Source organism: Neophocaena asiaeorientalis, unplaced genomic scaffold, assembly GCF_003031525.2.
Source record: "Neophocaena asiaeorientalis asiaeorientalis breed wild unplaced genomic scaffold, Neophocaena_asiaeorientalis_V1.1 scaffold240, whole genome shotgun sequence".
In the NCBI taxonomy this organism is placed as follows: Eukaryota; Metazoa; Chordata; class Mammalia; order Artiodactyla; family Phocoenidae; genus Neophocaena; species Neophocaena asiaeorientalis.
The window spans coordinates 3,555,876-3,617,669 of NW_020185331.1; the positions used below are offsets into that span (position 1 = coordinate 3,555,876).

Consider the following 61,794-nt stretch of genomic DNA (forward strand, 5'->3'; position numbering starts at 1 on the left):
CTGGTAACCATTAATCTAGTCTTCAGCTCCATAATTACATATTTAACCATTGCTACATAAATGAAATCATGCAGTATGTATCCTTTTGAGATTGGCTTTGAACACTCAGTTTAATTTCCTTGAGGAAAGTTTAATTTCCTTGAGGTTCATCCAAGTTTTTGTGTGTATCAACAGTTCATACCTTTTTGTTGCTGAGTAGCACTCCATGGTATGGATATACCACAGTTTTTTTAACCAGTCACCCTTTGAAGGACATCTGGGTAGTTTCCAATTTTTGGTTTTTCTGAATAAAGTTGCTATGAGCATCTGAATACAAGTTCCTGAGTAAAAATAAGTCTTCATTTCTCTGGGATAAATGCCCAACAGTGGAACTGCTAAGTAGTGTGGCAAGTCCATTTTTAGTTTTGAAAGGAACAGCCAAACTATTTTCCAGAGTCAGATTATTTATTTTTTGAATTTAATTATGACTCAATCCCTAGAAAGTTATTCCACTGTTTACCTCTTTCTGATTAGAGAACTATCCTTCTCAGAGTCCTGTGGAGTCAGATGGACCTGGATTCAGATCTTGCTTCAATCACTAATTAACTGGGTGAGCTTGAACAATATATTTAACTTTTTTGAGTCTCAGATTCCCTATGTGAAAACTAGGGATAACAATGCCCAAGATCGTAAGGATTTAACAACATCAACACGTAAAATACTGAGAGTAGAGTGTCTGGTAGACAGTAGCAGGTTAATGCTAGCTCTCTTCCCACTCCATGGCAAAATAACGATCAAACATTACTCCCAACATTTTTGGTATTTGAAGTTTTAAAAATCCAAGCAAAGCATAATACTAGCTCCTTTTGTACATGTTCTTTTTTTTTTTAAACTAAATTAAGTAGATTCCTTATGCAAAATTTTTCCTTGGAAAAACCATTTTCCCTTTCTTCCTCTCAGTTACAGACTTGCTTTATTGTGCTTCACAGATCTTGTATTTTTTACAAATTGAAGGTTTATGACAACCCTGGATTGAGCAAATCTATTGGTGCCATTTTTCCAACGGCAGTTGCTCACTTAGTGTTTCTGTGTCACATTTTGGTAATTCTTGCAATATTTCAAACTTTTTCATTACTTTTATATTTGTCATGGTGATCTTTGATGTGGGAATTCCCTAGCGGTCCAGTGACTAGGACTCATCGCTTTCAATGCCATGGGCCTGGGTTCAATCCCTGGTCGGGGACCTAAGATCCTGCAAGCTGTGCAGCGCGGCCAAAAAAAATTATTGATGTTACTACTGTAATTATTTGGGGGCACCACAATGCCCATATAAGATGGCAAACTTAATAAATGTGTGGGTTCTGACTGCTCTACCCACCAGCCATTCCCATCTCTCTCCCTCTCCTTGGGCCTCCCTATTCTCTGAGACACAACAATATTGGAATTAGGCCAATTAATAACCCCATCATGATCTCTAAGTGTTCAAATGAAAACAAGGGTCACTTACTTTGAATCAAAAGCAAGAAATTATTAAGCTTAGTGAGGAAAGCATGTCAAAAGCCAAGACAGGCCGGAAGCTAGCCCTCTTCCCCAAACAGTTAGCTGCATTGTGAATGCAAAGGAAAAGTTCTTGAAGGAAATTTAAAGTGCTACTCCAAGCGGACACAAGAATGATAAGTGAAACAGCCTTATTGCTGATACGGAGAAAGTTTTAGTGGTCTGGATAGAAAATCAAACCAACCACAACGTTCCCTTAAGCCAAAGCCTAACCCAGAGCAAGGCCCTAACTCTCTTCAATTCTATGAAGCCTGAGAGAGGTGAGAAAGCTGCAGAAGAAAAGTCTGAAGCTAGCAGAGGTTGGTTCATGAGGCTTAAGGAAAGAAGCCATCTCCATAACATAAAAATGCAAGGGGAAACAGCAAATGCTGATATAAAAGCTGCAGCAAGTTATCCAGATTCCAGATCTAGCCAAGATAATTAATGAAGGAGGCGAAACTAAACAACAGATTTTCAATGTAGATGAAACAGCCTTCTACTGGAAGAAGATGCCATCTAGGACTTTCATACCTAGAGAGGAGAAGTCAATGCCTGGCTTCAAAGCTTCAAAGGACAGGCTGACTCTCTTTTAGGGACTAAGTCAGCTAGTGACTTTAGATTGGAGCAAATGTTCATTTACCATTTTGAAAATCCTAGGGCCCTTAAGAATTATGCTAAGTCTCCTCTGCCTGTGCTCTATAAATGGAATAACAAAGCCCGTATGACAGCACATTTGTTTACAACGTGGTTTACTGAATATTTTAAGCCCACTATTGAGACCTACTGCTCAGGGAAAAAAAAAGATTCCTTTCAAAATATGACTGCTCATTGACAGTGCACCTGGTTACCTGAGAGCTCTGATGGAGATGTTCAGTGAGATTAATGTTGTTTTCATGTCTGCTAACACAACATCCATTCTGCAGCCCATAAATCAAGGAGTAATTTTCACTTTCAAGTCTTATTATTTAAGAAATACATCTTATAAGGCTATAGTTGCCATAGATAGATTCCTCTGATGGATCTGTGCAAAGTTAATTGAGAACCTTCCGAAAAGGACTCACCATTCTAGATTATTAAGAACATTCATGATTCATGGGAAGAGGTCAAAAGATCAACATTAACAGTGGTTTGGAAGAACTTGATTCCAATCTTCATGGATGATTTTGTAGAGTTCAAGACTTCAGTGGAGGAAGTAACTGCAGATGTGGTGGAAAGAGCAAGAGAACTAGCATTAGAAGTGGAGCCTGAAGATGTGACTGAATTGCTGCAATCTCATGATAAAACTTGAATGGATGAGAAGTTGCTTCTTATGGATGAGCAAAAGTGGGTTCTTGAGATGAAATCTACCCATAGTAAAAAGGCTGTAAGTGTTGTTGATATGACAACAAAGGACTTAGACTATTACATAAATTAGTTGATAAAGCAGTGGCACTGTTTGAGAGGATCGGCTCCAGTTTTGAAGGAAGTTCTACTGTGGGCAAAATGCTATCAAACAGCATTGCCTACTACAGAGGAATCATTCATGAAAGGAAGAGCCAATCAATTCGGCAAAATTTACTCTTAGTTTAAGAAATCGCCACAGCCACCCCAACCTTCAGCAACCACCTCCCTGGTCAGTCAGCAGCATAACATCGATGCAAAACCCTCTATCAGCAAAGAGATTACGACTCGCTGAAGGCTTAGGTGACGATTAACACTTTTAATAATAAAGTACTTTTTAATTAAGGCATTTACATTGTATTTTTTAGACATGATGCTATTGCATACTTAACAGACTACAGTATAGTGTAAACATAACTTTTATATGCACTGGGAAACCAAAACATTCACGTGACTGGCTTTATTGTGATATTCACTTTACTGCAGTGGTCTGAAACCAAACCAGTAATATCTCTGAGGTGTGCCTGCATGTTTGCTGAAGTAATTCTCACAACTCTTGGCAGCAGAAATGAATTGGTGTATCTCTGTTATGTTCTTTGGTTTTTCTCTCTTCCAGGTCAGTGAACAATTTCCTGATGACTGGTCCAAAGGTAAGAAAAAAAATTCCTTCGATTTATTTGGATTTCACTCAGCTTCTTGACTGAAGACTACACATATCAATATCTTTTATTATATCTTTTATTATGCTGTATATATTATAGGCAGAAAAACTGTGGCACAGAAATGGTTACAGACACACCCCAAACCGCACAGCAAACTAGTGTCAGAGCCAGGACAAGAACTCAGGGATACTGACTCTGAATTTATGACCAGAATTTCCAGAGCCAGAAAAGTTTTCTTTCTCAGTGTCAGGCTACAGTCACCCGTCCTTCTCAGCGCAGGGTGGGAGGCTGTCTTCCACCTTTCAAGTGCTGGCATTGTACTACATGATCTCTAAGGACATTTCCGGCTTACAAAATGTTCTCTTCTAAGCTAGTAGTAGGATGAAAATGGCTGAAAATTCATGAATTATGTAATTGAGGCTCATTTTGGAGTGACAGAATAGTATAATGAATAGAGGCAGTGAGGTCTAGAGTCTAATGAAACTGATTTTCATTCCTACTTCAGACATTTGCTAGTGGTGGGACCTTGGGCAAACTGTTTTACATCACCTCTCTGAGGCTTAGGTTTCTACTTAGTTTATTTGTGATGTTATTTGTGATGTTAAAAGCATATTTAAAGTGCTTACTCTGTCATTATTTTGGAGGGATAGGAGTGCACAGGAAAAGAGGTGCTTGGCCACTTTAGGGCAAATGCCTCCCAAGTTCAGTTGCTGTGAGTCTGAAGTTTGACCCCTGTGTCCCTGCAGGCTTACTTGATCTACTCCAGCAGCGTGGCAGCTGGTGCCCAGAGTGGTATTGAAGAATGCAAATACCAGTTTGCCTGGGACCGCTGGAACTGCCCTGAGAGAGCCCTGCAACTGTCCAGCCATGGCGGCCTTCGCAGTGGTAAGGAAAGCCTCGGCCACAGCTCCCTGGACCCCCTGGCCACAGGTTAGAGCCCCGCTCTCCAGGGATGGCCCCCTGCCTCCTGTACACCCTTGTTCCTCAGCTGGTCTCTGCTCTCAGGTCATCTCCCTCTCCAGCATCTTCTCTGTTCCTTCTCTAGCTCCTCTTTCCTACCTATAGAGCTTTTTTCTTTCCTCCCCAACACCCTCACTGCTCAACAAATGGACCTTGCCTCACCCCCAATCCTATACCACCCTCAGTCTCCCGGCTGGCTAAAGGCTTCCTCAAAATATAAATAAGGTAGGTAGGGGTCATAAATCTTCATGCCTCTTAGCCCCTTCCTTCAGCAGGCTTAGCAGAGAGGTACAGGGCAAGTGGGAACTGACTTGGAGCCCAGATTCCCATGGAGAAGATAAAAAGCAGCCATGCAAGGAAGTGAAAGAGCTGCCAATCAGTGGTTCTTTTCAGGACTAGCTAGCACCTGCCTCTCAGACTTCAATGTTCCAGGAGGAAGTGGGGATGGGTTCTTTACAACCTGACATTCAGATTCTCCCCCATTTCTTTCTTGGGCTCGTTCCCACCTAAATCTCACCCATATCAAATAATCTAGCCACTCAGTCATAAAATGTGTGACCTGAAAAGATGGGAAGGAAGAAGAGCAGGGTTGAGACCAGGGCTAGAGCAGACCCTGGAAGAGAGTACATTATAAAGGTGGGGAAATAGAATGGAGCAGGGAGAGGCGGGTATAATGATGGTATTAAAGGTATGTCTTTGGGCTGTAACTACTCCCTCTAACTCACTCAATTTTTGGTTCCTGTCAGCTAATCGGGAGACAGCATTTGTACATGCTATCAGTTCTGCTGGGGTTATGTACACTCTGACTAGAAACTGCAGCCTTGGGGATTTTGACAACTGTGGCTGTGATGACTCCCGCAATGGGCAACTGGGTGAGTAGTGATCTTGAGGGTGGGTAGGGCAGCCCAATGAAGTTCACTTTAGTGAAAAGCTTGGTGGGTACTTGGTGGGGTGAACAAGAGTTGTATTCTTCTAAATCTGAGGAAAATCAGGGCGAACCAGTTTGAGCCCAAACCCTACAGCGACAAACCAGGCTAAATGTAGCTGGGGACCCTTCTCTGACTGGGGTGGTTTCCTTAATTTAAACACAATAATGATAAAGGAAGAACCCTGCCTTCAGAATCATTCCTATTACTGTCTCAAACATAGGGGGAATGCCCTTCCATGCTGCTTATCCCTGTCTCCTTTCCACTGTTTACCTCCACTATCCTTTCCAACCCTCTGCCCTGCAGCTCAACTGCCAACTGCTGTTCTGTATTATCTCAATTGCCCTTCTCTCTCCCCCTCAATGCTGTGCTTTCCTCACCTTTTTTGCACCATCATGTCCCTTCCAGACGTCAGTTGCTGGCGGAGGTCTGCATACTCTGCCCAAAGGCCAGAAACATAGTAACGGGGTGAGCAGGCACCTGCCTCACTTGGCAGCTACTTATGTCCTGGGACACGGGATTGGCTGAAGCTGGAAGTAGGAGCACAAAGGTGGCAAAAACAAATCTAGGGTGAAACTAATTTGGAGACAGGGCACTCGCCCCACCTGAACCCTTCCCCACCTCAGATCCCCCAAACCCACTTAGAACCAGCAGCCCAGGAGGCTCCAGGCTGTCCTTTCTTCCCACTGCCTTTTTTCCAGGGGGCCAAGGCTGGCTGTGGGGAGGCTGCAGCGACAACGTGGGCTTCGGAGAGGCAATATCCAAGCAGTTCGTCGATGCCCTGGAGACAGGACAGGATGCTCGGGCAGCCATGAACCTGCACAACAACGAGGCTGGCCGCAAGGTGAGTCCTGCAGCTCCGGGGGTCAGGCAGCTGGCTCCATCCACTACCAGCCCTAGGTGCGGACGGCTCTTCAATTCATTCATCAGGTTGGGAAAATGCGGCATCGAGGCAGCTGGCACGTAGACTAGCTAGAATCCTCGCAATCCGCCAGAGGGTGACACTCCCCAGGCGCTTAATCCCTGGCCCGCTCACTCCTAGCTCTCTTCCCAGGCGGTGAAGGGCACCATGAAACGCACGTGTAAGTGCCACGGCGTGTCTGGCAGCTGCACCACGCAGACCTGCTGGCTGCAGCTGCCTGAGTTCCGAGAGGTGGGCGCGCACCTGAAAGAGAAGTACCACGCAGCTCTCAAGGTGGACCTGCTGCAGGGTGCTGGCAACAGCGCGGCGGGCCGCGGCGCCATCGCAGACACCTTTCGCTCCATCTCCACGAGGGAGCTGGTGCACCTGGAGGACTCCCCAGACTACTGCCTGGAGAACAAAACGCTAGGACTGCTGGGCACCGAAGGCAGAGAGTGCCTGCGGCGCGGCCGGGCCCTGGGCCGCTGGGAGCGCCGAAGCTGCCGTCGGCTCTGCGGGGACTGTGGGCTAGCGGTGGAGGAGCGCCGCGCCGAGACCGTGTCCAGCTGCAACTGCAAGTTCCACTGGTGCTGCGCGGTCCGCTGCGAGCAGTGCCGCCGCCGGGTCACCAAGTACTTCTGCAGTCGCGCGGACCGGCCACGGGGGGGCGCGGCGCACAAACCCGGGAGAAAACCCTAAGGGTCCCCTTCCCCACTCTCCTTTCCCAATTTGTCCTTGGCTTCTTTTAGAGACCCCGGCAGTAGAGGAATCTACGGAATAGGGACCCCACACTACCAAGGCCAGGGATCCCGAGAGGGAGAGAGACGCTGCAATCTCTCCTGTGCTTGCCACTTCCCAACCTGTTTCCACAATTCCTCTGCTCTCTCCTCGCGCTGTCTGCATCGTCTGCTCACCACTTAGGTCTGAGAAACCTCTGTTCTGAGATTCTGAGCTATTGATCTTCCTTGGAGTAGGAAGAGAATAGGCGTTCCTCCTCCCGGTCCCAGCTGCCCTAATGCCTGGCCTAGCCTGTGGAGAGCTTAGGAACTGGAAGAGCCCTTCCGAGATAGGCAGGGCCCAGGGAAAACACGGCTTTTTTCTTTTACCCGTCTTCCCCCCTCCCCCTATCCCCAAAATGCCATAGCCGCATCTTCCTTCTGCAGAGGCCCTCCTGTGCTTCTGATTCCCTAACTGCTGGCATAGACTCCCCAGGAATCTCTTTCTCTCCCCCTTTTCCTTCCTTCCTTCCCTGAAGGGATACTGAGGAAACTGACCCAGGAAAAAGCATGTCTTTGGAGGTTGGTTCCTAGAGGCAGGGGTTGAAGATGGAGGAAATGGGAACCCTAGAATGCTGACTTGCTGAAAACCAAGGGTGCCACTCATCCTTGTGATACCATGTCTCTAATGGACTTTGCCAGTGGGGCAATGACCTTCCTAGACAATCACCCAAGGTGCTCCAGACACATACCCACGACATCTAGGAATGATGTAAGGGCAGACTGCCAGTCATTTCCTACCCTTTAAAGTAACCTCCTCCCTGCTCCTAACCTATAGCCTCCTAGCAACCAACTTTACATCTTCTCTTTCCCCAAAGGATCTTATTCCCCTGAGCCAAGACTGAGATAAATAAAGCTAATTTCCCATTCAGACCCTGGTTTGCACCTCTGAAAACAGGTCATGAGGAAGGAGAAGCTGGGACCCTTCCTTTTCACTAACCTGGTTCTCAAACAGGCAGGATTCAGGCATTGGATACTTTCCTTCAATACATAAACTTCCTGTAATGAAACTGTTAATAGGAAGTTCAGCACCTTGAACCTTAATTTATTGCAGTCACTGTGACATGTGCCTTTTTTTCAGGTATTGAACTTATTCTTGGGGATATGGGGAAGAGCGTGTATAAGATATAACCTCTAGGTCCTCTCCTCCCTCCCACCTTGCCAGGATACTATCCCCCTGTGAGCCTCACTTCCCTGATGGCCTAAGTAGTTATCCTGACCTGACAGAGGTTAATCTGCGAAGGATTAGTGAATCAGCCCCATAAATCTTCCACTAATACATTCACTCAGTAGCTAAGACCTTGCTGCTGGTTGTGCTTGAGTCTTCTGGTTCTCTTCTCAGAAAGCAGTAGTACAAGAGGGACTTGGTGAAATAGGGCTCTGGGAAGGGAAGAACTAATACCTGACAGACCCTCTGCAGCCCAAGGAGCTTGCCAGTCATCCCCCTTCCCCTAGGCTGGTCCTGGGTCATAGGCACCAGGTAGCCCCGCAGCCCTTCCGGAGCAGAACTGGTCAAATGCTAGACAACTTCATCTCACCTCTTGTAGAACAGGAGAAAGCACAGAGGAGGAGTGGCTCCAAGTGGATAAAATGGGTGGAGGCTCGAAAGGCTGACCAGTGACAGTGGAAAGGCTCCCATATTCCAAATTGACACAATGGCCAGGTCAGACCTCAAATCCCTGGCCTCATCCCTACACATCTTCTGGTCCCACTAACACTTACTGAGAAGAGAGGTTCCCCTTCCCTCCTTACAGGGGACATGCTTCCCTTCAGGGTCTCCTAGTGCTTCATTTCCAGTTCCATCAGCCAAAGGCCTTTTGCTCCTTCCCTCAGCTTTGATCTGGGCCTCTTGAATCTCCCAACTCACCCTTCGTCCCTAATGAAGCAGCAGCATGTACTAACTTGGCTGTCTCACTTGGCAGAATTACTTGATAGCGTACAGTAAGAAAATCTGGCAAGGCAGCTAGAAAATATAAAAGTACAATGTTCTAAAGGAAAGCGACATTCTCCAGGAGGTCGCTCAGCATACTAGTAGGAGAACTATTGTGTTCCACATTTGATAACTCCAGGTCAGTACTTGAAACATGTCATGCTGCCAGAAAGTTCCTTCATACGTTGTTTTGTATTCCCAAATGGATATGATTGATACCACATTCATTTGCATCTATAAAGAAAACAATACTGAGCTACCTTAGATCTGGATTGCTTTCTTCCCCCCTCTTGCGTTATCTATTCATTCATTTATTCATTCAATGAACACCAGAGTGGAAATACAGTGGTGAACAACACACTGACCTTCTGCATTCATGGAGTGTAGGTTCTCTCTTATAATCAATCACCAGTGCTGGTGTTCCCCTTTATAAATGTGGACAACCAGACCGGTTGCTTGGGAAGACACCTTCGAGGTCAGCTAGTGAAACCTTCTGTTTTACACATTTAAAATGATGCTGAGAAAGATGTGTGGCTTGTTCCACCAACTAGTAAGGTACCGTGGGGTGAGTCCTGGAACCCAGGCCCCTTCCCTCCTCTTGTGTGCTCTTTAGGAGTCCATCTGTCTCAGCCAGGGGACAGAAGTAGAGGGAGGTCCTGAGAAGTGACAAGGACGCTGGGTGGAGGGGACAAAACACTGTCTCCTTCCTGTCCCTAGCCTGTGGGCCTACACACAGGCAGGGCTTTCTTTTCTTGAAAAGAATCGCAGCCTCAACTGGCCTTAGCAGCAGGTTAGGGCAAAGACAGAGACAGGGTCGTGCTCAGCGCTGGCGTTGCTGGTGGTGGTGGGAGGGAAGGGCAGGCCAGGGCACTCGCCTATTGTGGGTCTGGATTGGATGCTTCCACTCATTCATTTCCTTTTAATTAACCCGCATTCCTGGAGGAGAAATATTTATGTTGGCTCCCATAGAGGCAATCCGCAGACTGGAAAGAAGGGGGAAGAAAGCCTGCCTTAGCAAAACAATATCTCTAAAGAGCTCAAGAAGAGAAAATAAGAGAACAAAATGCCATTAAAATAGCCTTCTACCCCCACGGAGTCAATGAAAACTTCATTTCACATGCTAATCCCCCACTCCGCCCCCTTCTCTTCTCATAACACCTTTCCCGAAAAGTGTTTGGGAAAAGTCTTCGCAGTCAGTACACAGCTCCCCGCAGCTCAGACTTCTCCTTGTGTTAGTTCAGGGCCCCAAGTGAGGCTCTCGCTCCAGCAGCGGCTTTTTTCTCCCCACCTTTAAATTAAACAAAGACTTCAGAGTTCATCAACCTCCCACTGAAATTCACAGCTGCTGAACAAACTAATCCCCTCTCCCGGCCTTTCTTCCCTTCAATGGGCTCTTGGCTTCAAAGACACTTTGGGAAAGGACTTTGCTGGGGCTCACACTGCTTCATCAATAGAAGTTAGTGCAAGTATTATCTGAAGAGCAAGTGGCTTTACAAACAAATACTGCCTAACAATCCTTTCCTCCCAAACACACACATCTAGCCCGCAGACATGATGCGATCTACAACAGGATTAGAGATCGTCCCCCTGGCTTCACACCCAGCCCCTTTTGTGTAGCTGAGCTCAGCCCTGAAGTGGTGTGGGGAAAACCCTGGAGCTGAATGTCAGGCACGGATGGAGACACACACACACACACACACACACACACACACACACACACACACACACACACACAGAGCAGAGTGACCATAAATGCTGCAAGGAGAGCCTAATTCAGTGCCACCTCTTTCTTCAACTCTCCTGACTTCCTATCTGTCCCCAAGCCTCTCCCCTGCCTTATTAGGGTATAGGGAACAAGAACAAAAAGGACTGGGAAGACAGATAAGAGCAAAATGGACCTAGAGGAGATAATAATTGGGAGGAAACCAAACTAACGCAGCTTTATTGCACATAAAGTCCATCAGTGCTTCAAATGCAGAGTCCAACCATGAAAGCACAGCCAGAGAAGGCAGCCCTGAGAAGTGTGGGGCTGGGGGAAGAGGGCCTCCAAGCTTTGAAGAACAGTGCTAGAAGACTCTTTCATTAATATGGCTCCTATTCCAGAACCTGGCTTCTAATCACAGAATGAGTGGTCTAGGTCTTGGGCCAGGGATCAGGCAGGCTGAGTCAGGGGCCACTCCACACAGGTAGTGGTCCCTCTGCTCCTATCCCATAGCCTAAGACAGCGCTCAGCAAAAGGTATCCCATCCACCCTCCACCTCACCTAGCCCACCCTTAACAATGCTGGCAGTTGAGAGGTCCCTTCTTAAAAGGGTCTGAGTTCCTTCTCTTCATTGTGCCCAGCACCCATCCCTCATGTGTATGACTTGTTCAAAGGGTGAACAGCAGTCAACTCTACCCCAGCCTCTGTGGCTCAGAGAAGTATGAACCTGGAAATATGAAGTCAGAGGCAAGGAAAAGGTAAAGTCAGGCTCATAACCCACAGAAGGGGAAAGACAAAAGACCCACAAGATGGGTACAGTCGAGGTAGACTTGGAAGTAAAGATCCTGCTCACCCTCTCAGAAGCCACTTAGAATATCCCTAGGGGAGAAGACACACTGCGCCAGGCCCTGTTGGAGTACAGTTTTAGGGAAAGTGAAGAACAGGCTGAGAGAGCCCTGAGCAGATCCCAGAGGCCCACGCATAAAGGGGTGGAGAGCAGGCACTCTGCCTGTTTGGAGCCAAGCCTACAGCATCATATACCTGGCAGCAAGGGAAGAGGGCTAGGAAAAACAAACGGAATCTGTTCCGAAATTCCCCTTTCCTGCAGGAAGGAGTTAAGTAAAGTAGAAGTGGCCTCCTGGCAAGAGGAGCTGCCTGGTCTAGATGTGTAGCTTATAAGCGATGGTGAGGACGGACTTCAGGACAGGCATGAAGCTGGAGACCTCGCTGAAGCTGCCGCAGCTCACCACCTGAGCATGCACAGCGAGGCCCCGCTCAAAGCATCCTGCGTCCACACATTGGGCAACCTCGTGGAGCCCAGCCAGGACAGGAGGCGAGAGCTGTGGAAGGATTAGCGCACAGTCAGTAAGCCCAGCCCCGCCCCTACCCTGGAGGCATGGAAGGGAGAAGAGAGGACTTAAGTTCTAGAGCCCAGTCCAGGCAAGATGTCTATACTCTGTAAGGAACCCAGGGTCGGTGAGGCCCATAGGAAGGGACACTGGGCACCCTCTGGCCATGGGTGAAGGTGGAAGAGCAGGAGGCAGAGGAGCACCACTGCCTGTACTTACTGTCTCTTCGCAGAGCTTCTCATATAGACATTCTAGACGTTGGGCTGCTTCATCCAGCTTCCGTTTTGTCTTCTGCAGGGAGGGAAATGGATTCTGATTCCAGCTACTATGCCTAACACTACACAGAACCATGAAGAATCACGGTACCTTAGAGCTAGAATGGCTTAATGCTCTTTCATTTCACGGAGGACAAAAAGGAGACCTGAAGAGGCCAAGTGACTCACTCAAGCTGACGCAGCCAGGAATGAATGGCAGGTCTCCTCACTCCTGGTCTCACCCTCCTTGCAGTACTCCCTGCGGCCTTTCCAAGCGCTAAGTCTCAGTGCTGTTTGGTCTTGCTGCCAAGGAGATAACCTCCAGACCAGACAAGTCCTCCCCAACTCCACATGGACATCAAACAAGTATAAGATACAGGCAGCATGTCCAGGGACAGTAAGAAGAGTCACACAAGGAACTGGTCTACAGCTAAGGGGTCCTGGGACCAGCTAGGGTAGGAGGGGAGCACCATGGGGAAGATTCAGACTCACTATGTCAGTGGCAGACAGGGAGCAGCGCTGCAGAAGCGCCTCAAAGCTGATATTCAAGGACTGATGTTCAGGGGGCAGCTCCTTCCTGTCCATCTTCGCAGGTGGCAGCTGAAGTTGCTGAGGAGGGAGCAGGGACACAGGAGAGAGAGGTGAGCTGTCCTGCTCATGGCTCCCCTCAGGACTAGTCCTCAGTGACTTGGGGGTCACACTGCTCCCACTAGAGTAGAGCAGAGCAGAGCTGAGGAGGGGCATCCTCCCTTGTCTGCAGTAGAGACACTTGGTATCTGCCCCCCACCCCATCTCCTTCAGCCCAGAGTCTGCCTCCAACTTGAGGAATGAAGCCATCTACCGTGCTCCCTGCTTTTCTATACCCAAGAAAAGAAGGTTTCCAAGAGGAGGGAAATACATCATTCCTGTCACCTACAGGCTAAGTTCTCCTGGGGCTCCAGGGGGAGCATGACTCACACTGGGGACAGCAGGCTGTGAGGAAAGGACCCCTCGTGGCTCAGGGGTGAGGCACATAACTGGAGCAGTAATTGGTGCTGGGGGCATGAATGTCTCTGGCAACTAAAGAGAGAGAAAAGAAAGGCACGTGAGTCTAAGCTGAAAGACTCCTTCGGCCCTACTTTGAGGGAGTGGCAGAAATTATGAATGAACGAGGGCACAGAATAGTGCGTGGGGAACCTGGAAGTGAGAAGATGGTGAATGTGTATAAGAAGGAAAGAGGAGGGAGCTGAGGGGAGAAGAGCGAGTGGGGAAAGCAGAACGGGAAGGACCAGGCTGCTTTCTGTACGGAACTAGAGTGTGGGTCATCAGTGAATGTATAAGGGGTTGAGTTGGGGGGAGATGTGTTGACCTCTTTCCTCTGGAGGTTTCCCCTGGGCACTGGAGCATTTTCCAAGGAATCTTGAGGTCCTGAATAGTATAAATATAGAGGTATTTTAGGGGCATGATCAAAAACACTGTAATTTTTGGTCTGAAGACCAGGAAAATTATTTTAGTTGGAGTCTGCCACACCTCCCTCCACAGACCAGCCACACTCTGAGTTGACATTCTCCAACCCCAGTTCACTGGCTTGAGGAAAGAGACTCCCAAGGTGGTAGTGGGGAGGGGAGGAGAGGGAGGCCATGGGAGAAGACTGACCTGGCTGAGGAGTCAAGATGCCAGTGGTTGGGAAGGTATCGGCGCATGGAGCACATGGCCCTCCTGGAGGGTGTGCTGCAGAGAAGGTGACAGGAGGGGCTGGCGGCTGGGAGCTCATAGGGTTGAAGCCTGGTGCTCTCACAGGAAGCAGAGGGAGCCTTTGAGGAGTCTCAGGCAGGGAGGCAGAACCAGCCTGCATAATGTCTGGGGGTGCCGTGGGTGGACCAGGAAGAGGCCATGTTCCAGGGAATCCCACGGGGTTAGGAGCTTGCACCCTTTGCCCTCCTGACAGCCGCAGCTGAGATAAAGCTGAAATGGGATAGAAACAGGTCATTTGCCACCAAATTTCAATTTGGGAGAGACTCAGAGCACATCAGAGAGGAATAAAGCAGCAATTTAAAAAACTATAATAATAAAAAATAACTAATACATGTGTATGGAGATCTACCATTTACAAAGTACTTTTAACTATATTCCTTATTTGACCCTCAGAACAATCCTGTGGGGTTGAAATGACCAACATAACAACCACTCTCAATTTTCAAAAGAAACAAAGTGGCTAGGTATATTGCCCACAGGTACAAAGCCAGTAACTGACAGTACTGAGAATTCAGACTTCAAACTCTAAGCTCCTCTCACTAGATAGACATACTGCCTCCCAAATCCATTCTGGCCATGCCAGATGTTTTCCTCTGTGCTCTGCCTAGACAGGTCTCCACTCAGTCACTCACCAGGCCTTACCCCAGGGACCACAGGCAAAGACTGGGCCTCCTGGAACCCAGATGGCCTGTAGTCACTTGTATTCTGCATTCTGGAGCCCTGATAAGGGCTAGGACGGGAAGGTGTCAAGGGAATCACAAGTGATGACGGAGGTGTAAAAATCCTTGGCCTTGGAGATGGAGATGAAACCTGATGGAAGAGAAAAAAGGGTCAGCACTTGGAAAGGAAAAGAAAGGTAAGTAACTGAAAACAGAAAAACAACAAAGAAAATGAAACAAAATACTAATTCTTAAAAAAAACCAACAAGGGCTTCCCTGGTGGCGCAGTGGTTGAGAGTACACCTGCTGATGCAGGGAACACGGGTTCGTGCCCCAGTCTGGGAAGATCCCACATGCCGCGGAGCGGCTAGGCCTGTGAGCCATGGCCGCTGAGCCTGGGCATCCGAAGCCTGTGCTCCGCAACGGGAGAGGCCACAACAGTGAGAGGCCCGCGTACCACCAAAAAAAAAAAGAAAAAAAAAAAAAAATAAAAAAAACTGATAAACCTTTATAAAGACTGACAAAGATAAAGAGAGAAGACACAATTCATCAAGGTCAAGGATGAAGCAGGGAACATTACAACAGACCCTGCAGCCATTAAAGAGATAATAAGGAATACTACAAATAACTTCACATTCATAAACTTGACAACTTAGAAAAAATGGACCAATTCCTCAAGAACCACAAACTACCAGAACTCAGCCAAAATTAAATAGAAAACCTGAATATTTCTATAACTAATAAAGGAATTAAATTTGTAATTAAAAAGCTCCCCCCCCACCAAAAAAAATCTCGAGGCCTAGATAGTTTCACTGGAGAATTATACCAAACATTCAGAGAATTAACACAAAGTTTACATAATCTCTTCCAGAATACAGAAGAAGGAATATTTCCTAACTCACTTTATGAGGTCAGTACTACCCTGATACCAACACTACAAAATAAAACTACAGACCAATATCTCTCATAAACTTAGACACAAAAATCCTCAGCAAAATTTTAGCAAATCAAATCCAACAATGTATATAAAAATAATATACCACAACCAAATGAGATTTACCCCAGGTCATGCAATGTATATCATGATATATTTAAAAATCAATCAACATAATCCACCATATCAACAGGTTAAAGAAGGAAAATCATTTGATCATATAAAATGATGCAGAAAAAACATCTGACAAAGTTCAACACTGATTCATGATTCAGTACCCCAGGAATAGATGGAAAAACTTCCTTAGCCTCATAAAGAGCATCTACAAAAAACCTAGAGCTACCATCATATTTAGTGGTGAAAGACTGAATGTTTTCCCTCTAAGACTGGAAACAAGGTTAGGGTGTTCACACTCACCATTCTTATTTTAGTACTACAATAACGCAAGAGAAATTAAAGGCATACAATTTGGAAAAAAAGAAATAAAACTGTCTCTATTCACAGATGACATAACTATCTACATAGAAATTCCCAAGGAATCCACAAAACACTCCTAAAGCAAATAAATGAGTTCAGGAATCTCATTTATGAGCATTGAAAAGTCACATGATACAAGATTAACACATAAAAACCAATTACATTTCTATACACTGACAATAAACAAGTGGAAACCAAAATTAAAAATGCAATACAATTTGATTTCAAATTGCTCAAGAGAAAATTAAATACTTATGTTTGAAATGAACAAAACATGTCAGGACCTGTATGATGAAAATTATAAAGTGCTGATGGAGAAAGTATTGGAGAGACATACCATGTTCATGTACGGGAAGACTCAATATAGTAAAGATGTCAACTATCCCTACATTAATCTATAGTTTTAATGCAATTCCTGTCCATTTCTGCAAGTTTCTTTTTAGATATAGGCAAACTTACTCTAAAATTTATTTGAAAAGAACACAGTCCTAGAATATCCAAAGCAATTTTGAAACAGAAAAATAAAGTTGGAGGAATTACTACTCCCCATGTCAAGACTTACTGATACAGAGGTAGTAATCAAGACAGAGTGGTACTGGCAGAAGGACAGACACACAGATAAGTGGAACAGAACAGGGAACTGAGAAATAAGTCCATATGAATATGTCTGACTAATTTTTGACAAAGGAGCAAAATCAATTCAATGGAAGAGGAACAGCCTTTTCAATAAATGATTCTCGACATCCATTGGCAAAAAAAAAAAAATGAAACCTGACCCACACTTGCACAAAAATTAACTCGAAGTGGAACATGGACTTAAATGTAAAACATAAAACTATGAAACTTCTAGAAAAAACACAGTAGTAAATTTGGGGGACCTTGGACTAGGCTAAGAGCTCTTAGACTTGACATGAAAAGCATGATCCATAGAAGGAAAACTTCATAAACTAGCCCTTATAAAATTAAATTTTTTTGCTCTGTGAAGTACTCTGTTAAAAAGATGAAAAGTAAAATTCTTACATGGTTACCCACACCACACACACAAATGAATACATGTAAAACCAGTGAAATCTGAATCTGTGGATTATACTAATGTCAATATCTCAGCCTTGATATTGTATTGTGGTTGTGTGGGACACTGGCATGGGATGTGGTGGGCTTGGGATGTATGAGACTTCCCAATACATTTCATTGTATCTTCCTGTGAATCTGTAATTATAGAAAAGAGAGAGTGAGAGGAAAGGGAGAGGGGAGGGAGGGAGAGAGCGCCAGCAAGTAGGGAAGGAGAAGGAGGAGGAGGGAGGGGGAAGGTGAAGGAGGAAAGAAAATTAGGGTGGGAATTAAAGGTGGGACAGGATGAATCATCAGAACTTTTCTACCTGATACCTTTATCTACAATCTCCCTGGATTTTATTCCCCTCTAGTAGGCTCCTGGTCTCATAAATTAACAGCATCCTATCCATCTGGGCACTGCAGTCAGTCCCCCCATTTAGCACACTCCTCTTAACCATCACCAGTTTGTCAATTCTACCTACTAAATATCTCAAATCCAACCTCACTCTCTAGTTTCAGGTCTTTCATTCCCTTATTATCTCTTGCTATAGCTTCCTAACCACCTCTAGCCTTGTCCTTCCTAGACACATAGCTAGTCCTTCCCCTGCATAAGACCATTCAATAGCTCCTGCCTGCCTTCAGGGTCAAGTCTAAACTCTTTTTAAAATTAATTAATTAATTAATGGCTGCGTCAGGTCTTCGTTGCTGCGCTGCCGGCTTTCTCTAGTTGCAGAGAGCCCGGGGGCTACTCTTCATTGCAGTGCATGGGCTTCTCACTGCAGTGGCTTCTCTTGTTGTGGAGCACGCGCTCTAGGTGTGTGGGCTTCAGCAGTTGTGGCATGTGGGCTCAGTAGTTGTGGCGCACGGGCTTAGTTGCTCTGTGGCATGTAGGATCTTCCCGGACCAGGGCTCGAACCCGTGTCACCTGCATTGGCAGGAGGATTCTTAACCACTGCACCACCAGGGAAGTCCCTCAAGTCTAAACTCTTGAACACAGAATGCCAGGTCTCTCCTGATCTAACTACCACTTGTTACCCCAGCTTCATCTAACTCAGTCCACTGCCACGAACACCTGTTTTGTAGTCATTCCTCAAATGGGCTCTGCTTATTTTCCCTTCACTGCCTTTGTAGATGCCATTCCCTCTGCCTGAAATAGCCTTCCTTACCTCTTCCTTTGCCTAAATAACTTTTAACCTTCAAGACCTTCAAGACTCAGATCAAACATCATACTCGTTCTGAAACATTCCCTGAACTTCCCCCATCCCCCAGTAAATTGCTTTCTTCTGCGTGATCTCATGGCTCTTTAATATTTAATCATATCCCAATCATGGTATTTATGAATTTTACTGTAGTTAATTTTTACCTATCTTTCCTAGACTAGACTATGAGCTAATTAAGGGCAAGGATCATGGTTTGTGTACCTTTCTGTTCTAAGTGCCTAGTAGTTGTTCAATAAACAGTTGTTAGAAAAATAACTGAATCTATACTTTATGAAGACAAGAATTTTCATCATTTTTTTCACTAATATATTATAAATATATTATAAAATCATGCCTGGCACTTGGTAGACACTTAACAGGTATTTTTGAATGAATGAACAAGCAAGATCTTACCTGGTGAGAAGACTGGAATCCCAGTCTGGGAGATGATGTCTCTTGAGAGTGGGGAGCAGCTCCCACAATAACCCGGGGAAAGGGGAAAGGGGGAGACTGCTGGCCCAAGACACCAGAACCCTGGGCATGAAAAAGCCAATCTCTCAGCTGCTGAATTGGTGGCTATAAAAGTTATAATCATGAAGAACTGTGTTAAGTAAAGTTAAAACAAGCAAACAACCCCTCTTACAAGCCTGGCCCCACATAGCATTCAAACTTCAGCCGACCCTCTACATTTCAGCCACCTTAGAGGACTCAAAAGGTCTCTAATTCCTGCCAAGCCTTCCTTCTTGCTGTTCTTTCTGCCTAGAATGTCTGACATCTTCTGGTAAGCTATTTCTCTTTGAAGGTCCAGCTCAAATGTTTTAACCACTGGGAAGCCTTCTTTGACTACTCCAGACAAAGCCAGCCCCTTGCCTGTGAAGTCCCACAGTGCTTAGTATAAGCTTCTGTTATAGCAGGATAAATTATTGACATCTGATTTTCCCCCAAGAGACTGTGAACCTCCTAAGGGACTCGATCTTATTTATCCTGGGAGCTTCAGCATTTAGCATAGTGCCTGGAACATGGAAGTGCTCAGCCAGTGTTAGATGACTGAATGAAATGGTATGCTCTCTCCACATGCCCCCACTCACCTGAGCACTGTCACTGGGTAGGTAGCTCATGGCAGTGACCAGGCTGCCCTGGGCTGCCAGGAGGTTGGCATACTGAGCGATTCTGTAGGTTGTGGCAGGGCCTGGGCTCACCCCATCAGCACCCCGCAGTAGCTTCAAGCTCCTGTTAGGGACCACCACCTTCTCCATCAGGTCCTATAGGGACAAGGATAAGGGCAGTCAGCCCTCTTCAAAGCACATCCTGCTCTCCAAGCCCAGGCAGCTCAACCAAGGACTTCCCTGCTATGGGTATGAAGGCACCTGGCCATAGCTACGTGCAGGTAGCAGGTGATGATATATGATACATAAGAGACATGACAGTCAGAGAAGAGCCACTTGGCTTCACTTCCCAAGCCGTTTGAGTCTTACACTCTTATACATTTCTGCCTCTTATTTTTGGATTTTTTATCTTTTATGCTAATACATCATCAACTTCAGATTCTGTTATACTCTTATTTCATGTGTAACTTTGTCTCCGCATGAGTCTGTGACCCCCACCTTCTCTGGGTACCCACAGAGTATCTGGTACAATTTAGATACAGGGCTTTTCACAGAAGCTAATAGAAGGCCCAAGCTCGCAATTACTCAAGTATCAGGTAAACTTATACACCCAAACCTGAAGTGGGAAAAAATTACGACGGTTAATATCTAAGCAGCTGCTGCTCAGTCTCCCTTGACTGAGAAAGAAGGAAGATGATAGCTTACCCATGGAAAAGGTCCCAGACTTTAGGGGCCCTAATCTCTTCCCTAATACCCTGATTCCAGCCTGGTTACTCAGAAGACTCACCTCTGATGTCCCTGCAATCTCCACTGCTAGCCCCTCCTAAAGGCCTGATGTGGGGGACCAGGGCCCTGCAGAGAAGGGGTACCTGTAGAGCCATGGGGGATGAAGCCCGGGGGCATTTTGCCCAGCACTCCACCAGCCGCTCCACACTTCCTGAGCACACGTAACAGAGTCTGGCTTCAGAAGTTAGTGCCCTGCCACCCTCCTGCTCCATGTGAGTTCCCAGCATGTCTGTAGAGAGACAGAAACTTCTTAAATGGCACAGCTTCCCTGTGCTCCTCTTCCTCCTGTTTGAAAACAGGTGGGGGACCATGAGCTATGGAACAGGTAGCCTCAGTGGCTTTAAGACAACAGTGAGGTTAATCCTGCTCTGCAGTGAAGGGCAAAGCTCTTGCACTGAGATGTGACAAGAAAAAGTAAAAGAGGACCATAAATGCCCTCTACTAAACGTAGAGGGATGCACTCTAGTCCCTGACAACATGGCTTGACCTCCCAGAGTTCAGGCCACTCCTCTGTCTCCTCCCTCAGTGTGGGAGTAGTCCCCGCTCACTGCAACTAGAGAAAGCCCGTGCGCCGCAACAAAGACCCAACACAGCCACAAATAAATAAATTAAATAAATAAATTTATTTTAAGAAAAAGTCTACAAATAACAAATGCTGGAAAGGGTGTGGAGAAAAGGGAACCCTCCTACACTGTTGGTGGGAATGTAAGCTGGTGCAGCCACTGTGGAAAACAGTATGGAGGCTCCTCAAAAAACTAAAAATAGAGTTGCCATATGATCCAGCAATTCCACTCCTGGGCGTATATCCAGACAAAACTATAATTCAAAAAGATACACGCACCCCTATGTTCACAGCAGCACTACTCACAATAGCCAAGACGTGGAAACAACCTAAATGTCCACCCACAGATGAATGGATAAAGAAGATGTGGTACAGATACACAGTGGAATACTACTCAGCCATAAAAAATGAAATAATGCCATTTGCAGTAACATGGATGGACCTAGAGATTATCATACTAAGTGAAGTAAGTCAGAAAGAGAAAGACAAATACCATATGATATCACTTATATGTGGAATCTAAAATATGACGCAAATGAACTAAGCTATCAATACAAAACAGAAACAGACTCACAGACATAGAGAACAGACTTATGGTTGCCAAGGAGGAGGGGGTGGGGGAGGGATGGAGTGGGAGTTTGGGATTAGCTGATGCAAACTAGTACATACAGAATGGATAAACAAGGCCCTACTGTATAGCACAGGGAACTATATTCAGTATCCTGTAATAAACCATACTGGGAAAGAATATAAAAAAGAATGTATGTATACATGAATCACTTTGCTATACAGCAGAAATTAACACAACATTGTAAATCAACTATATTTCAATTAAAAAAAAAAAAAGAGTTGGCCCTTAATGGGTAAAGCTAAAAGAATAACCAGGTATGGTTTGGGAAGTGCTCTACTTCATGGTTAAAACACAACTCTACCCCTAGCCTAAAAGCTTAGGTCTCTGTGCCTCACTCTGGTTTTAAATGAATGAGGAGTTTGAAGACTTCCACAGAAGCTGAGCACTTACTGAGAGCAAAGCTTAGGGCTAGGAAGGGGAAGATACCCTAAAGGCAGATCTTCTATGCTACCCTAGGTTAGGCTGGCTGTACTCCTACCGCACCTGGATGCAAAAGGCCTGTTGTCTGTTACTGTTGAGGTCAACTCCCTTGGGCTGAGGGCTCTCACCCAGCCCCAAATCACTCTTCAACTATGTGGCCACCTGGAGGGAGAGACTTATGAGTACCACTCTTCCCAGCACGAGGTCAAATAAGCATGCTTTCTTCCCACCTCCATACCCCACCAACTGGACTCGCTAAGATCCTTGAGGTATTTTCCTGGGAAAGAGACTACCTTCAGGAGGTAAAATGCTCATATATGTATTAATGGAAGAGGTATTCTGAGACGGTTTCCACTGGCAGGATTCTCTTTTCTGCATCAAGCACGTTTCTGATGTGAAAGCAGCTTACCTTCTTCTGAAGTTCACCTTTATTGTATCCTAATAGTTTTAGGAATTTCATTCTGGAGTCCTTCTCTAAGGTCACCTAAGGAGCCACAGAACATAGAAGTCTCCATTAAATAAATGTGAAGGACGCTCTCCTGCACCAGCTGGACATCTGTGCCAGTGTACCCTCAAATGTAGTTCTTTGTACTACCAGAAGTGCTCACTGAGGCCAACACCATCTCTCCCTATTTCTCCCCAGACTTGATTCCTGTTGGGGTGTGGGCAGATGTGTTAACAAACCCTTTCCCCCTTCTGCAATGAGAACTGGACCTTCAGTTGACTTCCTAGATCTATTGCCCTGGTAACCTGATAAGAGTAAAATGTCAGCTATATTTCTAGGCAACACAGCTTGTGACTGGTAAATTGCATCTGGACCAGAACTATGTAAACTATAAATAATTGATGTGGACACCATGCTATGGGCTTCCCTGATAGCAAGGACTCCTGTACTAAACAGATCCCTTGCAGGGACCCTAGAAGCTATGCTTTTGGAGTTTGTACAAGAGATATTAGCTCTTGTGGGCCTGGAGCTTCCAAGCCAGGGCAGCTAGCACACCAGCCTGATGGATATCTCATCTTCTTGCACCTGGGGAGCTGAAGGAGAGAACTCTAAGCTGCCTCATGGACTGTAACAAGGACTCCCACAGAAGAGAACCACCTGATGCTGCCCTGCTGACAAGCTGTGGTTCCTGTCCCCTATCCTTCTGAGGAGACTGATGCCAAGTGAGCCTTCAGTAGTCTTATGAGTCTAAACGGCTACGTGAGAAGACTCCTAAGTGGAAGTTGCATGGATATAGTAAACGAAGTCAGCTTACCCACTCAGTGTTCCAGATACTAAGGGCCAAGGCTTCCTGAAGCCCTACCCTAATGGGTTAGCAGGCCTGGGCCCTTCACTTATCCCACACTGAACCATGAATTCTTACTATGATCTTTCTCATAGTCTCTCAGGGCCCCCTTCTTCTTCTGTCTTCTTCTCCTGGAAATGTTCATCCACACTCAGCTTCAGGACCATCATCATGGAGAGCTCTTGCGTAGCTTTTAAATCAGACTCTTCTATCTTCTTCTCCTGGAAATGTTCATCCACACTCAGCTTCAGGACCATCATCATGGAGAGCTCTTGCGTAGCTTTTAAATCAGACTCTTCTATCTTCTTCTCCTGGAAATGTTCATCCACACTCAGCTTCAGGACCATCATCACGAACAGCTCTTGTGTAGCTTTTAAATCAGACTCCCCTCTGTCCTATGGGCACCAATGCCTCCTTTGTTCAGCAGAGTAAAGGCTGAACTCCCAATTATTCCCTCTACTCTTTCCAACTCCACCATTCCTGGAGCTACCACCTGTATCCTGCTTATAACAATAGCATTATTTCTTACTATTTTCTTCCCACATCTCTTTCTAGCTTCATTCTACGGTTGATGATTTTCCTCAGATCCTTTTCTCCTCAGATTCCTGGTATCGACCTTCATAAAGTTCTAGTATAGGGCTTCCCTGGTGGCGCAGTGGTTGAGAGTCCGCCTGCCGATGCAGGGGACGTGGGTTCGTGCCCCGGTCCAGGAAGATTCCACATGCCGTGGAGTGGCTGGGCCCGTGAGCCATGGCCGCTGAGCCTGTGCGTCCGGAACCTGTGCTCCACAACGGGAGAGGCCACAACAGTGAGAGGCCTGCATACCGCAAAAACAAAACAAAGCAAAAAGTTCTAGTATATCTGAAGCACAGACTCCAAGTTATTCTCAGACCCCCCAGGAGAGGCCCTGTCCTTCTTTTTGCATTCTACTCTATAATCCCAAAGATATGACTAATCCTCTCACCGCCTGTCCAGTTATTTCTTTCTTTCTTCAGCTCTCTCCTCTCACATGCTCACTTCCTTTGACACATAAAGCACTCATCGTGGTGTCATAAGTAACCTGAAATTAAACTGACGCTGCAACTGAAACCATGCCTCCAGAGTAGAGTGGGACTTGAGCCCTGAGTCCCATCACAATGACTTGCCTTGGGTTACCTGAAACAACTCAAAGCCTTCCAGCTGATCCTCTTCCCTTCCTTTCCCTTTCTTTCTTCTCCATTCCCATCACCTTAACTGCCCTGTGGCATGGCACTGTGAAAGCCTTCATCTTGGCTCTGGTGAAGTAGCCAGGACATCAGCAACAGTAGGAAAAAGGCAAATGCCGCTTGTACTCCTCAGTTTCCCTATAGCCATGAATGGTCTCTGAGCCTCGGGTAAAGGGAGAAGACTTTGTGCCCGGGGTGGGTGCCATGTAGGAAAAATCCCAGCGAGGTTAGGGCCTCTGTAATCTGGGCCACGTGGTGGTTGTTGACAGAGGCTGGGGTGCCCGGCTTTGGAGAAACACTTCTGAGCAGCCAGCCTTCAGGCTTCCTACTTTCAGGAACTGCCAGAGCATCTTTTCGCTTTCCAGTGATGCTTGCTGGATCTTGTTCTGACTAATTCAGGAGATTTCCTGATCCCAGGCCCTCCTGCATCTCAGCTGACCGCATGAGGAATTCAGGTTCTGTGGTGACCTGACTGATGAAGACTAGGCGGAGGCAAGGCTGTGGCACCTGATGGGCACGGGTGCTGGGGAGGCCAAAGGTAACCAGCTTCCCCCCAAACTGGTGAGAAAAAACAAGAAGGGTTAAGGCAAAAATTAACACCAAGTCAGGATCATAGGGAAGGCTATCTATTGGTCGACCCTAGGATAGGAAAGCAATAATAAGAGAACTCCTGGGGGTAGAATAGGACCAGGAATTCAGTAGTGAATGTACCCCCACCCCAAAACCACTCCTGCACTTTCAGCACCACCAACTTAAAACTTCAGTACATGGTGCTCACCTTTTCCTCACCTGTCCTGGTACCACCTTTCTCCCAGTCACCTGGACTAAACTGCTTGGAATTATTACAGTCTTTTTACCCACAATAGCTGAGCAACAACAAAGTCTTCCTTCCCTCTTCTTGTTCAATGTCTCCCACGCCCAGTGCTAGCACTGGTCTTCTCCTCCATTCCAAGCCTTAGACTACAACCCTATCCCTGCTGCCATTCAGGAGCCTGTACTGGTTTCACAAGGCCCCAGAGAGAGCTTAAGCTCCTCTGCCTAGAGTGCACAAAATCTTTCAAAATCAGGGCCAGACCTGCGTCTCCGGCACCTCTCTCTCTGTTCATTCATGTGATCACTCCGCATCTCCAAAGTGCCCAGTTCATTCCTGCCTCTAGGCCTTCAACCACCACAACAACCCCACCTGAGAATCCTCCTCACCAAATGAGGTACTTTATATAAAGCACCTGGAACAAAAGCAGAGCCCAGGGAAGTTCCTTTACTCCAGCAGTTCTTCACCTTGGCTGCACATTAAAAGCACCTGGGGAGCTACCCAAAGTCACCAGGCTGTACCCCAGACAAAAAAATCAGAAGCTCTGGGGGTGGTACTGGGCATCAGTATTTTTTTTAAGTTCTTCAGGTTATTCCAACTGCAGCCATGCTTGACAACTACTGCTCTAGTCCCCAACCATTCACTACTACCCCCTCCTTAATGAATGTTCCCAGCCAGAATTCTTCTCCATTCTTACAGCACAAAATCTACATTACAGATTGTGCTAAACAGAACCATCTTAACTTTTGATTTGTATAATACTCGACAGTTTTACAAAGTGCTTACATATATTCTTATTTGAGTTTCATGTCAATTCACAAATAGAAGCTCAGCAGGTCCTACTATCCCTGTTTTACAGATAAGAACACTGAAGTCCTGAGTTAAGTGACTTGCCCAAGGTTACCCAGCTGGTAAGAGACAGAGCTATGATAAGAATTCAGGCCCCTTGACCTCAGAGTTCTTCACCACTGATGGGGCTAAAGACGGGCACCATGGAGGAGGGTGGTATTTAAGCAAGCGACCTTGAAAGGCTGCAGTAGGATTCAATGTTCAGGAGAGAAGCTGAAGGGTAAGGTACAGGTGGAGGCAGCAGAGTTGAGTTATTCATAGAACAGAAAGTAGACATATGTAACTGGAGTAGAGCAAACACATGAGAATAAGGTGGGAATAAAAACTGGAGCAGGACTTGGCCATTTTGGGGGAAGTGGAAGTTGGACAACATCGCCTGTTTTAGTGCCTTTTTTTTTTTTTTTTTTTTTAGCTCAGCAGGGAATTCTCCAGAACAGGTAACTTTGCGCTGGATCGAGATGAGCTGGTGCAGGCCCAAACGCTCACATAAGACGTGGTGCTCTGCCTCGGCCTCAACAGGTGGGTGCGTTTCAACTGGACAGACGAGGGGCTGAAGTGCGTGTTTTGCCAGATCTACTGACACCTACATCCTAGGGGCATCCTGGTCCTGGAGCCCCAGCCTTGGTCATCCTACAGCAAGAGAAAGACTCTCATGGAAACAATCTACAAGAACTATCATCAAATTCAGCTGAAGCCAGAGCAGTTCACTTCCTACCTGACATCCCCAGAGGTGGGGTCCTCCAGCTAGGAGCCTGTGGCCACACCCCACAACACCTTCAAAGACTTCCAGTGTCCTGTCCTGTAACTGTTCCACAAGGCCCATCCCCCCAGCCACTAAGTGGCCTCCTGAACAGACAGTGTGAAGAAGCTGCCTGCTGCTACAAAGGACCTGGGGGAAGAGGAAAGTATCCCAAGGTCTTTTCTTTCTGGCTCCAAAGATAGTTTCCTCTCTTGGATCTGCAGAGAAAGCCTTTCCTGTGTTGCTGCCCCAGCCTCTTCCCTACACCTCTGGCACCTAAGCAGCAAGCCCAGCTGTGCTGGAGTCACCATCATCTTCCTCTCCCGCACTCCACTGGGCTGGATGGCATGGACGGTTTGCTGACCTCTGTTCTCCTGGGGCACGGGAGGTGGTGGGTATCAAGTTCTCTAGCCTCTTGCTCCTGTTGTCCCAAGGAGAGACTCCCATTTCTCCTCGGCCCTTGTCCTAGCTGTGTCTCAGTGGACCACAGATAGAGGGACTGAGGGTTAAGAGGGGAATGTTGATGGGGAGGTCTGCAGGTACTGTGAAAATCCTTCCCTCTGCTGTCCACCACTGGGAGAGGTGGGGTTTGGGTTTGGAATGTGAGAACGGCACAATAAACTTGATGTTTAAGGCAGTGCTCCCACCCCCCCCAAAAAAACCTGGAGGTAAATGGGGCTGTGTACATTTGGCCTTGAGTCTATAAGGCAATGGCTGGGGGGGGGGTCAAAGGTTTTGAGCAGAGGAGGGAGAGGATGAAATCTACATTTTTTTTTTCTTTCCTGCTTTGTATTCATCCTGTTCTTTTTGTATTCTAACTATGCCTGGACTCACTACCAGTCCAGGTATGTAGATGTGGAGAAAAATCAGATGGACTCTCAGGCAGTTCTCCATAAATGAGAGTTCTAAAGCAATCAATTCCTTTCAGAAAGGACTGGCACAGCAAGCAGGGTGAAGGGGTAGAGAGGGAAGCTACAGCAACTCTCTGCTTGAGCACTAAAGTGGGACCTGATCTCAGACACAGGCAGTGAGAATAAACCTCTTACAGAACACAGCTCCATGCTGGGCACACAGTAGGCTTCACACACACACACACTACACTTACAGCAAATGAGACACCTGCTGGCCTTCTCATCCATTTGGGGTTTTTTTCCAGGGGAGATACCAATGATGCTTGGGCCACTTGCTCTGGCACCTGCAATGGTGGGAGATGCTGGACTTTGCTAAAGGAAGAAGAGATCTGAGGGCAAAAGGACACCTGCATCAACAGTGTGGAGTGGTGGTTAGCCAGGAACTCTACCTACAAACTCCATTTTGGGAGGGATCCTTGAGACACCCAATTTGGCCCACAAAGGTAGGACTCTCATATTCCAGGCGACTGGTAGTGAGGATGGGACTCCCATGCAATAAGGCTCTTGGAAAGCCTACTGCATCCAATATCTACAGTGGAGTGTGGCACAAAACGGATCTATAGGAGGCAGGGAGGAAAGACAGTTCATACTTCCAAAATAGTGAAGGGTCCTAGCATGGAGGTCCAATTTCCCCGAAATACCGCTGGGAACATCCAAGAGCAAGAGTCAAGGTAAAGGCCTCCTTTATATTGGGCAGGAACTGACATCCTTCCGGGAAGATGGGCACTGGAGCAAAGGTTCAGCCTTCCCAAACCCAGGGCTCTGGTCTCCCAAGTCTCCAATAGTCCCCACTTCTTCCCAGGCTATGTCCTTCCCTCTCTCGCCAAACAGAGACAGTCCCTTCCCTCCAGCATTCTCCACCAAGCCCTTCAAACCTTGTCAGCCTGTCTCATCTGCTGGACTTCCCAGCTCCTACCCATCACAGAGTATAAACTGATTCAGCCGTCGAAGAAGGCAGCAGAGAACACTGGAGGGTCCCAAGGGCACCACTGCCCATCAAAGCACCAGCTGCTCAGTGTGGGTAGCTTATACACCACCTAATATGAGGGAACACAACCATTAAGGAAACCTTGACTTAGGTAAGGAAACCCAGAACACATAGGTGCAGCCGGGACTCCCCTACCATCCCAGCATGCCCACAGAAGGGCCAGCCTACCTCACTGCTCTCCAGGTTCCAGCACAAGATCTGGTTGTCCTTGGCACTACTCAGCCTGACTCCATGACACTGACAGGATCCCCCTAAAAAGGAAAGGAAAGAGAAACTAATGTTTGCTGAATGCCTACTGTGAGCAGGGTGCCTTATGTATCTTGGATAAATCTCATCCCCCAAAAATGAGCAGTCTGACTTCATTTTACAAATGAGGAAAATGAGGCTTTGGAGGAAATTAAGGAACTTTCAGCAGTCAAGCAGGCAGAACCCAAGTCAAATCCCAGAGCCTGTGCACTATGCACTATACCACTCTGCCTCCTGCAGGTCACTGAAGGATGGCCTGCTTCTCTTCCCTGATTGTAGGGTAGGAATTATGAATCAGGCAAGCACCCATCCCTATGGGTGTTTTTAGCCCAGGAGGGTAGTGAGGACCTAACGCTCAAAAGTCACCAAGGGGCATGGCCCTTGAGTTAGAAAGAACAGACTATGGGGCCGTTTTCTCTGCTGTAGGCCCAAGAGCTACAGCTTCAGAGGCAGGCCTGTTCACGGAAAAGACAGGAGCCAAGGTTCCTTTATTAAGAACTCTTGAAGGAGGCAACCTAATCACCTAAAGAAATGAGTACTGTCCTCAGATCAGAGCTTGGGGACTCTCCCAGGGGGACTAAACATTGGCTCCAGTATTTCTCATACCCTATCCCACTCCCATCTCTGAAGTTAGATGGAAACTCAGGCTCTTTTCCATAACCTCTGGGTCTAAAGGAACTCCTCTTGATTGGACCTGGAACTAGAACTGGGTAACTATGTGTTCATTGGGATAGCTTTGAAGCCAGGGAGAATGTCTGGTAGCCAAAGTGAGGCATGCATTGCCTTCTACCCAGGTCATTTATGCCCCCGCTCTCCAACAAGGATGTGGATGGGGTTTGAGATGCTGCCTGCTGTGACTCTCCAGCACCTTCAGGGGTGAGGAGGCAAAGCACAAGTCACAGATGAATTACTGGAAGATGATCATCTTCTGAACATAGCACCAACTGGGTGGCCATGTCTGGGTGCCAGGCCAGGCCTGAGCAGTGCATCTGTGAACAAAGCAGACTCCAATGTAACCTGACTCTTCTGGTTATGAACCTTTTTTGTCCAGCTGAAATGGGACCTCTCTGAGGGTAGGTTTTGTGTCTCTCCTATGTGACTGGGAACACCACAGCCATCGGGGAATGAGTGATGACCATAGCAAGGAGCACCAGAAGCCTCCAGATCAGCTCAGTTTAGCTTCCCTAAGCTTTCACTCTCAAATGGAAATCTGCTGAGGCTGAATCCACAGGTGTAACAGCCGAAAGCAGAACCCTCGCCTGGGGGAGAGCAGCTCCAACACTAGACCTGAGAGAGACAGCAGAGCCCGAGCCTATATTCTGCCTGTATTCAACTCACCCTGTTGCTGTGATCACTGACTTTGATAGGTTCATTCTTCCTGAGATCCCACACGACTGCCTTGCCACTGGGGTGAGCAGAAGACAGAATGTGTTGAACTTGACGGTTCCAAGAGAGTGCCTTGATGTCTTCTGGGGGCTGCTGAGGCAGGATGTGTGGGGGGCAGGTTGAGGACAACCTGTCACCCCTGGACCAAGAGACAGCTGCTCTTCCACTGCTCCCAACCACCCACAGAAAGGCCAAGAGTAGACATGGGGCTATCCAAACCAAGCCAGTCTCGGGAAGCTGGGAGGGGAGTTTTCCAGAGAGGATGCTTTAGGAAACTGGTGTAGAAGCTGAGAGAAGGACAGATGCACTTGGGTTTTACTCCTATCCCAAAGTGCTCCTGAGAGGATAGAGTCAAGATTTTAAAACAGCCCTCTCGTCTCTGACAAGAGAGAGAGGGAGAGGAAAAGGGTGAGGGAGGGAGGGAGGGAAATATAGACACCCAAGACCCCCAGAGAGAATGAAGCAGAGAGAAAAGCCATTGATACTTTTAGGGCACAAGGTGCTATCAAATTCATACTGAACTTACCTCACGATACTGTAAGCATAAGAAACAAAAGTGAGGAAGAAAAAGATGGGCCCAGTTACAGACTGACAAGATAGGTACACTCAGAGACAGAGACACACGAGTCCCCCAACCACATGGGGAAACCAGATACAAAGACAACGCTGATCCTCCCACGAAAAGGACAAGGGTGTATCTGGGTGTCCTACTCTTGCCCCTGCTCAGCTAAGCTCAGGGCCCAAGCTTGCCTAAGCTATACTACGATAAACAGTACGTTCATGCCTTCTCTCAATGTCTTTTACTCCCCTCACCCTTCTTCATTTGCCTTCCAGAAACCCCTGGGTCAGTTAATGACCACAAGCCACCCCCCAACCCGTCCCCACCCGACTCCAACTCTCTATTATCTGGCTGGTAGGCAGCACGTTAGTCTGTGGAGCTTTAGTGCCCTCCAGTGGTGAAGACGAAATTCTCCTGTGTGCTGGCTGCCTCCATAATCCAACGCTCCCTGGGAAAATCAGGTGCACACTCAGCAGCAGCACCAGAAGGCTCCTCACCTGTGACTTGGATCCTGGGGTCATTGGCACACTCAGGTTATTCAAATCCCAAATGAAGATTTCTGAATCATTGGCCCCTGAGGCCAGGAGGTTGCCCTGTATGAAGGAACAGGCCTTTGGAGACACGCCTTCCCAGGAAGAGATGAGAGCAGAAAAGGGGGAAGGAGACCCACATGCGGGGCTTCCAAAGCCACCCCCACAACAACCTGGGAAGGGCTCAGAGTTAGAGACTACAGGTTACAAGCAAACGCTTCCCTTCAGATCTGTCAGCCATGTCTGATTAACTGAAATGTAGTACCTGGAACGGATTAAAGTCAAGGGCTCTGACAGCCCCCGTGTGCTTCTGTATCTGGGTAATCACAGGCTCCTTTCCCGAAGACAGGATGTGGGTCACACTGTATAGAGTAAGCATGCCATCATCCCCGCCGCCTGCAATAACCCCGGAGCCTTCCAGAAGCCCGTTGCCAAAGCTCCCCCAGATCAGCTTGTGAAACCTACAAAGAGGAGGAACTGGCATCAGCACCAACTCAGGTCCACGTCAGTAAGTAGAGAATGGGCATCTTTGCCAGCTTCTGACATTACGCAGGCATCCCCACCCTTAGTCAGGGCCTGCCTGTCTCCCTCATTTCCCAGACACAGAACAGAGGTCTCCTCTGCCTGGTCCTCCTGCCCTTTGGCTGAAAAAATGTTCCGTCTATGTTACACTAGAAGCCAGGAGGCCACTGCCACGGAGCTGGGGGAGGGGTGCTTTTTATGTTTTTGTTAACATTATTGGGTTTAATATAAACCCAGTGATAAACACTTCAAATAAATTACTTCTTAATCCTCCCAACTCAAATAACAACTAACACTTATTTTGATAACTTCCTACGTACTAGGCACTAGTACGTTTTAAGTGCTTTACATGTTTTAGCTGATCAACAACCCCATGAGGTATTAACTCCATTTTCAATTGAGGAAACGAGGCACAGAGAAGTTGTGAAACTTCTGTATATACAGTTAGTAATTTTACTCCCATTTGACATCTAGGAAGTGACAGAGTCAAGGTTCAAAGTTAGGCCCATCTTATGCCAAATCCTGAGCTCTTAACCATCATAAAATATTGTCTTCTATTTAGAGCAAGATCCAAACTCTTCTACACCTGAATAGAAGCAGGTTCCTTAGGCCAACAGTTGCTGTCCCCTCTTCCCTCTTAAACTGGAAGTGAGAAAAGATCTAAGGACTTTCCCATCCCATGCCTCTCCCATGTGTCTAGTCCACTGGAACCACCATGTGGATTCAGTGGGCCAGCCCTAGAGACACAGAGGCACAAAGAATAAATGCACCGTTTGGGGAACACTTTTCTGGCTTTCTGAGCACCTTTCACACAAGAAAGAGATGGACCCTGGGCTCCCTGCACACAAGTATGGGTCCCCTGCAAAGCCCCTAGGGAAGGCATGTGAAATCCCCAAAGGCTCACAGGTGGTCTGTCCTCCATTTCACTTGGCTATCCTACTAGACAAGGATATTTCCGCAGCCTTCCGAGAAGCCAAATTTCACATTGAATGATGTCGTAAGATCTCTAACTGAAATTAAATGTTCCCACACCCTGGGAACAATCAGCAAAGAAATTGAATGGGGTAACCAGGCAGGAACCTGTTTGGCCAGTCATTAGAGCAGAGCCAACCTGTCACAAGTGAAGAGCTGAGCACTAGTTCAGACCAGGTCAGCATCTGAACAAAAACAGCAGAGCTGAACAAACGGTGGGTCTAAAGCTACTGTCAGAAAGGCTGTATTTTCTAAGGTTGCGCTGACCTTAACAGGACAGAAGAATGTGTTCCACGCTGGCTCCAGAGGCTGCCAGCCATGTCATCCAGGGCCTAGAGCTCAGCATGGACAGAGGGCAAGTCAATAGGTTAGCCAGAGAAGCCTCTAATAGGTCACTTAGGAATCAGAAGTAGCTATGGACATGGAAACTCACATGGGAATGCAGTGACCGCGGTATGGTCAGAGCACATGACATATAAAATCAGAGTAAAAGGTACCTGAGACCACATGGGAGTCACCAAAGGGTCGGAGAAGAGGGCCCAGTTACTTTAGAGTGGCTGAAATGCAGAATACGGGGTGTGACAAAATGATTTTTCTTTGTGTAGGCATGCAGAAAGTACATTCCTATTGTTAACGCTTCACTAGTAAGGGTGAAACTGGAGCCCGAAGAGCTGTGATAGACAACACCTGGGAGAGGGGGAACACCTGGGACGAGTCAGGCAAGGAAGGAGACTTGATCAATCATCTCTGCCCTGCAAACGGAGTCATGTGTGTGTGTGTGTGCGCGCGTGTGTGTGTAAACAAAGAGAAAGCACGCAAGCATGTGAGCAAATGTGACAAAACATTAACAACTGATGAGTCTAAATGAAGGTATATGATTGTTCACTGTATATTGTGCAACTTTTCTGTGTTTGAATATTTTAAAAATAAAAAGTTATAAAACAAAAAAGATGGCCTTTGGCCTGCAGATAGGAACTAAGAGATTTAAGTAGAAGGCATAGGGAGACGAGTTTGTATAGGAAGGTGGGAACTTTGAAAACATGAGAATACATGTGGAATTCTTTGCTAAAGAGCTTCTCAGGATAATGATGGCAATGATGGAGACCATATGGCATCACAGAATGAGGGGTGGCACCTAAAGAAAATACAGGTTCCTGATTCCCACCCAGACCTTGTGAAGCAGAATTTCCAGAGACAGGCCCTCAGAATCTACATTTCTTTTTTTTTTTTTTTTTTTTTTTTTTTTTTTTTTTTGGACAGAGCATGGGCCCTAGGTGCATGGGCTTCAGTAGTTGTGGCACGCGGGCTCAGTAGTTGTGGCTCACGGGCTTAGTTGCTCTGGGCATGTGGGATCTTCCCGGACCAGGGTTCGAACCTGCGTCCCCTGCATTGGCAGGCAGATTCTTAACCACTGTGCCACCAGGGAAGCCCCGAATCTACATTTCTAATAAGAGCCCCCCAGGTGATTCTAATAAGCTGCCAAGGTTAGGAACCTCTGTACTAGATACATCAGACTGCACACCAGCATAGAACAATGGGAAGAAGTTGAATGCATAAAGATAGAACCAGCCCCAACAATCAACTCATGGCTATGCTCCTGGCAAAAAGAGAAAAACAAGGCTGGAGAGAATAAACTGAGACCTGTGAGATCAGAACGTCGAACCAGCTAAGCTCATCTGAGGCCAAGCTTCAGCTACCTTATGATTAGGAATATGTGCTGTATAAATTCTTGCTCCCATGATTTCTGTACTTCTTTGTTTTGGATTTTGATTTTATTTGCTTAGTGAAGTTCCTTATGAAAAATCCCAACCTCATGTTAGTGGATTAAAGTGAAAATGAGTTTGTCCACATCCTGGCCAAAATAACTGAGGAAATCCAAGTTTCCTTAAAAGTCAGAGAGATGAGGGCAGTGCTCCAAGCTGGAGAATAAAGACACTGGGGTGGAGCGATGGCTGTCTGAGAGGAGAACTACTTTTCTGAATGCCTAGTATGCACAAGGCTACTATGTGCCAATTATGTTACTCAAATTTACAGTAGAGAAAACAGGGTCAGAGAAGTTAAATAATGTGTCTGATAGGACAGTAGATGGCAAAGCTGGGATTTGAACCAAAGTCTGTCCAACAACAAAGCCCATGCTCTCTCCTCTGTGATCTTAATGTCTCTAGAGAGAAGGCAAGTCTTAGAAACAAGAAAATTAGGAGTAGTACCAAAACGATCTTTTACTGCTTAGTGTTGTCCCTTACAAAGGCACCTAAAGAGGGGTCACAGTGCTCCCCAAGTAGCTAGAACTGAGATAAAGGTATTGGAAGATAGATCACCTACTTTCTCCATGTTACTAGAGGATGGGTCAGACATAGGTTATAGTGGCCACTCAGAGATCTAGAACCTCAGTGTAGACAGAGGTAGAGTGCAGCAAATCACCCACTGACCCCTGAACTCACTCAGCCACAGCAGCTATGTCCTCAACTCAAAAGTCAATACATAAACAATGTATTATTCTCCCAGATAGCTTTCTTCTTGAGTGAGATTCACCTAACAAACCAAACATCACTTGCTTCAGTGCACATGCTAATCCATATTGATTCTGATTGCATCCAGTGGCATTAATTCACACACTCTCTTCACTCTATTTATAGCTTAAGGCTGTCCCTTATCTACACCCATACCAGTGTTTCAGAACATTTCTCTTTCAGTCAGGTATTTCTAAATAGATAATATTTCTCTGATACATCACGGGTTGAGGATAAGGGGATCTTCAGGATTCAAATGTGGTTGAGGCATGGGTCTGGTAAAAAGGGCAGGCAATGGAAGGGGGAAGACTTTGAAGAGTATGTTTAGTTAATAATAAAGAGATACAGAGAGGCATTTGTTTAAAAAAAAAGGAAAAAAGGAAGGAGACTAAACTAGGAAAAGGGAAGGAGAGATTGAAGATAAGACTTAAATTTGGAGTTCAGTAGATTCTTAGAAGTCATCTTGTACAACCTCTTCTTTACATATAAGTGAGGAAACCTAAGATCACTGATGGAATTCAATTTGCCCAAAGTCACACAGTTTTAGCCAAGGTAGCAACCCAACACAACTGTGCTTTCCATTAAACCAAGCAGAAGATGATACAGAAAAGAGGAAAGCATAAAGCAAAGGATGGGTTGCCCTTCGTCTACCCTGATCATCTTGGTCAACTGTCTGTGATGCTGACTTTTGAGTAAGTGACCTAACCCAGGCTGGAACGGAAAGAAGTGGGTGTCTTAAACCCTGGAGGGTCTAAGATGATTTCTTCAGAAAGGCCCCAACCGAACTGTGTCAAAAGTAATCCCTTAGGTCTTTGAGAATAAGACTCAATCTTTAGACACAATTATAGAGGTGGAAAAAGGAAGCTAACTGTACTATATTTGTTTTGGTTATAGTCCCCAAATTCCTGCAGGGTAGAGCAGGGTGTGAGGTGATGCTTCATGATTCCTGAATACAGTACCAACATTTCAAAAAGTGTCCCTTCAACCTAGTTGGCTGCCAAACAGATTGTTATCCCTGAAAAGCTCTTAAGGCACTAAGACTAACTGAAGACTAACTATAACTAACTGAACTGGTGGACGTGAATGCTCCGTTTGGTAATCCAGAAGGTTCTAATATCACTCATTTATTCCACAGATATTTTTTAACCACCTTATGACAGGCACTGTTCTAGATGCTAAAGATACAGCAGTGAATAAAACAGACAAAAATCTCTGCCTACACGGATCTCAGGATTCAGTTTCAAGGTTTCTTAAGCAATTACGTTGCCTCTTTCTTAGGAACTCCTAGCCCTAAGGAGCCACTACTATGCTGAAGCTGCTGCTTGGCTGGTCAAAGAAAAGAGTCCTTGCGCTCACTGCCCCTTTTCTTATCTTCAGGAGTATAAACATTATTAAATTAGCTCACTCCTTTCAGCAGCCCTTTCTGAAATGCTTGCTTCGAGGCTAAGAATGTATCATCATTACTGGTAAACCCGCCAAGGCCTGCTCTTCAAAAGGTAAAGGTACTGGAAATACAAAGACATGTTAAAAACTGCAAAATGAGGGATACTGTAACAAAGTGATATAGGAGCTCAAGAAAAGGAGAACGAAAACTAACTTTCATTATTAGGTTAAACCATGAAAAGAAAGAAGAGGGTACTTCTGTCTAAATATCTTAATCTAATCACTCAGATGGACCAAAAAATGCACAAGAAGACGGAGAGTTGCATTCTAGACCAGCAATCTCTAAAGTGGATGGGCAAGACAATCCTCTGGGCTGTAAGAAAGAGTCACATTTTTAATATTAAACAGTAGTGCAGTAACACATGTGTATTATTTACACTAAATATATACTTGAGTACAGTGAGTATTCACATTTTTCCTGATTGTAAAAAAATTTAGAGATCATTGATTCAGACTGTAAGCCTCATCTTTACACAACCTGTAAAAGAACAGTTGAATAATAGAAAGAACGTAGGTTTTGGAGTAAGACAGGCCTAGACTTAAATCCTAGCTTCTCAGAGTTTTGGTTCTCTCCTATGTAAAATGGGAATAATGGTAGTTTTTGGTTAGGCTCATTTTGAGGACTGAATAAGATATTATACAGAGCCCCTAGCATAGTGCCTGGAATGTATACATGTGCTTGGTGAATGCTAGTACCCAACCCTGTAAGCCTGCCAGAGCCATGAAATCCATGAGTGCCCAATCGGTGCCTGACAGCAATGAGGAGAGGATCATTCTTTCACCTCCCACTGGCAGACAAGGAAATATTGTGTAAGGCTGTTATCTTCACAAGAGCCAAGGGAGGAAGGAGTCAATTCCTCTGCGTTCAGAGACAGATCAGGTACTTGTGGGTCCAGGCTTCTGTGAGGCGTCTCTATCACATGATTCTGCATGACGCTGCTGCTGCTGACCACAAAGGTTGGAGTGGGTGTTTTCAAAATCCTCTTGCAAAATAAACCCAGAGTTAACTTCTCTCCTACTAAAAGACCATTCTCCCCTCACTTGTCTCCTCATGAGCCCTGAGAAGCACATACTACTCCCGGGATTCCCCACCAGGGTCTACATCAGGATCTGCCCTGCATACCCATCAAAAGTTCAGACATAGTACCTGCTGGAGGGAGAAAGGACTCCCTTGCATTCCAAGTCCAGAGAGGGGTCCCTGAAATCAACCTCAAAGATTTCCAATATACCATCTGTACTAAAGGAGGCATCTAGCTGCTGGGCAGATGTTCCTAGACACAAGAAAAGTCAGGAAGAGGCAGCATATGAGCAACAATATATGCATGGATTTGGGGTATAAATGGTTAAGCAGTAGAGAAGAGCAGGAACAGGAGAGGGCTGGATATACCCTTTATCAAATGGTAGCTCCAAAGAAAACAAGAAAGCATGAGTGCTTAGCCTTAAGCCAGAGTCCAAGGTTGCCCCCAGGTACCAGAAACTCCTAATATCCCTTTGCATACGCTGCTAGCCAACCCCAGATTTCCATGACTCTAAAACTTTCTCTGAAGCACAATAAAGAGCCCTGGATACTATGTTTCCCTTCAACGTATGTACTCAGTGGATCCTTATCCACAGTAGTGGCTAGCTGGGCTCCACACTTGGACAGCAGTCCACTCAAGTTCCTTCAGCTTCATGGTCTGTCCTGTAGGTGGCAGAAAAGTGACCCTTTTCCTCAGCCTACTGAAAATAGAAACCAGCAAGCTTAAGGGCCAGATCAAGGGGAACACCTGTGGACATGAGCTTGTTTCTCTCTCACCACCAAAGAATGGGGCATTTTGGGGCAACACAGGGTAACAAATACATGACCGTCTGCAGATCTGTAATGACAGTTCATTTTCCCAGTTACTGAAATCTAATGCTTTAAACCCTAAAAGATATTCAAATACACTAGTTGCCACAGGCCCGAGGGTGATGATAACCATCAAACCAAATAATCTCTCAGTGACCCTAGCCAATCCCTTGGTTTTTTTTTTTTTTTTTTTTTGCGGTACGCGGGCCTCTCACTGTTGTGGCCTCTCCCGTTGCGGAGCACAGGCTCCGGACGCGCAGGCTCAGCGGCTATGGCTCACGGGCCTAGCCGCTCCGCAGCACGTGGGATCTTCCCAGACCGGGGCACGAACCCGCGTCCCCTGCATCGGCAGACGGACTCTCAACCACTGCGCCACCAGGGAAGCCCCAATCCCTTGGTTTTAAACATTATCCATATGTCGATGACTCCCAAATTTATATCGGCAATACAAACCTCTCCTCTGAGCTACAAGTTCTTATATACAACTGCTAATCAAATATTTCTACTTGAATATAGTAAAGATACCTAAAAGTTAGTCTATTTAAAACGGAATTCTCTATTCCCCCATCTCGTCCACCCATCTGTTCTTCCTTCAGTTCTCTTCATTTCAGCAAATGGTACCACCACCCAGACAACTGCTTAACCCCCAAACCTGAAAATCACAGTAGATCCCTCCTTCGCCCTTATTCCCTTCTAATCCATCATTAAGTCTTCCAAATTTTGCCTCCAAAATATACCTTAATCTGTCTATTTTTCTCCATCTTCACCACTGCTCTATTTGAAGATACTATCATCTATCACCTAGATTACTGGTCTTCTCCCTGCTACTCATCCCTGTCACCCAATTCATTCTCTGCATAGCAGCAGGAGTAAACTTTTTAATCAAAAATTGGATTTTGGCATTCCACACTTAAAATTTTTCAGTGGCTTCTATCACACTCAGAATAAAATGCGAACCCCTTTGATCCCTGCTCAAAGGCTCTAGCCTACCACTTCAACTTCATCTCTTCCTACTCTCCCCCTTACTTATTGTGCTACATATGCACTAGCCTTTTTTCATTTCCTGGCGTTTCCCCACTTTAGAGCTTTGTAAATTCTGTTTGCTATACTTTGATGGCTTTTTGTTTCGTTCTCTGCATGACTGGTTCCTTATCACATCTTTCAGGGCTCAGCTTCTTACCTCAATGAGGTCATCCACCCAATCAAAAACAGACTCCTTTTTTTCTTCTTAGCAATCTATAATTATATATTTATTTACATCTACATTGTCCACTAATAAGTAAACTCCATGAGAGCTAGCACTGTGTCTGCTTTGTTCTCCATGTTATAACTAGCGTCAGAACAATGTCTGGCACATAGTAAGTGCTCGATAATACTTTATGAATGAATGCAGACATCTATTTTAACTCGGTAGTTTCCAAACCAATTCTAACACATACTCAAGGTGCCATCCCAACAGGCTAAAGCGGCAGGGAAGTTAAAAAAAAAAAAAAGTTAACACTGAACTTGATGGAGTAAACTTGGGACCCACTGTGACCTGCTTGAGCAAGCCACAGCCAGGTTAGTCTTGACCTACCAAAACAAAAGTTTTATTACTTAATAATATCAAATGTACTCTCCAGCTTAAAGAAAATTTAAGGCTGCCAACTCAGCCGAGATTTCCCGGGGACCTCTGAACACTTGAGGAATATTCGGGCAAGATTGTACATCATACTACACGGTCACCAGTGCCACCTGCTGGTCAATACCATTTTCACGTTTCTGGAGAAAGGTCTCTTAAGCGGGAGCTGCAATTAGCCGTGTGCACTTGACATGCATCTCATTTAATTCTCACAATGGTTCTGGGCGGTCAGTACAGATACTATCCGCATTTTACAGAGAAGAAAACTGGCTAGACCAAGCCGTGCACACCAACAGCCTCCAGAGCCCAGTGCTTTTAACCATTATACCAGTCTAAACTCCAAGAAGTGTTTAAACCCCAGCCTACAAATTGGGAAGATGGGCTTTTAATCCACTTTGTTCAAAGACATCTGTTCACAAAAAAGGTCCCCGCTGCGGTCAGAATGCCGGGGGCCGGGGGCGTTAAAAGTGGGAGAGCTATGACCACTCAACCAAGAGCTGGACACGTTCGTGCAGTGAAAGAGGACGCCAGCTACCCTTGGCTGCCCAGTCCCTCCGGAGGATGGACGGCCTCCCCCGCGGCGCGCCGGCGTCAGCACTGACAAGCCTTCCCGCCCAAGCCAGACGCAGAGACCCGTTGCCGACACTGGGCCCAGGCCAGGTCAGGGTCCAGGGCTCATGGGGGAGGCGCCAGGGCAGCGCTGGAGAGAGACCGTCTTCGGGCTGAGGCACCCAGGCGCGGCAGGGAGAACGAGCCGAGTGCGGCCGAGAGCAGGGCAGGCGTCGTAGGGTCCCCTGAGAGGCACACCGGCAGGAGCCCCGGGAGCGGGGCGGGCCGCAGTGCCAGCGGAGGGCGAGCGCGCCCCGGCACCCTCCCGAGAGAAGGGAGGCGCTCGGGGTCCCCGGCACGGCCTCCCCTCTCAGCGGCCCCGTACAGGCGGGGAAAACCAACCTGCGCAGAGAGCCCAGGCCAGGGGTCTGGCGCGGCGTAGCAGGAGCCGGAGCCGGAGCCGGAGCCGGTCTTCTCTCAGGGCTTCGGACCTCAGCGGGGCGCTGTGGATGGCGGCTGCGGAGGGCCAAAAGTAGTCCTGGCCCGCAGGCCCCACCTCCCACACGCGCCGCCAGGCGCAGGGCCCAGCACCCCGCTGACCCACGGACAACGTTCCCTAATAGGATTATAGCTTTTAATCGGGCTTCCCTCACCTGTCCTGTGATTGCACAGTGGGTCAGATCCCGCGACCAGTAAGTTCTGGTCTATTCAATTTGAGTCAGGCTCCGCGGGGAGCCTCTGAAAAGGGAAAATAACTCATTATTTACTTATTGAAGCGGAGAAGACCCGGACCTAGCTCCAGGTGCTCTCAGTGGAATCCACTTAGTTGAAAAGGTAAAAAGCAATCTAGGCCATAAAGAGCGGTGAGTGACTTTCTGCAGCCCAGCAACAACTGGTGCCCCCAACCGGTGGCTGAACTAATTAAAAGCTATAGATGGGCGGGGCGCAAGGTACCAGGGGCTTCCTGGAAGGTTTCAGGGACGAGACAGGTGTCATACGTTGGGGTTTCAAGAAGATAGGTGGACTCCCAGCGAGGAGGAAGGGGCCCAACCGGCTAATAGCGCCCTGGTGTTTCCCATACCATGAATGAAAGGGACTACAGCTGGGGGAGTGGGCTGGATTCAGATTGTGGAATACCAATTCAACTCTGCAGGTAATTGGGTTACTGAAAATTATGGGCAAATATGCAATAAGATTACATCAGACTAGCAGTATGGATCACCATGCACAGAGAACAGAGCTGGAGGCAGGGGATCAAATTAGACTAAGAGAACAATCCAGGTACCAGGTGATGAAAGCCTGGATTAACATAGTGGCAATGATTGTAAAAGAAAGCTGGACAGGCTCTTGTGACTGATAAAAAGTTGGAGGGGGGGGTGATCATATATATTTTTTATATTGATTGACGGAATTATGGCATTTCCAAATAAAATGTTCTGTAGGCAGCTGAAGATCTTAGACCTAAGTTATTTTATTTAAATTTTTAATTTAATGCATGAATTCTACCACCATATTCCAGCCTGATATACCCCCAAAGATGGTGAGCTGGTTATCTTATGACTTATGATGTGGCCCCAAGTCACTGTGACACAGCTCTAGATTTCCTTTTCACGTGGACATGGGAGTTTTGAACTCAGGACAGAAAAGAATTTAGGGCATTGGTGGTGCCTGCCCACTCTACGTACTAAGTATTTCTTGAACTTCTTAGCACAACAGTGGATGAGAAACAGGGTTGAAAACTGAACTTCAGGCAACACCTCGAAGTAGGGAATGAGGCCAAGGTGTCACTGGAGTGCTCTGAAAGAAATCTGAACCAAAGGCATAAGGTCACAGTTTCAAGTAGAACATGATTAAAACAAACAAACAAAAAAAGTAAAGTAAAAAAGTGCACCCTTCTCTCAACTCAGACACTTTGAAATTCTTTTCACCTCGTTTTACAAATGACAGTTTTCTCTTCTAGGTAACTTTTTGAAGGCAATTATTTTCTTGTTCAACTTTATATCCCCAGGACCTATCAGTGTCTGATATATATTAGGCAGACAGACGTTTGTTAAATAATTATCAAATGCTCTCAAGTACAGAGAATGAAAACATATAAAAAGCAGTGGAGGGGCTTCCCTGGTGGCGCAGTGGTTGGGAGTCTGCCTGCCGATGCAGGGGACGCGGGTTCGTGCCCCGGTCCGGGGGTATCCCACGTGCCGCGTAGCGGCTGGGCCCGTGAGCCATGGCCGTTGGGCCTGCGCGTCCGGAGCCTGTGCTCCGCGACGGGAGAGGCCACAGCAGTGAGAGGAACGTGTACCGCAAAAAAAAAAAAAAAAAAAAAAAAATCAGTGTAGACCTTCTAAGAGAGGCATTTCAGTAGAAGTACCCACTCCCTGATATCATAAAGGTCTTTCACTGCCTGAATACCACTAAAGGACCCCTTATCTAGCATGAATGGACTTGCTTCTACAGATCACATTGAATGTATGCTTTTTTATGAGACAGGTTTTCAGGCAATATCATTGTAATTTAAGAAAATGTCCCTAAAGGGAAGAAAAGAACATAAATTGGTTCTCTTTTAAACAGATGCATTGAAATAGACCCTCAGGGCCTCCCTGGTGGCCCAGTGGTTAAGAATCAGCCTGCCAGGGCTTCCCTGGTGGCGCAGTGGTTGAGAGTCCGCCTGCCGATGCAGGGGACGCGGGTTCGTGCCCCAGTCCGGGAAGATCCCACATGCCGCGGAGTGGCTGGGCCGGGGCCAGCAACAGAAGCCACCACAATGAGAAGCCCACACACCGCAACAAAGAGTAGCCCCCACTCACCAGAACTAGAGAAAGCCCACGCACAGCAACAAAGACCCAACACAGCCAAAAATAAATTGAAAAAAAACACTTCATTTAAAAAAAAAAGGAAACAGACCCTCAGAAACATGGTTTTTCTCTTTCTAAGGCTGTTATAGGAGCTTGGATGAATCATTAAGGTAGTGAAAGCCATGTATAGGTTCAGTAATAAGTCAATGACTATCCTCTATTTAATAAACATAAGTAATGTCAATTTATCAATTTATAAGAGTCTAGGATTCAGAAGTTGCTTTGGAATAAATACATATTCTTTCTTTTTTTTAATTGAAGTATAGTTGATTTACAATGTTGTTTTTTTAATAAATACATACTTTTTAAAAAATTAATTATTTTTGGCTGCGCTGGGTCTTCATTGCTGCACGCGGGCTTTCTCTAGTTGCGGCGAGCGGGGGCTACTCTTCATTGTGGTGTGCAGGCTTCTCATCACGGTGGCTTCTCTTGTTGCAGAGCACGGACTCTAGGTGCATGGGCTTCCGTAGTTGTGACACACGGTCTCAGTAGTTGTGGCTCACGAGCTCTAGAGTGCAGGCTCAGTAGTTGTGGCGCACAGGCTTAGTTGCTCCGTGGTATGTGGGATCTTCCCAGACAAGGGCTCAAACCCGTGTCCTGTGCGTGCATTGGCAGGTGGATTCTTAACCATGCAGGTGGATTCTTAACCACTGCGCCACCAAGGAAGTCCCAAATACATATTCTTATAAGAGATATAAGATTAGAGGCAATCACAGCCCTAGGCCAGTCCCAAAACACCTATTTATCCTATAATATACTTGAAACATGTTAGAGTATTGTTTTTTAGCTAACCACTTATTATTAAAAAGGTTTTTTATGGGAAATAAATCTTGTTCCAACTTGTGAAGTCAGGAACATATCTTCCTTCTTCCACAACCCTGTAGATGGGGAAAGGAGCTACCCTTACCACCTGCTGTACAACTGGAACCCTCAACTACTTTTCCCAGTGAAATTAGCAAATCAACATCTTCTTGTGCTTAAGCAATGGCTATTCCTGGGGAAATGAGGCACAGATACCACAGTACTAAGTTTTATTAGCGATTTCATTAAGGTAAAATCTCTAGGATTGAGGGAGTCAGTTAGGGGGCGCAAAGCCCACGAAGCCTCCTCAGATCTCATAGTGAACCACCGGCTCAGGTTCTTTGTTGGGATCGCCACCTCGTTCCAGGTACAGATTATTGTAAGGATACTGCTTTGGTCCCTAAGAAAAAAACACAGGTCAGCAAGAACAACATATATCTATGTAGCCAATACCTGGCTACACCCCACTCTGAGTGAAGAATCGCACACAGTAAATGGGTACACGGTAGCCTTTGGTCAGACCCAGCTGGGCTAGAACAGCAGGGACAGCACTCCTCTTCCCTGCTCAGCCCAAGGCAGAGAGAAAGCCTAGATTGTAAGAGAAGTGGTGCCTACACTGTTTGTGTGTGTGTGAGTGAGAGTGAGAGAGAGAGGGAGGGAGGGAGGGAGAGGGAGAAAGGAGAAAGAGAAAGGGAGAGTGTGAGGGATAGCTTTCTAAATGAGACGATGCATCCATCCATCCCACTCTCTCTCGGGTCGAGACAGACTCAATCTCCTTTAAGTCACTCAGCCTCTAATGGTTCCACCACTAAAGTGGCCTAGCAAATGAGGCGTGTAGGAGCAACAGTGGGGGAAAGCACAGAGGAGACACGGCTTGGACGTGCTTTAGGGGCTGCTGGCTTTACCAACAAACAGCTGTCAGAGAACACAGCTCAAGCGGAGGAGAAAAGGGTGATGTGCTTACAGAACTGAAAAATGGAAGAGCCACACTGTGTTTCTTGTTCTCCTGAAGTGAAGTTAGCGCTCACACCAGCCCTATGTGCACTCTCCAGCCTGGGGCCCCTGGGGGCTTGGTAGGAAGGCTTGTGTCAGTGCACACAGACACACACGCTACCGTTAGGACATTGATTATCTCAGCACAGGTAGCACTGTGCAGCCAACTGCAAACACGCCAGCCTCCTGCTTTCAGTTCCTTTCCTCACAATCTATCCTGTAGACTACTCCCAAATTAATCTTCCTAAAAACCTAGGCTTCATTTGGCATTCTTCTGTTCAGAAACCCAACATGGCTCCCTGCTGCCTAGAGGCAGACCAAGTCATCCCTGTACCCCCAACCCTTAGCACCTTCTGTACCTGGTGCATGATAGGGGCTTCATAAATATTTACTGAATTAGTGTATTACTATACCATCAAGTCCAGATCCCTTAGCCACGCAACCTAACTGATCAAACTCACTTCACCATATTTTTTTTTAACACAGCTTCGACAACTGATTTCCCAGGACATCAGAATTACCTGGGACCTTGTTAAATATTGATTCTAGAACCCCATTCTGGAATTACTGAATTAGGCTCTCCAAGCAGTAGAGCTCAGGAATCTGAATTTTTAGTAGCTCTCCAGGTAACCAATGCAGCTGGTTATCTAGGAACTATTTATAAGCCTATTCCACTCCAGCTAACTCACTGTCCTCTTCCTTTATTCTATTTTCTCTTGCCCCAAATGTTCTCTTCAACTTCTCCCCACCATCTAAAATATATATATTTTAGCATATAGCATAATCCTTCTCCTTAATAGCACCTGATACCCCCAGCATACACATTCACTACACACATATATACACAAAAACTGTGCCAAATTCCTACATGTATGTTCCAATGTTGCTCATGTCATATATCTAAATTTTCTTCTTATCCAAATTAAATGTCCTTAAAGCTAGACAGTATATTTTCTTTCTTTTTTTAAATTTATTTACGTATAGTTGGTTTACATTGTTTGTTAATTTCTGCTGTACAGCAAAGTGATTCAGTTATACATATATATACATTCTTTTTCATATTCTTTTCAATTATGGTTTATCACAGGATACTGAATATAGTTCCCTGTGCTGTACAGTAGGACCTTGTTGTTTATCCATTCTATTTATACTAGTTTGCATCTGCTAATCCCAAACTCCCAATCCATACCTCCCCTACCCCCCTTAGCAACCACAAGTCTGTTTTCTACAGACAGTATATTTTCTATGTCCTTTACATTCTCTAAAATCTAACTGTCCATGCTTGCAGTAAACATTTAATTGCTTCCAGTACCCTACAGGAAGTGCCCTTCACACCAACAAAGGATAAGCTTTCAACTCGAGATTCCTTGACTCTACCTTAAAAGATCACTTGCTGAAATATTATTGTTAAGTACAGTTCCCAAAATGGCAACTCTAAAGACTAGCTGGCTTCTCCATTCTCATTCCTCACCTAGTCCTACAGTTTCTTCTCACTCAGACTGATCCAAGATGCAGGCAGGAGCAATGCTCTGGTACTTGTACCAGGCCAGTGGGTAAGACCCTCTATAGGCCTTACCAGGAAGTCAAGCTTGGTATTGGCTGGATCCCTACTCCAGAGACTTCATTCCCTCAGGAAACAAGGCTAAGTAAGTGTGGCTGAGGGAGCACTTCTTAGATACTCACCACAGGCTGGTAGGTGGGGTAAGTCTCCCCCACCCAAAACATGAACAGCATGAAGGCCACGAAGCCGAAGAGGTGCTTACACATGAGATTCCAAGAAACAGGAGTGGGGGATGTGTCCACACGGTTCCTGATATACATGTCTAGGTCCCAGTGCATCTGAGACAAAAAGGCAGATCACTGTCACATTCTGCTCTTCCTGCAAAAGGCATGCAGTCCAGAGTGATTAGAGCCTCATAGAAGGCTTGAAAGGCATTCTACTGCAAAGGCATTCTACTGTCCTGGGCAATATTCTGAGAGCCACATCTGAGATACTGTGGCCCGCAGGACTGGAGGCTGGCTTATGTCTAGGTTCTGCTGACCAGAGACAGCTCAATCATAGAAGTTCACGACTCTTACAATACAGAGCTTTGACTCTTACAATACAGAGCTTTGATTACTCCCAGACATCCCATTCCACACACCACACAGGGAACATCAGATCTCAGATTGCTGGACCTCGCTTCCTTGGGCAGAAAAACTTTAGTGTTGCTTGGGCAGAAAAGTGCCATTTGAGCTACAGAAGACATAGGGAGGGAAAAGGAAGGAAGGTGAAATGGGATATGGTTCTCTCACCGGTTCACCCCAGTTCAATCGCAGCTCTGGGTGGTCCCAGTCATACCATGGATCCCTCTCCTGCTGTGAGCGGTCAGGGAGCTTTGGATAGTCACCATACCTGAGAGACAGCAAGAACTTCTGGACAGGACTCTGAGCAGCCTCACTCAGACAATTCACAGTCTCCTCATCTCAGAGATGAAAAACCAAGTGACAGAGATAACTGCCTCCCCTAAGGACAGGGGAACTGACCTTCAAATCAAGATCTCAATTTTTTTCCCTGAGGTGTACATATTGAGAAATGCTGAGTTAAAGGGCCACTGGTAAATATCCCAAATTTCCCCCCAAAAGACTGTGCCAGTTTATATTCCTACAAACGGTATAAAAGAGATCCATTTTCCTGAATGCCTTCCAATACCAAATTTATCATTAATAAAATAAAATGTTATTTGATAAGTGAAAAAAAATCTCAATTTTTACTCACTAAGCACAGAATAACTGAGGAAGTCCACAAATTTTCATTAAAAATTTATGTCAAACTCTGAAACATTTTAACGTATGTAAGCTTTTCTTATCTTCTTTCAACAGAAAGAAGAAAAGTCATGCAATGTTATAATGTTAGTGCTGGAAGGGAATTTAACAATCAATCACTGTTTCCCCCATTAGACAGAAAAAGAAACTGAAGTTTAGAGTCTGAACCTAAGATCGCCCAGTTAATTGGAATAAAAACAAAAGGGTACAGATTAGAAAAGCACTTTTCATAGCAACTGTGTTTCTCAACCACAGAGTTGACATACAACTCCAAGTCTCAAACACCTCATGGGTCTTCATGATAAGCTGGATTTTTCCCCAACAAAAGCAGGTTCAACTTATACAGACTGCTACCGAGGCTGCTCTTGTCCACAACACAATAAAAGACATAGGAAATGATGACAACTAGACATGTGTCACAGAAAGTGATTGGAAACAAGACGAATAGGAGCTGCTGAAACCACGGCTGAAAGAGTGATGCTAGGACAGAAAATGAGGGTGATGGTAATCAACTCAGACAATTAACCACAGGTATGTTACGGGGGTGCGGGGGCAAAACCATCAACTGGAGTTAAGGGAGTTGGCTATTTAATCTGCTTTAAAGTTACTACGACTTCCACAGTGCTAACAGCAAAATATTTCTTAAAAGAGAGATATACATGATATAGAGTACTCCATCTACAAATACGGTTCTCATGACAGGAATCCAGCTCAAGCCTGGTCACGTGCCTGGATGACAGCACCTGAGCCCAGCAGATGCTCAATCTAAATGAAACCTTGCGCTCTGGATGGAGCCAAAGAAGGTTCCTGCTATTCAGGGGTCCTCAAGGGAGCTATTAAAACCTCAGCTTCTTCATTTGAGGAAACAGCCTGAGCCAAGGAGAAAATTGAAGTCCTCTCGGCTGCAGCTGCTCACCCATCCCCTCCCACCTCCCTCCACGGAGAAAAGCGCCCACACCGTTGACTCTGAGGGGTCACGAAAAGGTTCGGGGAAAAGGGTCAGAGTTGAGCTACCCAACCCAGCCGAACTTCTCCCATCACTACCCAGGTGCGAGCAGACCCTATCTCACCCCATGCCATCATCTGGGTACGGCTCGTAGTCTTCCACCCGCATATTATACTTCTTGGCTGCGGCAGCCCGTTCTTCTGGGGTCCTGGGATAGGGTCCCGGGAGCATGTCCTTGGTAATGTGGGAGGCTGGAGAGCAGATGAGGGCACGTCAGAAGCGACCCCATTCCTCCTTCCACTCTGAAGGCTTCAAGCTGCGGTGGCTGCAGACACCGGAGCCCGAGGCTTCGAGGGACGAACAGACCCTCCACCTGTTTTTCTGAATACACCAACTCCACCTCTGCCCTTGCCCGGACTCGCCCGCCGCGGTATCCACAATACCCACCCTCCGTCCGACATACCAAACCTCAGGCACCCCTCTCCCACACTGAGGCCTCGCCCGTTCTCGCGGACCTGTCCGTGCACCCATCGGCACCATGTTTCGGGATGCCCTTTGCAGCCATCGGACTCCCAAAACACCCGCCCTGGCTGCCGCCATCTTCACCTTCTTCTCGTTTCACCCCGCACATGCGCAAAGACCTTGTCACGGCGGCCGAGCCGGGCCAAACGCTACAAGGGAGAAAAGTCTTAAAGGTTCAATAAGGGCGGGGCTTAAACGGTGCTAGGAAGCCAGAGGGAAGATGAGCGGTTGGATAGAGGCAGAGAGGGAAAGCGGGAAGGAGAGAAAAACAAGCAGGTCACTGCTTTGACATTTCAGATCGTTATGTCCCTTTTCTACCTCAGCTGACTTAGACGCATCCGGGGATAACGGGCACTCAGAACCTGAGCATCTCAGGTGGACAGCTGACCCACCTACCCCAGGACCGGTACAAGTAAAAGGAGCCTGTCAGTCTCTTTTCTGACTGCTTGCCTTTTTCCTCTCCTTCGCTGGCAGTTCCTCCTTCCATCCCCAAACGTGATCATTCTTCAAATTCAGCCCTTGGTCTTGTTTGTTCTTGTTTTGTTTTCCAAATTAGTTATCTCCTTCAGTTAGATGCACGGTGCAACACACAAATTGGCCCCGAATTGATTCTTTTTTTGTTGTTTTATTTTGGCCGCGCGGCTTGCGGGATCCCAGTTCCTCGACCAGGGATTGAATCCGCGCCCTTGGCGGTGAAAGCTCTGAGTCCCAAGCACTGGACCACCAGGGAATTCCCCCAAACTGGTTCTTCAGTTTCAGTCTCGTGTTTACATCCGAATGTCCCAGTCACCTCAACCCAACAAACGTAAAACCAATCCTATCATCTGAACCCACCTCAGATTTGCTAGAATTCGCTCAGATTTACTAGGACTTGGATAAATACATTTCAAGCCGAACCACAATTAGCGAACACTAGCCTAACAAAAGAATTGGGGGGGGGCATTATTGTTCGCATATGAATATGTGTTCATTTTATCTACACAAGGATGATTTGAATAATTTACAGTACAAATATACACATATTTCCAGGAAGCTTTAGGGTGATCACTGTTTTGGAGTAGAATCCATTATTATAGACATTACCAAATATATATCAGAGCAATAAAAACTGATATATACTATTCAGTATATGAATTTGGGGGGAACTACTTTACAGCAACTTGCCCTCTTGTAAACGAAAATCGAATGGATGTTCAGAATGGTTGGACGACATCTGCATTCAATCAATAGCAAACACTGATCTAATTCGGTCAAGATAGACAAAAATGCCTTTAAGTAGGTAAGATGGTGACACAGGCAGAAAAATCAAATGGTGCCAAGCAAAAGAAAACCGTCTTTGATTTCTAAAGAATTCAAGTTGCCATATATCTTTTGCCGAGTCTTTCGGAGCAATCTTTACCCAACGTCTATCTATCGGACAGTTGCTTTTCCTTCTGACTTCCTTAGGTGGGTCAAGTTTGCGTCTCTTCCCATCCATCAGTGTAAAATTTAATGCCCCACTAAACTTACCTCCTTCTTTGCCTGTTGTGTAGGCCTGGGCACACTGAGGCAGCAATAATTTGTGAATTGGTTAACCCGATGATCACCCCTATTCAGTGGGACTAAAGTCTAGTCTCGGGTCTTCGGGGGCGGAGCGTAGGGTGTAGAGCTATAGGTTACCATTAGGAGGCGCTCGCCCAAGGCTCGGCCCCGCGTTCTTAGTGTCTGGAACTCTCTCTCTCGCAGCCTAGCTCTATGGTTTCCGTTGTGTTTTCCCCGGAATAGGCAGAGCTTCCGCTTCCGGTGGGGCCGTCCCTAGCGGCGGAGATGGCGGCGACTGCGGCTGAGGCTGCGGCCTCGGGCTCTGGAGAACCCCGGGAAGAGGCTGAAGCCCCCGGCCCCGCCTGGGATGAGTCCCAACTGCGCAGTTATACCTTCCCGACCCGGCCCATCCCGCGTCTGAGTCAGAGCGACCCCCGGGCGGAGGAGCTCATCGAGAATGAGGTAGGGGGCGGGGCCGCGTGGAAGAGGGGGTGGGGGGTGGGGGATGGGGGAAGGGACCAGATTGGGAGGAGAGGTTAAAGGCGAGTGGTGATGGAAGGGAGGGGTTGTGGATTAGGCCGGGTTGTGGACTAGGGCCTAAGGGGAGATGGAGAGGGAAGCAAGGAAAAATGGGACTTGCGAGGTTCGTGCTGGTTAACAGGAGAAGTAATTTTGAAGTTGGGAAGTATTGGAATCTTGGGACAAGAACCCACTAGCTCCTTGGGACGCCTTCATTTGTTTTTTCTACTTAGGAGCCTGTGGTGCTGACCGACACAAATCTTGTGTATCCTGCCCTAAAATGGGACCTTGAATACCTGCAAGAAAATATTGGCAATGGAGACTTCTCTGTGTACAGTGCCAGCACCCACAAGTTTTTGTACTATGATGAGAAGAAGATGGCTAATTTCCAGAACTTTAAGCCGAGGTCCAATAGGGAAGAAATGAAATTCCATGAGTTTGTTGAGAAACTGCAGGATATTCAGGAGCGAGGAGGTGAAGAGAGGTAAATTCCCAGGTCGTGGTTTTCCGTTGGATCTAGGGCATCTATTTTCCTTTCCTTATCTGAGGATGAGTTTTCTAGCTTGAGGAATGATGGAATGACTAGACTTGAACTGTGATTCTCAAGTTTGTTGTCTTCATAAAGTGAGAGTCACACTTGCCTAGCAGAGTCAGGTAGGTGAATGAAGTGAGTGAAGTTGTTTGGGTGAAAGCTATGATGAAGCTGAAGGCATATGCCTTATTCAAAGTGTGAAGTCATTACTTGACTCTTGTTTCCATTTTGGAGTGCAGTCCCAGGGTTGCCAGATACTCTGATTTTTTTCAAGAGAAACCAGAAATCAGTATTTTTATTTAAAATCTTTTTGAGTTTTAAATGTGGGCAGCTAATTCATATTTTTTAAAATGCTGCAAGAGGCCAATTTAAAATATGTGTTAGTAGATTTCCTGAGATTATGGGTTTGCAGCCTTTGTCCTAAAATATTTGAATGGGGGCAGTGCAGGCTAAAAAGTTGTATAGGTGAGGGTGGGGAGAATATTGATGTGTTGCGTTGAATTGATGATAGCAAACACAAGATACACACACACACACACACACACACACACACACACACACACACACACACGGGAGTGACTCTTTCTCTCTACCTTAGGTAGAGAGCCTCTTAGGTAGGTCCCAGACAACATTCAGTCCCACCGAATAACGTTGCCTCTGGGAAATTGCTGTCATTGAGTACTTGATGGTGAATGACTATCTCCGTCTCACATTTGGTGCCCACCCCTGGGCTTTTCTTCACTCTCCAGCCTCAGTTCTCTTCTTGACTCTTGTTAGTAGTATGTGGCAGAGTGAAAGGATTTGAAACATACTTTTTATTTATTTATTTTTTTGGCTTTTGACTCTTAGCTATTGTCATAATGATGGAACTTTGACCGGAAGAGTTTCCAGAATCTGAACTATGGTTGATTTGTTCTTTATGTCTTATAGAGACTGGTTCAGTTGAATCATCTCATGCATGATGTCCTCAAATTTACCACAGTGCATGCGTGCGTGCGCACACACATACACCCAGTGTTGAGAAGAGAGATTGATTTAAATGATGCTTGTGGAGTGTAAAGCTATTGATTGAACATATGCATGGAATGAGTGTGAGATAAGACACATGAGTCCTCTGGTTCCTCAGTCACTTTAAGTTTCTTGCTTCCTGTAGTGAGAGCATTTTGCCTAAGTCTGAACTATGAGTGTAGTCTGTACTTTATGGGTGATTTAAGGAAAATTTTTTTACTATTTGCAAGATTTGCCCTATCAGCTGACTTTAGCGCCAGCCAACTCTATTGTATAATTGTACAGCTTGTTATGATTCTAGGGTGAAGGGTGTTAGGATCCTCTTTGAGCTCTTTTGAGGATTTACTGTTAAGGTTTCACAGGAATTGCTTAGATTCCTGTTTGGGGAGTGTTCCTGACTCTTTCAGAGTTACTTGAGAAATATTTGTATGAACATATGTACATCATAATCTCTGGGGAACGTTCCAAGGTTGCATTGGAGTCTTGAGGTTTCCATGTCCCCAGACAGGTAGCTGTTTCCAACTTATCAAGATTTTTAATTAATGTTGCCTTAAACATTGTGATTCCAGGCACTGGGATACCTTTGAGCTTTTGAAGTAATGCTCTCAGGACCATTACTTCTTTTTCTTCACGTTTGCCCCCTAAATAATGTTTCTTTCGGGGCTTGATCAAGTGTGTTTGGCTTTTCATATCTATTAAGTAACTTCTTACCTTCCTCAGGCATGTTAGGGGCCCTGGGTCTGTGGAAAGCTTAGTGAGGTATTTTTCTTCAGCTATAGATGGCTGCTACAGATAGGTGGCTGAATCAGTTAAGATAAACTAGGCTTCAGTCCAGGGCTCAGCGACTTGAAGCAACGAAGGTTTATTTTTCACTCATGCTACATGTCCATCTCAGGTCACCTGGATACTCTACTTAACATCATCTTTTGCACTTTGGGACACAGATTGCTCCATCAGTTGCCATTGGAAACTTTGCAGTTGCTGTGGCAGAGGGAAAGTGATGTGGTAGTGTGTACTGGTTCTTAAAATTACAGTTTGGAAGTAGTACCAGTCACTTCTGTGGACATCTCATTGGCCAAAGCAAGTTATTTAAGCAAGCCTTGCTTCAAGGAGGTGAGGAAGAATCTCTCTCACAGGGAGGGAACTAGTTCTTGGTGAACAATAATATGAGCTGCCGAAATGGCCATCAAGGGCCAAAGGGGATGTCTCGCGCCCCGAGAGTTTCTGGAACAAGGCTGAGTCATCATTCTAGGGTCTGTGGGTAGGCTTCGAGGAAATCTATGAAATTATATTAAAGTTCAATGTGTGCATTTTTATGGGGAACCTTGCTTGGATTCTTTTTTTTTCTTGGATTCTTAAAGGAGTCATACTGTGACCCAGAAAAAGTTAAGAATCACTTCTCTAAAGTATAAAATTTGGTGTTGAACAGAGCTCAGAGAAGGATAGGTAAGGATTCAGTTCTGTGAGAGTCCCATGGCTGCAGCTGTTCTTTGTGGGAGATGTTGGTATGGGCTTGGGTTTGGATTTCCAGGTATGAGAGGCCATGCCAGGGACAGTGTGTACATGCACTAATGGGATTTTCTTCTTGGGGAACATAGGTTGTATCTGCAGCAAACACTCAATGACACTGTGGGCAGGAAGATTGTCATGGACTTCTTGGGTTTTAACTGGAACTGGATTAATAAGCAACAGGGAAAGCGTGGCTGGGGGCAGCTGACCTCTAACCTGCTGCTTATTGGCATGGAAGGTAAGAAATCTTTCAGAAAGCAGCATGGCTTGGGGTCGTATGAAGTGATTTCTAAACCTTTCCCCACCACTTGTTCGCTCCATGACTTTCAACAAGTCACGTAACGTTCTTAAGTCTCAGTCTCCTAATTTGTAAAATGAACACAGTAATATCTTATAATTAACTATGAAGATTAAATGAGATAACGTATGTTATGTCAGGTACTCTAGAAAGAAAGTTCCCTATTCCCTTCCTCAGTTGCTGTGTGAGTATATATATTTAGATATTAGGGATCTCTAAAATTCTGCTGTTTTCTATTGGATCTGTCTATATTCAGAAGATTTTTATCCCAGTAGAAGAGGGAAACGTTTTTCCAATGTAAATTGAACCTTATCTTTTGAACAGATAATACATTAATGGGGTTAAATTCAAAAGGTGTAAATAGGTATGTAGTGATAAATCTCTCTTCCATTTCTATTTCTCAGCCTCTCAGTATCCTTCCCTCCCTGGAGGCACCATATGTTATTAGTTGCTTGTGTATCCTGCTAGTGGATTTTACATGTACATAAGCAAATACATTAATACTTTTTTTTTTTAAATAAAAAGAAGAACCTTTAAACTCCAATCAGGAGAAAGAGAGCTACTTACCAGCCAGGGTCATTGTCTTATTCGTTTTTTTTGTTTGTTTGTTTGTTTTTTAATTTTTTTTTTCTTTATTTTTATTTCTGTCACTTGCTCAGTGCCAGGCCCATAGTAGATACTTAGTAAATGATGAGTAAATAGGGTTGAACAAGGAAGCAGAGTAATTACTCATTGTCATTCACCACTAGGCTCTGAAGTCTCTTCTTCCCCTTTGATTGTCCTTTCTTCAGATTTGGGTCTTTTGCTGCCAGTGTTAATAAAAGTTTCCAGCAGTGCAACTTATGAATTGACCCTTAACCTGACCCTTTGAAACCAACTCTTGGTTGACCTGCCAGGAGCAAGTTCTTGTTTACTTGACTGAATTTTTATGTTGCCTTCCTATCCTGTGGTGTAGAGAGCAGGGAAACAGATCCCTCAGAGATGAAAGAGCAAGTCTCCTCTGAGGATGCATTTGGATCTCTGCACTTAGGAAAGCAGCTGTCTTGGCTCACCCAGGCAGACCTGGGGAATGTTTTCTAAACTCCATTCCCTACAGAGGTCCCTTGATCTCTCAAGGATTGTGCAAAGGATAAACATCAGATGCAGCCCCATTACAAAGAGTAGATGGAGCATACATACGCTAGGGCAGAACTAATTCAGGATGGCATTTTAAATAATTTGCCTTATTCAGAGTATACAACTCTCTTCAGGAATGTGATATGCTTCCCTCAGTGAGAATCAGCAGCTCCAGTGTTGATCTAAAGAAGTTTTGCAATCCCACAGGTGTGATGAAGTGGGAGCAGAGGTTGAGAATCTTTGAGCTCCAGAAGAGCTACCCAAAGCAAGTACATATTCGTACAACTTAAAATGACTGATTAACTCCATCAAAGAAGATCATGCATGCGTTGCTGATACCAGTCATTTCAGTTGTTCTAACTCTCGTTTTTTTGCTGCCCTTGAATTCGTGCCATAGTCAAGAAGAGTACAAGTACAGGTTCCCCTCAGCTGTCTAAAAGCAGAGCATTCCTGTGAAACCTTGTATAAGCCGAGATGATGTAAAACAAAGAAGCAATTACTTTAGGACACATCTTGCTAATGGATGCACAAAGTAAATCGAGATAAAGCACAGATGCTCACAGACACAGTTCAGAGCTATGGTGGCTTGATACTGAGATGCTGGCTTGATGCTGAGTGTAGTTTCCAGGGGAGGAGGTTGGCAGTGCCACTCTCAATTCCTGTGCTTGCTGCCTCTGTGATGACTCGCTGCAAAACAAACACTGAATGATATTTTTGCTTTTTTTTTCATAAAAATGAAAATCCTCTTTGGATTTCTTTCGGTTAGCAAAAACAGGTACAAATGTAGGTCTTTTATAAAAGCAAAATGATGTAAAGCTAACTTGAAAAGTGGGGTGTACCTGTGCAGAGTGTATTATTTTGCCGTACTTGTATCACTTTGATGTGCAGTTGCTTCCAATAAGGGCAGCAGTCATCATTTAAGAAAGTCTACTTTGCTAATTGATGGTGAACTTTTAGCCAGTGATGTTTGCTACTAGACTTATCACCCATTAAAAGTGTAGTACCTAATTGAGAGTTGTAATTACAGTCTCCCTGATCTTGCCTGAAATTTTGATTTGGAACCCTTTGCTGAGAGGGCAGGCTGGGTTTCTCTCCAGCACTGGGGCCTGTGTTCCACCCTGTGCAATAGAGTTACTGCTCTGAATAAGAAAATGTCTGTCTTCCTACAGGAAATGTGACACCTGCTCACTATGATGAGCAACAGAACTTCTTTGCTCAGATAAAAGGCTACAAGCGATGCATTTTGTTCCCTCCGGATCAGTTTGAGTGCCTCTACCCATATCCTGTTCATCATCCATGTGACAGACAGAGCCAGGTGAGCTCGTGTGGTCTGAGGAGGGTGTAGAACTCCTTTGAGATCCAAGGCTGGCATGTCTTTCCCCTTCTCTGTGGAGGTATGCCAGGTTTGGACAAACTCAGGACAATTTCACAATGTAGTTTATATATTCCAGGTCCCTGTGGTGGTCCCCATATATTTAGGGCAGACCCCATCACTGATGCTGGTGGACTCTGGTTATTCTGTTTGAATTATAAGTTCATGGAACAAAATGTGTATGTCTCCATTGGATTTAATAATTGTTTACTTTTGTCATGGTTGCTACTTCTTTTTGATAAAAAAAAAGGGTGAATAGAATTGAGATATGTCACTTAATGTCTTTTCTGGATCTCAGTGAGGTGTGTGGTTGACTTTGTGGCCAACCAGAGAGCGCCTCTCCTTTCTTGAGAAAACCGCTTAACTACCTCGTGTAGAAATCTTTGCTGGTTAGAATATGTTTTTGGGGAAAAATTTCTGAAGGTTTGGGTGAAGGATGAGTCCTAATTCCTCAGATCTGCAGGCCATGAGTAGGTTTTCTGACCTTTAAACTGTGATGATTGGCTTCTGACCTCAGGAGCACTGAGGCCTAGTATTCTTTATCATTTAACATTCAGCAATGCCCATCTTCTTAGGTCATTCTCTGAGAGTTTTTGTATGTTTAATGTGTGTTGTGTCTTCTGGATATAAATTCTAAAGACTTTTTTAAGGCATCTTTCTTGACTACCAAAGTTACTGATAAAAATTTGGTGATTGACTGATTTTTTTTTTTCTCTTGAACCTCTCAGGTGGACTTTGACAATCCTGACTACGAGAGGTTCCCCAATTTCCAGAACGTGGTTGGTTACGAAACAGTGGTTGGCCCTGGTGATGTTCTTTACATCCCAATGTACTGGTGAGGATGGGGCTAGGACTGGGGGCTTTTAGGGAGCGTTCTTTGCCATTCCCTGGAAAGCCTTATCCATGTCTCTTCTTTTGAGTTGTGGCAGGATTGGACTTACGTGATATACAGGAAGGTTGGCATATCCAGATGATGAGCATACTGAACATGGGGGAAATGGCAATACTGTTTCTAGACAAGATGACAGTTCCTCAAGTCCAAAGAGATCCCAGAGGCTTGAGGCTAGAGAAACTGTTCTTGACTCTTTGGTATTTGAAGGGTGAACACCACTGCCTCTAGCCCCAGGGTGTGTTTGATAGGATGAGTGTGAAGATACTGTCTTCATTATATCCCTTAGCAGGACTCTACCTAGTTTCAGAGGATCCCTCCTTCTGAGAAGTACTGGTGGCAAACAGGAGCCTGTTTATTTTCTTGCAGGTGGCATCACATAGAGTCATTACTAAATGGGGGGATTACCATCACTGTGAACTTCTGGTATAAGGTGAATATGGTTTTTTTTCCTAGATGGGAGTGGGGTGAGGTAGGTGTAATAAATTATTTAGGGGCAGGGTGGGGAGGTTGGCTGTCTCTGGAAGTGATTCCTAGATCTTTGGGGGAGCTGGAGAGGGTGGGGTTGAACTGGGTTTCTTAAGGGAGGATGGTGCGAGGAACAGTGGGTGACACTGAAGCCTGCTAAAGACATTTCCTGAGCTGCTGCTTCCTTTGCAGGGGGCCCCCACCCCTAAGAGAATTGAATATCCACTCAAAGCCCATCAGAAAGTGGCCATAATGAGAAACATTGAGAAGATGCTTGGAGAGGCCTTGGGGAACCCACAAGAGGTATGTGGCTGCCCCAAGGTGGCTCTCCTGTGACTCAGTGGGCAGAGTGACCAGGGAAAGTCAGGATTGGTGTCACAGTCTCTGTAGCTCTTCTGTTTCAGTATCTGTTGTCCTGTTTCTTCATAGAGGTTATGGGTATGTTCAGAAAATCCTTGTTTTCTGATGAGAGCTGGGCTTGACTGGCGGATCAATTATAATCTGTTCCATGCTAGTAGTAATGTTCCGCATGGGGCTTGTGTGCCAGCTGGGGACCCCCGAGGGGATTCTTTTGGAATGGGAAGCGAGCGGTAAAGCATCTACTCACACGCTCCCAGCCGTGCCAAGACTGCTCTAGGTAATGTTGAGACCTGCTTCCCATGCAGGTGTGCCAGTGGCCCGTTGGGTAAATGGGGGAGGTCTGTATTTGTAATGCTCCTACCTCTGTCCTGTGGATAGCCTCAGCATTCAGAGCACCTGTGGGCTTGGGAGATCGCACCAGCCCCGATTACAAATGATCTTTTCAGGATATAGAATCACTTAAGATTCTTAAGTCACATTTACAAAACATGCACGTAAACACTCGGGGTGTCTGGGATTATTAGCTCCTCTGACCTTCTGTTTGTCAGTTTGGTTCTGCTTACAAATGTAGGGTATTGTGAGAGGGAAGGTAATACAAGATGGACCCAGAGGAGAGGGCCATGCTCCAGGATACTGGGTTGACCGCTAGGAAGAGAGTTGGTTAGAGGGTTTACAAGATTGAATGGAAGCCTTGTCCTTGCCCTTGGCTGGACATCGATGTCTCCAGACACACCTCATCTGGCTCCGGGGCTAGGGGACAGGCAGTTCTGACTGGCTCCTCATGTCTTTTCACAGGTGGGGCCCTTGTTGAACACAATGATCAAGGGCCGATACAACTAGCCTGCCAGGAGTCGAGGCCTCCTGCCAGGTGACTGCTAGCCCGTCCACACCGCTTCATTGATGAGGACAGGAGACTCCAAACGCTAGTATTGCACGCTGCACTTAATGGACTGGACTCTTGCCATGGCCCTGGAGGCAGGTGTTTGGGGCAAGGCAGGGTGGTTGGCACTCCACTCCCATTCGGAGGGACTTCTTACCCTTGCCTCTGTGCCCCAGCACCTTCCCTCTCTGCCCCCTAAAGTCCTGCATTCAGTGTGTGGAGTCCCCAGCTTCTGGTTGTCATCATGTCGTGTGTTAGTCTGTCAACCTTGGGATGTGTGTGCGTGTGTATGCCTGCACACGCGTGTATGTACTTGTTCCTTGCTCCCTCCTTCTGGGTCAGGATGCCACCTCTGGCTCTCAGCTCTGTCTCCTGCAATCTCAGTGCCTCAGCCTGAGAGAGAGGAGATGTTCTTGGACGCCCATTGCATCTGGGCAACAGGGCCACACTATCCTAACCGTGAGGTCAGTCTGCCCCCTCCCAGTTTCCACAGAGAGGCTCTAGGCTGTTGGGAATGGCTACTGAGACTCTAATGGGGAGAGGGAGAGTGGGGAGGGTTGCCTTTGAGAACCTAAATAGCTTCTTAGGAGAGTAAATTAGACAGGGTTCCAACTTGAACCTTCAAGCTCAAGCCATACACAGAAAAGAGCCTTGGGACACAGGAACCAAGGATTGTGCATAACTTACAAATTACAGACACATACAGCTTCTTTCTTTCAGCACCAGCTCTTGTTCTCTGTCCTGGGTGCCAGGGGAGTCATCCTAGCAATGGCTTCTCTAGGTTCTAGGGGTGCAAGCCTCTGTGTGGTTGTGTGTGGATGTTTGTGCCTGTGTGTGTGCACGTGTGTCCACACTGGCCTGCCTCTCTGCTTACCAAGTTTCTACTGCTTAACCTTGTCCAGTGGGACATACAGCAGGAGCCCCAAGGCAGTGCTGCCTGACCTGGTCTAAAGCTTTTAAACTCATTTTTAGCCATTGGATGTTGGTCAGGCCTCGCTGCAACCTGCCTGAGGCCGACTGGCTAGAGCCTCCAGGTCCTATGACCGACCCTCCCTGCCCAGGCCCCGTCCTCTGTGTCTGCGGAGCTTCTTGGCTCAGGAGACAAAATGGAGTCAAGCCTAGGCAGCTAACTCACCACATGTCATCCACCTCATGGCAAGGGCAAAAATGTAGCCTTGCCTCTTAAAGCCAGCGCCTCTGCCAGACCCCCACTGTAATGTTCCACAAACACCCTCAGAAGTCAGGGCAACTGGTGGAGCATGGAGAGGAATTTCCTTTTCTGTTCATAGCTTTTCTTGGGAACCCCTCTCAGGACTGCAGCTTACAGCTGGGCAGCTGTGCACTGCACAACTCGAAGGGCCATCATTCACGCCTGTATAATGGAAGTGGGGCCCCTGGGATTGGGCAGTGTGATGGCCCTGCGTCTGCTCACCTCCTCTCCCATCTCCACGCGCCTTCTCTCTGGAAGGAAAAAGGAGTTGGAAGTCTCTGGGTTCATTTTTTCCTTTTTTTTTTTTTTTTTTTTTTTC

At 46.1% G+C, this 61,794-nt stretch overlaps 4 protein-coding genes across 4 annotated transcripts; 2 read left to right on the forward strand and 2 right to left on the reverse strand.

The window, feature by feature from the left end:
* Positions 1-4,279: 4,279 nt before the first annotated feature.
* WNT8B (Wnt family member 8B) lies at positions 4,280-7,419 on the forward strand (the record flags this gene model as incomplete). The annotated part of the gene is made up of 4 exons (XM_024734934.1): positions 4,280-4,442; positions 5,264-5,389; positions 6,145-6,287; positions 6,498-7,419. Coding segments are annotated over 4 exons (978 nt in total), but the record flags the coding sequence as incomplete, so codon positions are not given.
* A 3,554-nt stretch (positions 7,420-10,973) lies between these two features.
* On the reverse strand, positions 10,974-38,549 carry SEC31B (SEC31 homolog B, COPII component). The gene is given in 25 exon segments (XM_024734829.1): positions 10,974-12,092; positions 12,321-12,392; positions 12,848-12,964; positions 13,313-13,414; positions 13,704-13,762; positions 13,991-14,299; positions 14,722-14,899; positions 18,826-18,987; positions 19,500-19,673; positions 20,387-20,617; positions 21,980-22,078; positions 22,326-22,400; positions 24,740-24,803; positions 24,805-24,968; positions 27,915-28,049; positions 28,596-28,757; positions 28,877-28,931; positions 28,933-28,959; positions 29,803-29,853; positions 29,855-29,943; positions 30,293-30,430; positions 31,397-31,492; positions 31,695-31,890; positions 38,024-38,162; positions 38,486-38,549. Coding segments are annotated over 25 exon segments (3,138 nt in total). The 3' UTR covers positions 10,974-11,912.
* Positions 38,550-44,742: 6,193 nt separating this feature from the next.
* On the reverse strand, positions 44,743-49,931 carry NDUFB8 (NADH:ubiquinone oxidoreductase subunit B8). The gene is made up of 5 exons (XM_024735033.1): positions 49,787-49,931; positions 49,396-49,522; positions 47,816-47,915; positions 47,204-47,359; positions 44,743-44,927 (listed from the first exon to the last, which is right to left on the reverse strand). The coding sequence occupies exons 1-5, from the start codon at positions 49,869-49,871 to the stop codon at positions 44,835-44,837; spliced, it is 561 nt and encodes a 186-aa protein (XP_024590801.1). The 5' UTR covers positions 49,872-49,931; the 3' UTR covers positions 44,743-44,834.
* A 1,639-nt stretch (positions 49,932-51,570) lies between these two features.
* On the forward strand, positions 51,571-60,531 carry HIF1AN (hypoxia inducible factor 1 subunit alpha inhibitor). Its single transcript, XM_024734863.1, has 8 exons — positions 51,571-51,776; positions 52,067-52,317; positions 54,972-55,120; positions 57,466-57,611; positions 58,397-58,503; positions 58,927-58,990; positions 59,218-59,328; positions 60,181-60,531. Exons 1-8 carry the CDS (start codon positions 51,600-51,602, stop codon positions 60,223-60,225), a joined length of 1,050 nt encoding a protein of 349 aa, XP_024590631.1. The 5' UTR covers positions 51,571-51,599; the 3' UTR covers positions 60,226-60,531.
* Positions 60,532-61,794: the final 1,263 nt, after the last annotated feature.

What these genes read in the sequence shown, in the direction of transcription:
- NDUFB8 (XM_024735033.1), bottom strand. Translation starts at nt 49,871, where the DNA reads ATGGCGGCAGCCAGGGCGGGTGTTTTGGGAGTCCGATGGCTGCAAAGG. An exon ending in GATTGAACTGGGGTGAACCG is followed by an intron (nt 47,360 to 47,815) that starts GTGAGAGAACCA and finishes TTTTTGTCTCAG; the next exon opens with ATGCACTGGGACCTAGACAT. An exon ending in ACCCCACCTACCAGCCTGTG is followed by an intron (nt 44,928 to 47,203) that starts GTGAGTATCTAA and finishes TTTTTTTCTTAG; the next exon opens with GGACCAAAGCAGTATCCTTA.
- HIF1AN (XM_024734863.1), top strand. Translation starts at nt 51,600, where the DNA reads ATGGCGGCGACTGCGGCTGAGGCTGCGGCCTCGGGCTCTGGAGAACCC. An exon ending in GAGCGAGGAGGTGAAGAGAG is followed by an intron (nt 52,318 to 54,971) that starts GTAAATTCCCAG and finishes TGGGGAACATAG; the next exon opens with GTTGTATCTGCAGCAAACAC. An exon ending in CTTTACATCCCAATGTACTG is followed by an intron (nt 58,504 to 58,926) that starts GTGAGGATGGGG and finishes ATTTTCTTGCAG; the next exon opens with GTGGCATCACATAGAGTCAT.